The 72,089-nt window shown below is 39.7% G+C and overlaps 2 protein-coding genes across 2 annotated transcripts; one reads left to right on the top strand and one right to left on the bottom strand.

Annotated features, from left to right (window-relative positions):
- The first annotated feature begins 6,680 nt into the window (after window positions 1-6,680).
- LOC122094836 (uncharacterized mitochondrial protein AtMg00810-like) lies at window positions 6,681-7,200 on the top strand. Its single transcript, XM_042665429.1, has 2 exons — window positions 6,681-7,087; window positions 7,191-7,200. Exons 1-2 carry the CDS (start codon window positions 6,681-6,683, stop codon window positions 7,198-7,200), a joined length of 417 nt encoding a protein of 138 aa, XP_042521363.1.
- Window positions 7,201-43,803: 36,603 nt separating this feature from the next.
- LOC122058344 (exocyst complex component EXO84B-like) lies at window positions 43,804-45,128 on the bottom strand. The gene is made up of 2 exons (XM_042620993.1): window positions 44,966-45,128; window positions 43,804-44,459 (listed from the first exon to the last, which is right to left on the bottom strand). The coding sequence occupies exons 1-2, from the start codon at window positions 45,100-45,102 to the stop codon at window positions 44,060-44,062; spliced, it is 537 nt and encodes a 178-aa protein (XP_042476927.1). The 5' UTR covers window positions 45,103-45,128; the 3' UTR covers window positions 43,804-44,059.
- Between the last annotated feature and the right edge of the window lie 26,961 nt (window positions 45,129-72,089).

Genomic DNA, 72,089 nt, shown 5'->3' with positions numbered 1-72,089 from the left:
AGAGCACTTTTCTCAACTAGAATCCTTACTTGTTTAGTCTATGTGATCACTCTTATGTCCACAATTGGGTCACTTGAATTGAATCAAGAGAGATGGGTTGATGGGTTCTTAGCAGAAGCAGCTGGAATAATAGTGGGCGAGTGGCTAAAAATCTGGATTTTTCTACTATTTATCAGTGTGCCAAGACTTGCTAATACATATATTATATCTCAGTTTGTTGATAGTATAATACATTGTGAAAGAAGAATGAGATAAATCCAAAGTGCTTCCAATTGCTGGTTGGCTAGCCCCTTGATATCTTTATCTGAAGAGCTCTGTTATTATCTATTCTTTATTTGTTATTATCTTTCAATTAACTGACTTTGACTTGTGATTTACTGAATACTGATAAACAAATCCCTAGCAATCTCATAGAAAGAACTATGTTGGGAATCATTGATCTGATGGGACATGATTTTTGGTTGGCTAGCCCCTTGATTTCCTTTTAGAAGAGCTCTGTTATTATCTATCCTTTTATTTGTTATTATTTTTTAATTAACTGACTGCGACTCGTGATTTCATTGTGTAGTAACCTTAATCGTGGAGATTTGAAGGAAAAAGTCGTGGCACTGAAGTCAATGATTACGATCAAATCTCTTCTGCCCTTATATTTGATGAGTTCTCTGAGATCCTCATGTTTCAGATAGTTTCCTCTTACCTCTGAGGGCCAGAGGATGTAACAAGGTGTCTGGTGATATTCATTCCTTTCCTTCTGTTCTTTATTTACACATTCTTCTTTGCACACAATCTAAATCTCAACATTTTAACGACAATTAGCTCAAAAGCAATCTCAAACTTTTATCGTGTAAAAAATGTTACAGAACTCCTATAATGATATCAGACACTTGAACTAAAATAATGCATATATTTCAAGAAAATCATGTTCAACATTGGAGTTCCACAATTATACAACTAGCATAAGCAAATTTTCCACACGTGGCTGCATTTTAAAGAAGTTCATAATTTGAAGAAAGCTTCATAGAAGTCTTTGTTTTTAAATTAGGTATATCTACCTTTTTCCTAAGATCAGATTCAGATTTAGATTCTGTGAGACATCTTCTCTTGGAGGTTTCAATTTTGTTTTTCTTTTAGGGCTCTTTGATTTGGGGTGTTTCTTCAGTTCACAAATTTTCACAGCTTTAAGCATCTCAGGCTACCTTCCAATTCTTTTCGAACCTAAAATCCTTCTTCCCCATACCTCTAGAGAGATGTGAAGGAGAGGGCCAAGGAGTTTGGGCAGTATGGGCAACACATACCTCAGGAGGTTGGTAACTCAAGAATGTTAAAGCAGTCGTGTAGTTTTAAGCTTGCAAGGCAAACTAATTAACCATTTTAGTTTTATCTTTATCGCTACTTGGGAACCTAATCTCTTTCTCTCTCTTTCTCTGGATTCTCTCTATTTACAGTTGAATCATGGATGAGGTTCCATGCATGGATCAGGTGTTGGTTTGCTACACAAGAAACAATTGGTTGCTTTGGACTTGGGCTGATAATCTTTGATTCAAACTGCTTAGTTTTTGCTATCACTATTGAACCAAAACTGCAGAGCTCAATTAAACAATGTTGCACGAGTTCTAACTATTTTACAAACATGTAGTTAGATTTCTTCTTACCTTCCGCGATTTTCTTTCAAAAAAATTTTCATTCATTTTTAATTTGATTCTTGAGACTGCACTTCTAACTTGTCTATGGGAAAACTATGTTGGATTATTATTTGTTTTGTTGTTTATTTCCTATGATTATTTGATCGATACCTCTAGCACTGCTTTTCTTGTTCTATATTATATTTTTCAACCATTGTGTTGGGTACCTAGATCGTTTCTAAAAAAAAAAAATGAAAACTACTATCTATAAGATTGTGGCTTGTGGATGAACTCACCTATAATTTCATATTGATTTGGTTTTGAAACTGCTTATGATATCATATTGTTGTGACGACTGTATTTTTTCAGTGGCATGCTAATGGGAAGATGTTCGCAACATGTTGATAGATTTTTCATAATTGTACTCATGTGTAAGTTGTCAGTTCAGCCCTTGATATTTAAATTATTTCCTTCCAATTTGATGCTACTTCACCTTTGAAATTCTTGGGGATTTATTTTCGACATTGTAGTAGATTAAATCCAATATGTGATATTTTAGATGGCATGTGCTGTTGATCAAACTAACCTCTAGGACCTAGAATTACTCATCAACTCTTTGAGACTCACATTCAAACCTTCCACACCATCTACTATAAAAGGTATGAATACAACATTACCCCTCTATTGAAGGACACCAACAGTGGGTGGATGCAACCATGGCTGCCAAAGCAATTTCTTTCTTTTCTTTATTATATATTTTTTTCACTAAAAATTCATTGGATTAAGAAGAAAGAAAGAATGTATAGAAAAGTAAAAAACTAGCACCACCAACATACAAAAATAGACTAAGAAAAAAACAGACCAACCCCACCTTCGGCATTGCCATCAGCAAGAGAAGGTCCCCTTAAAACTTAGTCTAATGCAAATCCAAAAAGTTCAGAAATCGAAATCTTGGATGCTGGGCAACATCCAAGTCCAATTCCATTGAAACCAACCGAGACCAAGCTTCCACTAGATACAACACTTCAAATCTAGCTGATGATTTAGCCAAAAAATTGGCAATCACATTTGCCTCCCGGTAACAATGCGTCACCTTCCAATTTATTAAATTCATGAAAGGTAAAAGACCTCTCCATCGTTGCTAAGCAAACCATGGAACTAAACCTTTAGAAAGAAGGATCACCACTGCAGTAGAGTCACATTCAATCCAAAGGCTCTGAAAACCATGTATCTTTTCCTATTCAAGCCCAACAATCAATGTCAAGAATTCTGCTTCAAAATTTGTTCTGATACCGACATATTCTCTGTAGGTCAAGAGGCTCTCCCCCTTCTCGTTTATAAAAATGCCTCCTGCTCTGGCCTTCCCTGGATTGCCCAAGGAGTATCCATCAGTGTTTAGCTTGTTCCATCCTGGAAATGGGAGACACCAGCGAACTTCAATAATCTCTCTATGTGTGCTTGTTACTCGAGGAATTCCTATTCTTCTAGCACATAACAGGTCCAGGATGGAAAGGGGCTTCCCAAGATGTACACTGGAAATCATACAAATTTCTCCTTTCATCCTAGCAAAAGTATGCTTATAATGAAGAGCTACACCATCGCGATATCTAGCGTTTCTCTCCATCCAGACAGCATATGGAATAAAAATAAAACCACAGAGCCAAACATTTGAAAAAGTTAAGGCCTTAGCTTTCCGTTTCCACCATGCTAAAATATCCCCCATCCTATCAAGGGGCTGCCACCTGATACCGAATAAATCACAGAAAGAATTCCACAGGGCCTGGGTGTACTCACAATGAATAAATAGGTGAGAGATAGATTCTTTTGCTCGACCACACAAATTACACCTAGAAGGCATCATCACACCCCTTCTGCGTGCCTCCTCATCCATCGGTAACCGAGTGTGAGCAAGCCTCCAACCAAACACAGCTTGACGAGGCTGAATCTTGGATTACCATATAATAGAAAACCAAGGAAATTTCTGATTTTTCCCTCTTATCTCCTCTCATACTGATCTCAAAGAAAAAGCTCCTGAATTTGATAGCTTCCAATGACACATATCCTCCATATGCGATAAAGAAATTCTTTTAGCCTTCGCAAAGATATTGGCAAGGAATTTCAAAGAAGCATTTGGGAAACACCACTCACCATTTCGAATAAAATCTGCCAATGCATATTCCTCCCTATGAACATTTCCTGCTCCAAATTAGAAGACTCTGCCAGAGAAGAGCTTTCTAACCATTTATCTATCCAGAACATGATTTTTTCCCCATTTCCCACTGTCCATCTTTCCATGTCCAACACAAATTGCCACACCCTCTTCAGCCCCAGCAAAATGGAGGAGGATTTGAACCCTTCCTAAGAGAGTCGTTTTTCTGAACAAATCTTGCTCTAAAAAATTTGCTCATAATATTGTCTTCATGTTTAATCTGCCAAGCGAGCTTGCATAAACAAGCTTTATTCACATCTATCAGTTTTCTTATACCCAAGCCGCCCTCGTCCTTGGGCTTACAATTGTCCTCCCTTTTTATCACAATTTTTTTCACCTCCATTTGACCTGACCAGATAAAGTTTCTCATCCACCGCTCTACAATTTTAATAATGGACTGAGGCCACCAATAAACCGCAAAATTTTGGATAGGGATACTTGAAATTACTGATCAAACCAACTCCACACGACCAGCCATCGTGAGGAGCTTCCCTTTCCAAGTAGCCAATCTGCATTTAATATTATCCTTCAAAGGTAAGAGGTGATTTTTCTTTGCTCTTCCCTTGAAGATCTCCACACCCAAATACCTTGTAAAAAATTTTGAGGCCTGAATTCCCAAAATATTACTGATGAAGTGTTTCCTGTGGGGGGTGACCTTCCCAAAGAAGGCTTTGCTCTTGTCGAGATTAAAATGTTGGCCAGAGCACTCTCGTCTCAGTCATCCTCATGAGCGCCTACTTCGTCACATTGTTCATCACAATAAGCTTCCATGTCAATCGTCTCGCCTTCAGACTCTTTGCAATTCCTGTCAACTTGGCAAATCTTGTCGCCTGCATCTTTCTTTATCTACTTCTCGTAGCCTTTTTCCATTAGACCTTGTGTTTAGTGATGTTTGGGGTCCTTCCCTACGCCCTCCATCTCAGGGCATCGTTTCTTTGTAATTTTTGTGGACAATTTTACTAAATATATATGGTTTTATCCTTTAGTCCATAAATCTGAAGTCTTCTCTGTTTTTCATTCTTTTAAAGCACTTGTTGAACGGCATTTCTCTAGTCAAATTAAACAAGTTCAAATGGATTGGGGAGGTGAATTTCGTACCCTTCCCACATTCTTCTCTACGGTTGGGATCTCTCATCGCCTCTCTTGTCTACACACTCAAGCCCAACAAGGGTCGGTTGAACGTCGACACCATCACATCACTGAGACGGGTCTTTCCCTACTTGCCCATGGCTCAGTTCCCATGTAATACTAGCATTTTGCCTTCGAGACCACTGTTTATCTAATTAATCGGATGCCTTCTCAAGTTTCTCATAATCTTCCCCCATTCCAACTAGTTTATCATAAGGCTCCAGACTACACCATTCTGTGCACCTTTGGGTGCCTTTGTTACCCTTACCTTCGTCCCTATAACCGCCATAAGATGGATTTTTGTTCCACTCCCTGTGTATTTCTTGGATATAGTCCTTCTCACCATGGCTATAGGTGTCTTGATAGGGTCACCAATAAGTTCTACATTGTACACCATGTCCGGTTCGTTGAGTTTTCCTTTCCTTTTTACTCTCCTTCAATCCTTGGTTCCCATCCACCCTCGGTTTCCCCTTCTCCATATCCTTGGGTTGTCATTCCTACATGGGTTCAGCCCTTACCGTCACCACCACAGTGGCCTAATCCCATCTCCCTTCTAGCGCCCTCCCCCTTCTCCACCTACACCCACACCACCTCCCTCCTCTCCTTCCCCACTTCCCACGCCTAAGCCTGCCACCAACCCTTCCTCACAGCCATCCCATAGCACACCACCCTCCCCTCCATGCTGCTCACGCCCTCTCCTCGAGCTCTACACCTCCACACCTCCAACCGTACCCACCAGCCCCTCACCTACATTACCTAACTCCACCTCCCCACCTGCTACTCCTTCCAAGGTGCATACCATGACCTTGTGCCCTAGACCACCACCACCACCACAAGCCCTCACCGCCAATCACACACCTTTCTCCACCCCTGAGCCCACCTGCTTCACACAGGCCCACAAAATTCATGAATGGCAGACAGCCGTGGGTGAGGAATTTAATGCCTTGATTCGAAATGGCACTTGGTCCTTAATACCTCCCTCTCCGTATCAGAATTTAGTTGGATTCAAATGGGTGTATTGCGTCAAGAGGAAGGCTAATGGATCCATTGAGCGTTATAAAGCTCGTTTGGTCGCTAAGGGTTTCCATCAATAGCATGGTGTGGATTACACAGAAACTTTCAGCCCTATGGTTAAGGCTACCACTATTCGTACCATTATTTCTTTGGCTGTTACCCGTCAATGGACGATCCGTCAGCTTGATGTCCATAATGCTTTCCTCCATGGCATTCTCCATGACGAAGTTTACATGACTTAGCCCCCTGGCATTAGCTATCCATCTCATCTATCCCATGTGTGTCACCTTCATAAGTCCTTATATGGGCTTAAATAGGCCCCTTGAGCATGGTTCCATAGCTTGTCTACTTTTCTCCTTCAATATAGTTTTGTGGCCTCGCAGACTGACCCATCGCTCTTCATCTACAAGAAAGGTGATTCCGTGCTTTATGTCTTGGTTTATGTAGATGATATTTTTTTTACAAGAACTACATCTGCTCCAATCACCCAACTGCTCTCTTCTCTGGCTTTGGAGTTCTCAATCAAAGATTTGGGTCCCTTACATTTCTTCTTGGGTATTGAGGCACTGCCCCACTCCAAGGGTCTCCTCCTTACCCAGTCTCGACAAATTGGTGATCTACTGCAATGCACTGGTATGACTGATTGTAAAGGTGTTCTTACACCCATGGCTACCACCGCCAAACCATCTCTTTTAAGGGGTGTAACGATGGCTGATCCCACTCTTTATCGCTCGATTGTTGGCGCTCTCCAATATGTGTCTCTAACTCGACCCGATGTCTCTTTTTCGGTCAATCGTGTCTTTCAGTTTATGCATGCTCCGACCGAGGATGATTGGGCCCTTGTAAAGCGAATTCTCAGATATCTGAAGCAAACACAGTCTCATGGTCTTCTTTTTGGCCGATCCGCTACACCATTCATGCTCCAAGCCTTCTCAGATGCTAATTGGGCTAGAAATGGTGATGATAGGAAATCCACTGGAGGTTATGCTATCTATCTTGGTTCTAACCTAATCCCCTTGTCTTCTCAAAAACAACGAACCATAGCTCGTTCCTCCACTGAATCAAAGTATAAAGCTCTGGCCGATGCTGTTCTAGAGATAGGGGTCCGTGTCAGGTTACAAGTGTGGGAAGGTGTTAGGCACCCATCTCGCCTGGAATTCCCAGTCTTTCTACCAAAAGCTTAGATTTCGAATATTCTCCCCTGACAATTTTAACAGTCTAAGCTAGCACAGAAGTTCTATTATATGAAATAACGCAAACATATATACATAAACTTGCTTGAAAGAATTCCACATGAAATAATAAAATTTAGATAAAATAATGAGAAATGAAATTATCTTACCTACATACACATGCTATGCTCTATGACAGGGAAATCATAATCATTATTTTATGTGAGGAATACATGTAATAACATATAAAATGATGAAACAAACTACATTTAATGGACAAATGCTGAAATTAATACATAAAACTACAATAGTAAATCCTTATTTTATGCAATAAACATGTAAAACAAATATATATAGAAAATGAGACAAATGAAATCACAATATAGTATTCACATGATAATAATCGATGAAAATGGTGATTTTTTTGATAATTTTCCTTGACTCAGAGGCAACGATTTAATTTTATTTTCTCTTTCTTGGAGAAGTTAAAAACTTCCGGCACCTGGGTAAAAAAGTGGACAAGGCTTTTTTGCTAGGGTGTGACTATGGATTCTGGTTTCTGGGAATCTGAATAGGACTTCCATACTATATTTGTAGAATCAGAATCATTTTTGAAAATTTGGGCAAGGGTTTTGCGCCATATTTCTAGGGTTGGAATCAGCTTAGGAATTTTTGGGTAGAGCTTTCGCACCATATTTTTAGGGTTGGAATCAGTTCAAGAATTTTGGGTAGATTTTCGTACCACTTTTATACGGTTGGAATCAGCTCAGGAATTGGGTAGAGCTTCTGTGCCATATTTCTAGGTTTGGAATCAACTCAGGGATCTTGTGCAGAGCTTCCCCGTCGTATTCTAGGCTTGGAATCAGCTCGGGAATTTTAGGCAGAGCTTCTGCGCCGTATATCCAGGGTTGGAATCAGCTCAAGAATTTTAGGCAAAGCTTTCACGTCATATTTCTAGGGTTAGAATTAGCTCGAGAATTTTGGGCAGAGCTTCTGCGCCATATTTCAAGGGTTGGAATCAGCTCAGGAATTTTAGGTAGAGCTCCCGCGCTGTAATAAAAGTATTGAATTAAAACAAAAAGAATTTGAACAGGAGTTCAATACTAACCTGATATGGACAACCTGGGCTTCCGGCAATGAGACAGTCAACTTTAGTTAGCTTAGGATTCTTCATTCTTTTTCTTCTCTCTCTCTCTCTCTCTCTCTCTCTCTCTCTCTTGTGAAACAATGTTAGGGATTTTTCTCAGGATTTTTGTCTTTGTTGTTTTCTGTCTGTTCTTTTTTGCCTGTTGCTTTCTGCCCTGGGTTTACAGTGACCCAGGGGTCACTATTTATAGGAGAGGAGGAGGGGCAGGGGTGTAAAAACACCCAAGGAGGCCATGAGAGGGGGGCCAAATCCATGTAAGCCCCCCACAAATCCGTGTAAGGGCTTACACAGATTTGTAATCCCTTACACAATCCGTGTAAGGGCTTACACAGATTTGTAATCCCTTACACAATCCGTGTAAGGCCTTACACGGATTGTGTAAGGGCTTAGGGTTTACATGGACCTCCCTTCGTGTCACCTCGTTAGTGTATGTGTCACCCCGTTGTGTAGTGAAAATAGGTACGTGTCACCCTGTAAAGTTTTGAAATAGTATGTGGTACCCTGTGGGGCTTTGAAATGCCCTGTGGCACCCTCTTGCACCTCCAGATACTCCCCTAGACCGGGGGCTACTCCCTAGCCTGGGCGATAGTAGCCTTTGGTGGAGTTCTTATCTTCTCAATAACAGTCGGTAAGTTTTGGTTTGGATAGGGTCCGGTTTAAGTTCAAGGTTTGATTTTGGTTTGATTAAAAGTTTGATTTTGGTTTGATTAAAAGTCTAATTAAGGTTTGATTATGGTTTGATTTAAAGTTTAGGTTATGGTTTGATTTAAGGTTTGATTATACATTTGATTATGGTTTGATTTAAGTTTGATTAAGGTTTAATTTTAAGTTTTGATTTTAAGGTTTAATCTTAAGTTTTGATTTTGGTTTGATTTAAGGTTTAATTTTAATTTGATTTTAAGGTTTAATTTTAAGGTTAAGGTTTGATTAAGGCTTGGTTAAGGGTTTGATTTAAAGTTTAATTTTAATTTGATTTTAAGGTTTAATTTTAAGGTTAAGGTTTGATTAAGGCTTGGTTAAGGGTTTGATTTAAAGTTTAATTTTAATTTGATTTTAAGGTTTAATGTTAAGGTTTGATTAAGGCTTGATTAAGGGTTTACTTTTAAGTATTGGGTTCGGGTTCTAGTTGGGTTTAGGGTTTTGATTAGGGTTTAGGGTTTTTGTTTGGTTTAGTTTGGTTTGATTTGGTTTTGGGTTTTTGTTTGGTTTGTTTGGTTTGATTTGGTTTTGGGTTGGTTTGGTCTGGTTTGGTTCGGTTTAGGGTTTGGTCTGGTTTAGGATTTGGTCTGGTTTAGGGTTTGGTTTGGTTTAGGGTTTGGTCTGGTTTAGGGTTTGGTCGGGTTTAGGTTCTGGTCTGGTTTAGGTTATGGTTTGGTTCAGGGTTTGGTCTGGTTTGGTTTGGTTTAGGATTTAGTCTGGTTTAGAGTTTGGTCTGGTTTGGTTTGGTTTAGGGTTTGGTCTTGTTTGGTTCAGGGTTTGGTTCTTTCTGGTTTAACTGGTTCAAAGTTCAAGTAGGCATTACGGTACACCCGAGTATCCATTTTTTTCATACAAGATATCAATGAGATCGTGTTTTCAAATACTTTCCAATGATACGGGAATCAAGCACCTACTAGGCTTGATTGTCGTTTTCTAGAAAAAGGTATTAATGACCACTTCCGGTCACCTTCCCCGCATCATTTAAATTTTGATCAATCACAAGTTCTGGGTTAGTCTGGATTTGTGCTGAAAATTCAACTTCTTTCCAAAAGAGAAAATATGTCTCCTCATTACCCGTAATTCATCATTGCCAAGGGAGGGATAAAATTTGGTGTCTACAGAATGCCCCTCTTTGGCTGAGATTGTGCAATAGTTGAAGGGCAAAGAAAAGAACGAAAAATTTTTATCACCCTAGAGCATGTACTGCCAATATCCTGCTTAGGGATAGTGGAGGTGCAATGCAAAAGGCGAGCGATTAGACTCAGATGGTAAAATTTTGATGAAAACAAGAAATTAATATGATAGTATATCCTATTACCTAGTATTGGTATATCATATGAAATGTTCTGGACTTGGTCAAGAATGCAAGTATGAGGGAATTATCTCAAAGTTCAATCATTTCTAACGAGGAAGAGAATACATACCTGAGAGACAAACTCACTGGAGAAATTGTAAGGATATTGTTCTTATAATGTACCTTAGCCCTTTTGATCCAATTGACTTCTTTATAACATTTCTTAATATTGCTGATCTGAAAATTGACACTAAAATTAATATTTTCCAATATTGTCATAAAAAATGAGGCTGAAATTGGCACTTTCTGGCGCTGTTGGCTGTTGTGGAGATGATACTCTTATTATATCATCTGGTCAATGCAATCGGCACTTTTCGACATTGCTATGGAAAAGAATTTTCATATGCATCTTGGCACTGAAATGTCATTCTTATAATGGCATCTTGGTCAAGGAATTGGCACTTTCTGGCCCTGTCATGGAGATGACATTCTTATTATATCATACTTACAATGCAATTGTCATTTTCTGGCACTGTTTGTAAAAATGACGTTCTCTTCACATCACTTAAATACTGAAGTTACACTTATGACACTGTCAGAGAAATGTCATTCTTGTAATGGCATTTTGGCAATGAAGTTGGCACTTTCTGGTTTTTTTCTTTTTTTTTACCTAAACAAACATAGGTTAGTACAAATCATGCAAGGATGCAATGGATGATGGTGTTTTGTTATGTTATAACAATGTTATTCTTTTGTTTAGGTTATGCACGATTCCTTTCTTTTTTATTCCCACCACTCATGTGAAGGTAGATAGAAAAGGCTAAATTTATTTCAACTCCAAACTTAGGTTTACAACAAATGATAAAACGGTTATATGGAAATATTATAAACCAAAAAGCCAAATCTTCAACTGTCTTCACTTAAGTGTTTGGAACTTTTTCTTCTAAAAGACCTTACGCCAGCTGCCTTTGCCATAAATTTGTCAGCAAATCTATGACACCAGTGGATAGCTTCTCCGGGGGATAAAAATTCACTACTTCTCCTGGATCTGTTTGAGGTAACTGATATTGCCACTGCAGATGAGTAGGTAGATAAAAGGACGTGTGTGTCAAACCCATCAGCCTAACATAATTGCATCCTAGGGTATTCATAATAGGGTTCTCAATTGGCAACCACTGACAGGTCTATTATCTTCAGTTTTCTCTTGAAGGTACTCTTGCTAATTAGCAATTAAATGGAATTTTAGAATTTTCCTCCTTGTCTAGTACTGGATGGCTGTCAGCTTATTACGTTGGAAATGCCTTAACAATTGTAGCTTCTCAATCAACCAAAGTCAACCAAAGTTGGAAAGCAGCAGGACACCCCATATAGTGATTTGTACCAAATTTCCCAGAAATGACCGTCTGGTCCAACCCTTTTAAGTGTTTTAGCCAAGATTGTAGGAACAATGTCGTAACCTTCTCGAAGTTGTGACACTATTTTGATGATGGTGGGAATAGCTCCACGTCTAGGATCATGCAACAAGTATCGTGCTATCATACAAAATAGATAGACATTACCTCTACGCCACTGATCCATTCCCTCCAAATGTCTATATCGAGAAAAAGCTTTGGCTACTTCAAAAATGTCTATTTTCTTGAAAATCATGAACTTCTTCATTTCCTTTCTGTTCCATCTAAAGAATTCTTAGATATCCTTGGTGTAGTCTACTTGCAGAGTAGGACGAAAAAGCTTCCCTTTGGGTGGAGAGGGCAAGCAGGCTCTGAATTCTTCTAGAGTTGGACAAATTTCTACTGACCCAAATTTGAACACGTGTAGGTTACAATCCCAATGCTTGGGAACTTCTTTCAACAAGTTATGGCATAATTCCATGTAGCAAATATGGCTAAGGACCTGAAGATTTGCTTCTTCCAACAGCCTAGAATCATCCACATTCATATTCACAGTCCACCTGTGTAGAGTCTCATCCAGAGTATTTGCACGGGGAAAAGCCATAATTGATTTGTTCCTGGATGATACAAGCGAACAACTTGATCAAAAAAAGTGAAATAAACATATACAAGACATGGCAACAAGCTCACAAATATTTTTGTTCTATAAGAAGATACTTCTGATAGAAAGAAAAATATTTTATGGCCTAATAAGTTCTCCATCATAATTCCAACTTGTACACTGAAGCTAAGATATTACATTTGAAAGGGGAACAAAAAGAACCACAAGTGGGGAATGATCTGACTTGTGATTGATAATGCCAAGTGGCGACTTTCGTAGACCATTGATGATGGAGAAATGAATTACTAGGGAAAACAAGTTGTCTAGTAATTAAGGTGCCAAGTGCGAGATGATCATCTTAAAGCATTGCTTTCTTTCTTGGACACTCGAGACATAACTCCGGATCTTTTTTTTTTTTTTAATCAATGCCCTAAGAATTTTTTTTTTTAAGAGTTTGGTACATATGAGACCGCACTCGAACATGCCGAGTTTCCTACATATCCCTTGTGAGGAATTAGGTCAAACGTAGTTCAAGTGGTTACCCTGAATTTAAACATAATATTTTTTCAGTTGATCCATATTAACCAAACCTGACAATTCATCCCCATCCAAATTCATGAGTAGTACAGCTTTTCCTGACAAGATTTTTTTTACTGTGAATGGACCACTCCAATTTGGTCGGAATTTTCCCTGGAGATCTTGTGTAGGTGCTCTTTGTTCTCTGAGGACCAAATCTCCAACTTCAATGTTGAGAGGATGAACAGTTTTATTGAATGCTCTTGCCATTCTCAACTGATACTTTTTAAAATTTTCCATGGCTTTCATTCTTTTTTCATCCAACAGATTGAGTTCATCATATTTAGCCTGTACCCATTCTCCTTCTGGTAGCTTGCTTTCTATGAGGACTCGAAGAGAGGGCACTTGTATCTCAATTGGCAACACAGCTTCCATTTCGTATACAAGGGAATACAGAGTTGCCCCTGTAGAAGTTCGAATCGACATTCTATATGCCCATAGTGTATACGGTAAGTGATCCGCCCAATCTCTAAGTGTATCTGTCATCTTCTAGAGAATTACCTTCATATTCTTATTAGCTGCTTCCATTGCCCCATTTTTTTTTGGACGATAAGTGGTGGATTAATGCCGTCAGATCCCAAACTTGGTGCAAAGTTTATTGACTTGCCCTCGAAAATGAGTGCCCTGGTCAGATATAAGTTGTTGTGGGATCCCATGTCGACAAATGATGTTCTCTTTAATATATTTGGCCACCTTTGTAGCAGTGAGGACTGAATATGACTGTGCTTCCACCCGTTTGGTGAAATAATCAATTGCTACCAGTATGAACTCATGACCATTTGATGCTTTGGGAGTCATTTTTCCTATAACATCAATACCTCATGTAGAGAATGGCTAAGGGGAGCTGAGCGAATGCATTACCTTTGGAGGAATATGTATGATATTGGAAAATATCTTACATTTTTGGCATTTTCGAACGAAATATACACAATCTGCCTCCATTGTGCTCTAGTAATATCCTAATTTCAGGACTTTCTTAGCTAGCATTCTTGCATTCATAGGAGGCCCACAGATACCTTGATGTATTTCTTCTATCACAGTTTGCACCTGTTCTTCATCCACACACAATAGATGAATCTCATTGAATGATCTTTGGTACAACAAATTGTCTTGTAATGTGAATTGGGTGGTAAATTTTCTGAGAAACTTCTTTTCCCTTGATGTTGCTACCATAGGATATTTCCCTTCCCTGATGAAGTCCACAATAGGAGCAAACCAAGATCTTTCATCTGTTGTCAAGTCATTCACTGAGCCATGATAGATGGGCTTTACCTTTCTCTCAACCAGAAAAGGTCTTACTTGGGTGATAGGACTACACTCAACCATTGATGCTAATGTTGCAAGAGCATCGGCAAACCGGTTGCTATCTCTCTGGTAGTATTCGAAAGAGATTTCTTCAAAGTGTTTAGAGATATTCTCCAGATATTCTTGATAAGGCTTTAATTTCTCATCTCTGGTCTTCCATTTCCCTTGAGTTTGGCAGATTACAATGGATGAGTCACCAAACACTTGGATCCTTTTTACCCCAATTGTCAAAGCTATCTCCAGATTGATTACACATGCTTCATATTCAGCAATATTATTAGTGCATGGAAAATCAAGTCGAAAAGATGAAGGCAAATAGAGCTCCTCGGGTGTTATTAATAACACTCTGCCCCATACGCTCTTTGATTGGCTGCTCCGTCAAAATATAATTACCATGTGTTAACAGAGTTTCCTTCTTCAATTACCATTATTTCCTCATCTGGAAATGCATCGTCTAATGATCTTCCATCTTCTGTGGGATGTGCAGACAAGTGATCTACAATTGCTCTGCCTTTGATAGACTTTTGATTGATATATGTAATGTGAAATTCTGAGAGTAACAACAACCACCTTGCCATTCTACCAGTGAGTGCAGGCTTTTCGAACAAATACTTGATAGGATCCATTATGGAAATCAAGCGAATTGGATATGCCACCATATAGCGTTGCAATCTTCTTGTTACCCAAATAAGAGCTGTGCAAGTCTTTTCTAATGATGTATATTGAACTTCATACTCCAAGAATTTCTTGCTCAAATAGTAGATAGCCTGTTTTAGTCCTTTTACTTTATCTTTCTGAGCTAACATGGACCCTATCAAGAACTGTCTTACTGACAGATATAACAGAAGTGGTTTTTCCTTTATTGGTGGCATAAGAACTGGTGGATTTAACAAGTATTCCTTGACTTTGTCGAAGGCTTCTTGACATTGGAAATTCCACCGTGTGGGCTGATCCTTCTTCAACAACTTGAACACTGGTTCACAGATAGTGGTCAATTAGGGTATGAAACAGCTGATGTATTGGATGTGACCAAGGAATCCTCGTATTTCCTTCTCAGTCTGAGGTGCAGGCATGTCCCTGATTGCTTTAATCTTGATAGGGTCCACTTTATACCTCTTTCACTTACAAGAAAGCCTAACAACTTTCCTGCCTTCGTGCCGAACACACACTTCTGGGGGGTTCAACCGTAATTGAAATTTCTTGATTCTTTCAAAAAAACTTCCTTAGTGTTGGGATATGTCCCTGTTTGTGGATAGACTTGACAATCATATCATTGATGTAGACTTCCACTTCCTTGTGAATCATATCATACAAAATAGTGGTAGCGGCCCTTTGATTTGTGGCTCCAGTATTCTTTAAACCAAATGGCATTACCTTATAGCAATAGGTCCCCCAAGGGGTGGTGAAAACAGTCTTTTCCATATCTTCAGAATGCATGCTGATCTGGTTGTATCCTGAAAACCCATCCATGAATGACAACAAGGCATGTCATGTCGTACTATCACCCAATACATCAATATGAGGCAAAGGAAAGTCATCTTTAGGACTGAATATATTCAAATCTCTGAAATCCACACACATTATGACTTTTCCATCTTTATTTGGAACTAGAACAATATTGGCCAGCCAATGAGGGTACTTTATGATTTGCAAAAATCCTGTATTCCATTGCTTAATTACTTCTTCTCTAATCGTTTCACTACATTTAGGCCACATTCTTCTAGCCTTTTGTTTGATAGGCCTCTCATCTGAATATGTAGGGAGTCGATGTTGTACTATTTTTGGGTCAATGCCAGGCATGTCTTCACAGGACCAAGCGAAAACCTCTGCAAATTCTTTTAACAGACTGGCCATTTGTGAGGTTTCTTCTTCATTCAGGGTTGCACCAATTTTAATTTCTTTAGGGCATTAATCGGATCCTAAGTTAATGAGTCGAGTGTCCTCACTCATAGATTTAGCTCTTTTTTCTTTTGATTATTTTTAACAATTCATGATATTCATTAGTTATTTTGTTAAGATCATCATCAGAAAGAGACAAATCATACTCAAAATCAGAATTTTCATTGACAGCTAGAAGGATTACAGACCCAACATACTGAAAGTGCAAAATTTCATTAACAAAAGGAAATTCAGACAAATTAAAAGGAGACTCAACAACAAAAAGGGAATCTTCAGCGTACTATGTGGTGATTTTAGAACCGATTGGACCTTGAGTCTTAGTGAGCTTGAAGTCATATCCTGCGCTGGTCCAGTTGAGCAGTGGTTCGCGGGCTAGATGAATTAGCAGGTATGGCATTGGTCCCTTCTCTATCTCTTCAGTGGCAATAACATCTACCTCAAGGATTTTGTTGACACCACTACTTTCACCTTCTTTATGGAGCTGAAGATGCCCCAGTTTCTCCTGGCAAAAGAGCTCTGATTCAGCCTACCTACTTGGCACTTTTTTTGGTAAAAAAAAGTTGATCAATCTCATGATCTGTAAACCCAAATTTTCTGAGGGATGCATCTCGCCCTAGGCTATTCAGTCCTCGCTCTAGAAAATCTAACTTCTCAAGCCTTTTATGTGAGGCAATCCCCTTGCCACGGTCACATCGTTGACCTCTATCTCTGATGTAACCATTGTAGTTGCTCCTAGCACAGTAAGGGCAGATATTCATCCTCCTAGCTCTTCTCTTTCTAGCATATGAACTGCTCCCACAAAAAGAGCGATACTGCCCCTTTCTCAGCTCCTCCAGGTACGTCTTCAGTTGGCAAGAACATATGTGAGCTCGTATCTTGATTGGAAGATTAAGATGCCAGGTATCTCTTAATTTATGCTGCCAAACTTCTTTCAGTGTAAGACGAGGCTTGAGAATCTGTGATGATTGAATCAGGGATGTAGGGTTAACTTCAGATTCTTCTTCAGTTGTGGCAATCACATCTATCTCGAAGATGTCACTAATACCATTGTCTTTACTATCCTCCTTAAATGGCAGACGTTCTAGCTCATAGGTGATCCAATCAATCTGATTTTGATAGATGACTTTGAACTCAGAATCTGCTTTCTTTACTTCTTTCTTAGGTTGAAAGTTAAGATCTTCACAACTGGAAAAATCTTCTGCTGCCTTTACAAAGTACCTTTCTAAGGTAGGATAATTCACAACCCTTTTCTGGCAAGAGGATTCCTTTCTTGCCATTATAAGCATTTTTTGAATCTCAAACCCTCGATAGGCTCTTGCTCCACCTCGGGCCCTCCTTATATCTTCTAACATTTTTTTTTATTCTTTTTGCGAAAACCCCAAACCATGCATTCCTGCAGTGTGAGGGAATTCAGGCAACCTCGTGGGTCCTTGCTAGTATTTTCCCAATCCCATCCCAGGATAATAATGCATTTGCTTCATCATCTGGCCAACATTGGTATTCCACATGTCCTCATAGGATGTTAGAATGTTCTCCTTCATTGGCTCTTCAACAACAGAAGCACAAACTTTTTCTAACTCAAAGCCACTCAGACACACCTCTTGTTCTTGAGTTTTTCCAACTTCAATGTTAGCCAATATGTTGACTAACTGAGGATCTCCAGAAATAGTAATTACCTTCTCATCATAGATAAATTTTACTTTCTGGTGTAGAGTAGATGACACTGCCCCTGCTTTATGAATTGATCTAGATTAAAGCCTATACATGTGGCAGCTCTCAAGGGTAGAACATTCAGATCTGATCCATTATCAATAAGGACCCGAGGCACTGTATTCATATTGCATTCCACCGTGATGTACAGAGCTCTAGTATGCTTAATACCTTCTAGAGGCAAGTCTATATTAGAGAATATCAATGCCTGAACAACATATGTGGCTCCCACAATCTGAGATAATCGTGATAGATCCATCTCTGTGGGTACTTGCACACTGGTGAGGGACTTCACTACAGCTTCCCTATGGCCAGGAGATGCCATTAACAACCCCCAAATGGAAACATTGGCCTATACCTTCTTCAATTGGCTCAATACTTGATTCTCAGGTTGTGGCTGCCTGCTACACTGCCCTATCTCCGTGACAATTGGTTGTTCCACTATCAACCCCTTGGCTTTGTAGTCTTTCCCACTTCTAGTGGCCATCACTTTCTTGGATCCTTCAGGCCTCTTTTTGATGAGAATATTATAGGGGTATTTACTCTCATCTTCCTTGTTTATATCACCAATCATGCCTACCAGAGTTACTTCAATCCCTTCTTCATATGCAGATAGCAGACTTGGAGGACCCCCCAAAATGTCGATAGCCTAAGCTTTAACTATTTGAATAATGTTATTCAAATGCAAAATAAGCCCTTTGACAAATGGTTCATTCTCGAAATTAACCTTAAGATTTTCACTGACTTCTTTCATAGTTTCTTGCCGTACTGCCACTTTCCTTAACATTTTCTCAGTTACTAACATATCTTCACACATTTGATTCAGTAAGTAGAGCACATTGTCGTAGGAAGGGTTCTCTTCTTCACTGTCCTCTTCAACCTCAATTTCAAAATATGCACTTTCTAACTCTTGATTATCTTCATTTGCTTTACCATATTCTTCCTCTAGATCTTCATTTTCTTCAACAAGATCTCCTTCTAGATCTTTATTTCCTGATTCTTGATCACCTTCTATATCTCCATCCCCGTCTTCTTCCTCCTTTGAATCATTGTCAGAGGGAAAGTTTGGGCGAATGATGTATGTTGGATCCACATCGGGCACATTTCCTCCAATAGCATTCACTATCTCACAAATTTCTTTAGTATCACTATCACTGTCTCCACCTATATGGATTAAGTGACACTCAGCCCCATCTTCTTCTTCCTCTGAATCATCATTAGAAGGGAAAATTGGGAGAATGATATCTATTGGATCCACATTGGCACATTTCTTCCAATACCATTCACTGTTTCAGTATCACTGTCATCACTATCACTCTCTCCACCTATATGGATTAGGTGTATTTCATCTTAGATCATTTCTCCAATAGTCAATGCCACCATTGCCCTGATCATGTTTGGCGTGACATCTTCTATTATTGGTACAATAAGAGTTGTAGGGTCAATCTGGGACTCTTCTTCCCTATCTATGAGATTCACTGATTTGGTAGAGGGGTGCATTGATCCGGTAGAGGAGGGAATGGGAGTATCTGGATCCATTAACATATCAATCCAAGAAGTTCCATTCAACCAATCTGCCTCTGAACACTAATGTTGGTTCCCTTCTTCTAGCCATCCGTTTATGGGAAAGTATTCTGGCGATGGTGGATAAGGATTATATGGAATTGGCAGGTAGCAAGGTTCTGGGTGAAATGGCGGCAAAGATGGGGGAAATGAGGCAATAATTGGTGATGGTAATCCTTCCCAAGTTGGGACACAGTAGTATGGTGTTGGATGGTAAGATGGAGATGGAGGATGTGATGCCAGGTGATAGGAAGGTGATGGAAGGTATGATATTGGGTGATATGAAGGTGATGGAGAAAGTGATGGTAGGTGATATGAAGGTGATGAAGGATAGGATGCTGGGTGATATGAAGGTGATGAAGGCTATGGATGATATAAAGGTGATGGAGGATGTGGGTGATAGGAAGATGATGGAGGTATGATGTTGGGCGATATGAAGGTGATGGAGCATGTGGGTGATAGGAAGATGATGGACTATATGAAGCTGGCTGATATAAAGGTGATGGAGCATGTGGGTGATAGGAAGATGATGGACTGTATGATGATGGGTGATATGAAGGTGATGGGGGATATGATGGTAGGTGATATGAAGGTGATGAAAGATAGGATGTTGGGTGATATGAAGGTGACCCCATCTGAGGAAGTGTAAAATTGCAGGGTAGGAGACTTTCATCTTCCCAAGAATGAAAATTTTCAATTCTCTTCTGATTCTCTTCTTCTTTTGCTGCTAAATGCTTAGCTTTGAACAAAGCTTGGTAAGCTCGGGCAGTAAGACATCCTCTCTTTGGTGAGGGTTGAATCCTTTGAGTAGGATCATTCTCATCTGAATCACTTTGTATCATTTCAATTGTTCCATGATTCGGATGGGGATTGGTAGTCACATTTGGCGGGCTCTTCAATTCTAGTTCAATCTGCCCTGATTCAATCAAATCTTGTACTGCATGCTTCAGGGTGATATACTAGTTGGTGAGATGACCCTTTTGATTATGGAAAGAATAGTATTCATTGTCCTTGTACCAAGGAGGTGGAGGATCGCTGATTGGATGGGCAGGCGTCGTACTCAAGAGGCCTTCTTTCTTCAATTTCTTATAACACACAGATAAGGGCATCCCCAAATCTAAGAATTGCCTTCTCTATACTAAACCTTTTTGAGTTGGAAGACTTTGCTTAATGACAACTGGAGCAGGCTTAAGAGTTACTGCATGCACCGCAGGCTGCTGGTCGGTACTTACGGTAGTTACAGTATTCACCTTTGTATTACATCCTTTACTATACCTTGTTATCTTACTTTGCTCTGAGGAACCCTGGGGACTGTTCCGGTGTTGCACTTCTCTAAAGATTCGATTTTCAACTCTTCTCCCTATTGCTAGCAATGCTGAGAATGTCTCGATGTGCTGACTGTATAACACATCATAATAGGGATTTGCCAAGTTATCTACAATCATTTCAACTTGCTCTTTTTCAGTAGGTTGTGATGTCATCATACATGCCTTATCTTAAAACCTTAAGAGAAACTCCGTGAAACCCTCACCTGGAGCTTGTCGAACAGTTTCTAACTCTCGTCGAGCCATATCTAGTTCATTGTTGTAAGAGTACTGCTTGGTAAATGCTTTCATAATCATTGACCAATTCTGAGTCTAAGAAGGGTCCAACTGAGTTAACCAACAAAGAGCTAGGCCTGAAAGAGTAAGCAAAAATGCTTGCCCCATTTGCTCTTCAGTAAATCCCCATGATCTGGAAATATTAATGAAGACCTTCAAGTGTGCCCTCGAGTCACCCTTGCCATCAAACTTATCAGTGTTCCACTTAAATTTCTCTGAAATGCAAGCTCCGGGAAAGAGGATCATCTCGTCAATTTTTGTGGCTTAAGCATCTACAGCCTTCCCCTTCTGTAGCAACTTTTCAAGTCTTCCTAATTGTTCCCTTATCTTTATTTCCCTTTCAATTTCAAGGGGTTCAATTGGAAGATCTAGTTGGATTTCCTTTTCATCATCTTTGACCACAAGCCTCGGTATGGTACGAGATGCATTGGACCCCATCTTGGTCCAATCCTATTCTCCTGGGGTTGAAATGGGTTCAGTTTGTTACTAAGGCTGCTTGGCACTAGTAAACTGGGTGAATAAATGATGCAAGTCTTCCAACTCTAACTGCGTCATATCCACTCTCCTTTTCTCTTAGGCATCTGGTTAACTTCCACTAGCGGGATCCATATTCGTCGACTGTTCAAACGATGCTGAGCTAGGTGAACTTGGTGGTGTGAGTTGAACTATAAGTTCCATCGTTGGTAAGGACTTCTGATTCGGATCAAACGATTATCTTGATGGGTCCACACAGACAGCGGAGAATTTCTTTGATGTGGAATCGTGCTTGACCTAAACCAAGAATTTAAATTTTAGATTTTTATTATTATTATTATTTTATTATTATTTTATATTTTTTATGCACACACAATTTTATTCCCCCTTAATAATAAGGGTCTAACTTTGGCCCAAATTTCATTTGGTCTTTATACACCTTTTTTTTCTTTTAGGGTCCAATTTAAACACAAATTATGGTGTGGGAAAACAAACAAGTTGGTCCATGCAAGAACAAACTCGCAGCTAATTTCACATAGGTATTTTGTTTCTCCCCATAGCATAGAAATACCTAATTATTCCTGACTTTGGGAATGGTTTTATGAAACATTATTAGTTTGGAACACGTGCTAATATAATGTGGTGAAGTAGGAATCACCCCCCAGGCACGATTGCATGAACCAAAACTGATATAGTTGCATCTCCCAATTCCCAATTGTCAAAGAACACATCAGGTTTAAACATATATAGGAAAAATCTCACCCTAGATGAAGCAAGCTAGAAGGGTTCTAACTTGAACCGCAAACAATTACTGAGTCAGTTTGTGGCGTACCCTAGTTGTTTAATGGTGTAGTTCCTATATGATGCAATGCAATGGGTAAGTTTGCAAGACAAAACAAGGTTATCCTTGACAGAACCGATATACCTACCACTGAAAGTGAATCATGGGTACATGGTTCCTTTGATATACCAGATGGTACTGTATCAAGGGATGTGACTTTGCCGATGATTTTTCATAACATTACATGGGTTCAGTCAGCTAACCATAGGGGTAGGTGTATCCATGAGTGAGTGTGTGCACAAGTGTAGTGCAGAAAGTGGCCATTAGTTAATCTCAAAATAACCCGATATGTTCTATCACCTAAAGGTTTCGAACTATCGACGACCATCCTCGTCAACCAATTTCACTTTGAGCACCCTTATGTAGGAAGTAGGCATCATTTGACCTCAGAGTACTTAGTATATCATGCACTGACCTCCCTGAGGGTGCGGGCACGACAGGGAGTACCCTCGTCAAGTGATTTCACTTCGAACAAGATGCATGATGCAGTTAGCAAGCAATATACAAACATGTTTGCACACAATGATGGTGAGGGAGAGAAAATTCTAACGTTCATTGTAAGCTTTTGGTAAAGAAAGTTTGACAATCCCCAGTGGAGTTGCCATTGTAAGGGAAAATACCTTTTTGTTCGTTTTCTCTCTTTTTCTGCTCTATCCTTCACTTGTCACCTCTGACCTACCTCGGATTGAATGGTCTCCAAAGCATGCTTTGGCGACTATTGGAGGAATGGGGAAAGTATGATTTTGGAGTCACCATCTAGGATTCAGGGCCTAGAACCCTATGGTGGAGCTCAATTTCGATCAAGGGATTGAGCTCGAATAGGGGGTTGGTTTCCTGCGAAAGGAAGGAACACCCTAATTTGACTTCATACTTTGGTCTGTTCCAGAGATAGGGGTCCATGTCAAGTTACGAGTGTGAGAAGGTGTTATGCACCCACCTCGCCCAGAATTCCCGATCTTTATACTAAAAGCTTGGATTTTGAATATTCTTCCCCGAGAATTTTAACAGTCTAAGCTAGGACAGAAGTTCTATTATATGAAACAACGCAAACATATATACATAAACTTGCTTGAAATAATTCCATATGAAATAATAAAATTTACATAAAATAATGAGAAATGCAATTATCTTACCTACATACACGTGCTATGCTCTATGACGGGGAAATCATGATCGTTATTTCATTTGAGGAATACATGCGATAACATATAAAATGATGAAACAAACTACATTTAATGGACAAATACTAAAATTAATACATAAAACTACAACAATAAATCCTTATTTTATGTAATAAACACATAAAACAAATATATACAGAAAATGAGACAAATGAAATCACAATATGATATTCACATGATAATAATTGATGAAAATGGTGAATTTTCTGATAATTTTCCTCGACTCAGAGGCAACGATTTAATATTCTTTTCTCTTTCTTAGAGAAGTTAAAAACTTCTGGCACCTGGGTAAGAAAGTTGACAAGGCTTTTTTGCTAGGGTGTGACTATGGATTCTGGTTTCTGGGAATGTGAATAGGATTTTAATACTATATTTCTAGAATTAGAATCAATTCTAGAAATTTGGGTAGGGCTTCCATGCCATATTTCTAGGGACAAAATCAGCTCAGGAATTTTTGGGCAGAGCTCTGTGCCATATTTTTAGGGTTAGAATCAATTCGAGAATTTTGGGCAGAGCTTCCGCATCATTTTTCTAGGGTTGGAATTAGCTCAAAAATTTTGGACAGAGCTCCACACCATATTTCTAGGGTTAGAATCAACTCAGGAATTTTGGCCAAAGCTTCTGCACTGTATTTCTAAGGTTGGAATCAGCTCAGGGATTTTGGGAAGAGCTTCCGCACCGTATTTCTAGGGTTGTAATCAGCTCGGGAATTTTGGGTAGAGCTTCTACACCATATTTCTAGGGTTGGAATCAGCTCAGGAATTTTGGGCAGAGCTTCCACGCCGTATTTCTAGGGTTGGAATCAGCTCGGGAATTTTGGGCAGAGCTTCCGCGCCGTAATAAAAGTATTGAATTTAGACAAAAAGAATTTGAACAGGATTTCAATACTAACCTGATATGGACAACCTAGGCTTCTGGCAATGAGATAGTCAACTTTTGCGATAGTCAACTTCAGTTAGCCTAGGATCCTTCACTCTTTTTCTTTTTTCTCTCTCTCTTTTGGAACAATGTAAGGGATTTTTCTCAGAGATTTTGCTCTTTGTTGTTTTCTGTCTATTCTTTTCTACCTATTGCTTTCTACCTCGGGTTTGCAGTGACCCAGGGGTCACTATTTATTGGAGAGGAGGAGGGGCAGGGGTGTAAAAACACCCAAGGCCATGAGAGTGGGGGCCAAATCTACGTAAGGCCCCCACAAATCCGTGTAAGGGCTTACACGGATTTGTAATCCCTTACACAATCTGTGTAATGCCTTACATGGATTGTTTAAGGGTTTACACGGACCCCCCCTTGTGTCACCCCGTTAGTGTATGTGTCACCCCGTTGTGTAGTGAAAATAGGTATGTGTCACCTTGTCAAGCTTTGAAATAGTATGTGGTACCCTATGAGGCTTTGAAATACCCTGTGGCACCCTCTTACACCTCTATATACTCCCCTAGACTGGGGGCTACTCCCTAGCCTGGGCTGCAGTAGCCTTTGGTGGAGTTCTTATCTCGTCAATAACAGTCAGTAAGTTTTGGTTTGGGTAAGGTCCGGTTTAAGTTCAAGTTTTGATTTTGGTTTGATTAATAGTTTGATTATGGTTTGAATTATGGTTTGATTAAAAGTCTAATTAAGGTTTGATTATGGTTTGATTTAAAGTTTAGGATATGGTTTGATTTAAGGTTTGATTATAGGTTTGATTTAAGTTTGATTAAGGTTTGATTAAAGGTTTGATTTTGGTTTGATTTTAAGGTTTAATTTTGGTTTGATTAAGGTTTGATTAAAGTTTGATTTTGGTTTAATCTTAAGTTTTGATTTTGGTTTGATTTAAGGTTTAATTTTAATTTATTTTAAGGTTTAATTTTAATTTATTTTAAGGTTTAATTTTAAGGTTAAGGTTTGATTAAGGCTTGGTTAAGGGTTTGATTTAAAGTTTAATTTTAATTTGATTTTAAGGTTTGATTAAGGCTTGATTAAGGGTTTACTTTTAAGTCTTGGGTTCGGGTTCAAGTTGGGTTTAGGGTTCGGTTTAAATTAGGGTTTAGGGTATTTGTTTGGTTTGGTTTGGTTTTGGGTTTTTGTGTGGTTTGGTTTGGTTTGATTGGGTTTTGGGTTGGTTTGGTCTGGTTTGGTTTAGGGTTTGGTCTAGTTTAGGGTTTGGTCTGGTTCAGGGTTTTTGGTTCTATTTAGGGTTTGGTCTGGTTTGGTTCGGTTTATGGTTTGGTCTGGTTTAGGGTTTGGTTTGGTTAAGGGTTTGGTCTAGTTTGGTTTGGTTTGGTTTAGGGTTTGGTCTGGTTCCGGGTTTGGTTTGGTTCAGGGTTTGGTCTGATTTGGTTCGATTTAGGGTTTGGTCTTGTTTGGTTCAGGGTTTGGTTCTTTCTGGTTTAATTGGTTCAAAGTTCGAGTAGGCATTATGGCACACCAGGGTATCCGTTTTTTTCATACAAGATATCAATGAGACCGTGTTTCTGAAAACTTTCCAATGATACGGGAATCAATCACCTGCTAGGCTTGATTGTTGTTTTCTAGCAAAAGGTATTAATGACTACTTCCGATCACCTTCCCCACATCATTTAAATTTTGACCAATCACAAGTTCTGGGATAGTCTGGATTTGTGCCGAAAATTCAACTTCTTTCCAAAAGAGAAAATATATGTCTTCTCATTACTCGTAATTCATCATTTCCAGGGGGGGGGACAAAATTTGGTGTCTATAGGTTCATTTTCTGTAGCAATTCAGGGTGGCCTGGTCCTTCCACTCAACCTCTCAGGACCTACTAAAATGATATATAAGCAGTCCATCATCTTAAGGGCAAAAAAGATTGTTGTCGCCACTTCACAACATTTAGAGCTATATAAAAGTAAACCTTTTTTCCAAAAGGAAACTCTCATCAGCTCTTCAGTCTCCTCTTAGCTTGTGCACAGGATTTTAGAGGCTATCTTTGATATGACGAAGAGTGGAGCCCAAGAAAATTATGCACTGTATGACACAATACCATTGTTAGGTCATTCCTATTCGTTTCTTTTGTTTTTGAAGTTTGAACATGATGTATGGCTACAGAGGGCTATGACAATGATTGACCCTATTATTTCGCTTCCAAGGGCTCTCAACCATTATGATTTAATACTAAATGAAATAAAGAAAGACACTCTAATGCAGTAGTAATAATAATAGTAACAAAATACAAGATCAGACAACAGCACACTTCACATGATCCACTTTTCATCTAAAAAGGATATCCCTTCGTCCCTCTTCTTCACCAGCTGATTTAGTGGTCAATCAAAGCTTCCTACCCTCCCCAACCTCCTCCCCCACCACTCCAAAGAAAGTTTACAGTAATATCTTACTTGAATATGTACAAGTGACATATCGAACATGAGTAATACGGGACAAATTATAGATGACATAATAGCACATTGTTGATGGCAATGAGATACTAATCAAACTAGTTGGGAGAGCAGGTTTAGAAAGAAAAAATCATAAATGATATCGCAAGAAAATATACAAGAAGGAAAAGCATACAGACCAAATAACAAGAGAAGCTTCCACCCCAACAATGATATCTCATATCCCACAACTTAAAACTTCAAACAGACCATATCAGACCAAGAAGACAACAGAAATCTTAAGATCCCCTACTGCTTATTGGTGAAGGAATCACTAACAATACTAGACAGTAATATCTAATTTGAATATGTGCAAGTGACATATCGAACATGAGTAATACGTGACAAATCACAGATGACATAATAGCACATTGTTGACAGCTATGAGAATCTAATCAAAATTTTTGGGAGGGCAGGTTTAGAAAATAAAAATCATAAATGGTATGGCAAGCAAATATACAAGGAAAAGCATACAGAGATGACGATCGATAAGCTGAATTCATGAGAATAGTGCATGAAGTAGATCCCACTAATAATTGTTACCAAAACATTTCGTCATTTTTCAAATTGTTCCCATCTCCATTATGCTTACAAAGAGACTATCTGGTACCTCAACACACAGGTTCACCTCTCATTCGGCAAAACAAGGCAACCATGATAGGTTTACAAAGTGGGACTACAGAGGCTAAAGACCCATCCTGCCACTAACATGTTCTAAGACAGCAGTTTGTTACTTGTTTATAGTAAGAGGCCAGGACAGTGAACCCAAATCAGTCCAAAAGGAAAATCAAACGGAATGATTGTAGGAAATGAATGATGAGTTAGAGCACTACAAAGAGAAGGTAGTTTCTCAATATTGACAATACATAGCAGGAATTTTTTTTTTCTTCCAAGGCCAACCATATGGTGAAACAAGTTATTGCAGTAACTAGTTTCAAATCCATGAACTTCATACAGAATATCTGAAGCAATATGAGCAATTAAAGTAGAAAAAGGATTGCATTAGATGTTGGATATTGGTTGTTACTTTTTTCTTTAGCCCTAACTTAGTACAAGGTATTGAAGCATAAAGAATAGACTTACCTGAAGTAATGTAAACTGAAAGTGGTATTGTTCATGCAACTAACAAGACAGAACAACCAAGTAAAGATGACAACAATTGATATGTCGTAAGTGCCAAAAATGTACTAAATAATAGCGCACCTGTATGGATCCATTCCAGTTGTAGCAAAAGCTGACATGGCTCTAGATATGATATCATTAATAACTTGATTCAAATTACGAGATAAGTAACGCCCTTGTGATGAAAAGTAAATGACAAACTTCATATCAAGATAGAACTGCACAAAAATCCACCAAAAGTCAAGAGTAGTTTTACTCACTAATGCAAACCTAGTTGGTAGAAATAGATCAGAAGCAAACTATGGAACCAAAAAACTCTTGAAAACAACACAACTAAGCCTTATCCTAACCAATTAGGATAGGCAAACGCAAAACCTCAATTAATGTTTGTATAAGATTAAAGGATGCTAGAATAACTTACTGAACAGGAGTTCTGGATGGGGCAGAGGGGATGTTATGGATTTTATAGGCAAATCCAATAACTGGGAAATTGAAATAATGACACAGGTTTCTTTCAAGAAATACAACTACTTTCTAGAGGGGCTCACAAACATATCTGTACGACCACGGTAAAAGATTTCAGAGAAATATATCTCCTCTCCCCCCAACCCCAGGAAAAAAAGAAAACAACAACACTATTTGGATATTTATCAGATAATGTAATTCCGGACATGAATTCAAAAGGTATCTGAATGATAATCGAATACAGATTTGTATAATACCTAATATATATATATATGGGTGAACAGACATTCATTACCAAAAGGAAAGAGAAATACAAAGAATCCCCAAGAATAGGGGCAAAAGAAAAGGCATTACAGAAATAGAAAAACTAAGAAAAATGAAGCCAACCCTCAAGGGGAGGGAAGAGCTGCAGAATGGAAAGGGAGGCCCCAGGAAGCAACAATGAGCCTATTCCTTGGGGAGTCAACACAGCAAGAGGAGACTGTAGATAACGTTCTTCTGATATAAAAAAACAATGGTATCCCAAATCTGCTAGAAAGATCTGGAACTGGAAGTCCATCCTGAGGTTTCTATCCATACAAATATGGGAATGGCAGCACTGAATGCAAGCTTACCCACCGTACCACAGATGGACTTACCAGCAAAGGACCTATCAACCCAATCGATTCCCTCTTGAAAGGGAGAATCCTGCGTCTCCTTGGCTAGCGTTTAACCAGAAGCCCTTTCCAAATCAAAGAGGAGAAGGGGCAAGCAAAGAATACGTGGCCTATATCTTAAAGACCATTCCCACCAAGACAGTAGGATGAGGATGAGGAGACCAGAATCAGACAATGAATGAGAAAGGACTACGTTGGGAGGTTGTTGGAGAGGGCTCTCCAACATTGAAGTTGAGGAGGGATGTGGCTCTCAAAGCAACTAATTTGGGCCATAGAGGCACAAAGCCATGAGCTATGGATGAGGTCCCAAGCTGACTTAGAGCTGAGTAGGCAGGAAGAGGAAGTAGCCAAACAAAAATATCTCCACTACCTTTGGGCCTTCTGGTAGGTAAAGCAGTCCAAATGGAAAATAAGAGGGGAGCTGAAGGAGGGGGCCAAATCATCATGCCAAATGAAATCTGTAACCATAAATTGCTTACTAGATCCTGAACTGTATATGGTTCTTGCTCCAATTGAATGGATAACACCCATGGGGTGCCAATAGTCAAGCCAAAGGGTGGTGGAGGCACCATCATCAACCTAGCAGGTAGCAGGCTAGTAGCCCTAAGAGCAAGAGGTCTAAGCTTCAAGATCTTTCTCTAGACCCAAAAAGCATCAGTAATAAGGAGCGGTCAAAATAGAATCATTGTAAAGCAACCCAAATAGACCAGTCAACCTAAATACTTTCCTTCATAAAAACAAGCTTTCAGATAAATTTTAGAATACCAATAGAATTGACCTTTTTTATCCTTCTAAACTAAGGCTCCCCTCATCCTTAGGAAGACAGTGGCCCAGCTAATAGGGTGGACGAATCCAACAAATTATGAGCCTTTCCAAAGGAAGGCACACATGAGGGACTCCATCCCATTAATTGTGGACTGAGGAAGACCAAAAATACCAAACCAATAGATATAAGAGGACTGGAGCACAACTCAGATCAATTCGAGGCAACCAGAGTAAGAGAGAAGCTTTTCTTTCCAAAGTTGGAGCTTTATAGACATGAAATCTACAATAGGAGTGCAATGATGAGCAGTCACCCTTGCGTGGATCAAAAGTAAACCCAAGTACTTGACTAGAAGATGGCTTAAGGCGAATCTAGTCATCTCTTTCAAACGATTCTTGTCAACATCAAAAACCCTCATCAAGAACAAAAGAGATTTCAAATGATTGATCCAAAGACCCGTAAACCCTTCAAAGTGGCATAAACATGACATAATGGATTCAATCAAAAGAACATTTGGTTTGGAGAAAGTCATGAGATCGTTAACAAAGGCGAGGTGGGATAGCTTAGGAGCTTTGCACTTGGGCATTGTGGAAACAAGTTGTTGGTTAGTACTAGTTCGGATACTTCTAGATAGAACTTCAAGGGCTAGGCAAAAGATGAATAGGGAAAGGGACACCCCTAACAAATGCCAATAGAGGAGGCAAAAGTAACTGGAAACACTACTATATTATTAGCACCAAAAATTACTGAGAGGAAATGCAATGGCAGATCCAATTGACAAATACTAGGGGAAAGGACATCTTGATCACAATGAAATCCTACCTTAAGGAATCAAAGGCTTTGTGGATGTCAATCTTCATGAGGGTGGCAAGGGAATGATATTTCCTATAGAAGCCTCTAACAAGCTCATTGCAGAGGAGGACATTATCAGAGATACTTTTGCTGGAAACGAAAGACCTTTGGCCAGCACTGACTGGAGAATCGACCATAATTTGAAGCCTATTGACAAGCACTTTGGCAATGAACTTATACAAGTTATTGCACAGGGAGATTGGCCCAAAGTTAGACATAGAGAAGGAACCTACTTTTTTAGGGATGATGTAGAGAGGAGTAGTTGATGGGTTTGATCTAGTTGGGGTTGATGAAGAAACTCTACAGAACATTAATTAAATCCTCTTTAATAATGCCCCTGGAGGAGGAGAATAATTTCAAACTAAAGCCATCTAGGCTAGAGACTATTTGCCTAGTAAGAGTGGACAAAACAAGAATATCTTCCTCAGAGGGGATAGACTAGAGTTTACCAATGAGAGAGCTATTATGAATTTATTACGTAGACCATCAGGGATATGATCATTAGAGGAAATAGAAGAGGGCCGGAAGTTCTCCATGATACAGTCAACTACCACTACCATAGCATCATCAACTTTATGGAGAGAGGAACCGTCTTTAGCCAAAACATGGAGATGGAGTTAACATTTGTTCTAACTTTTATAGACTATAGAAGCAAAGTTGGATTCACCAAATCCCAACCATTTGACTCAAGATTTTTTCTTTAAGAAACTTTCCTTTAGAGAAAGCAAGGCAAGGAGATCCAATGAGATTGAATTTTCCACCTTAGCAAGGGGAACATTGTGGACATCAAATTGGAGCCTCAACTAAATATCAAAAAGCTTATCTTTGCAATCAAAAACTATGGAAGAAATGTTCCTAGAAGAGGACGAGTTCCAAGATTTGGGGAACTCTTAACATCCCAAAGCTTGCAGCAAAGGCAATAAGGGAGATTGAATGCACATGGACTGGCTTGGCCTAGGCATTTCTAACAATGCTGAGGAAATCTGGGTGAGAGAACCATATGTCAAAAAATATGAAAGTTTGGGGCCAAAGGAGATGTAGGGCTGGATAAGAATGGAGATGAAGTTATATGATTGGAGATCTCAGGAACATCAAAGGTAGCATGGGAGGAGGGACCAGGATCATATCAAGCTTGCAAGCCATCCTTGAGTCACCACATCATCTATTGTGCTAAGTAAATTTCATTCTAGAAAATCTCAAATCATTCATGCCTATGTCATCAAAGTCCTCATTGAAGGCATCAATTGAGGAAACATCCAGCTGAACACCTCCTTGTTTTTCATGACCATATTGGATGACATTGAAATCACCACCCAATCCCTAGGCAAGGGGACGAAACCTACAAGGCAGTGCAATGAAGATCTTCAGAAAGAGACTCTCTTAGAGGGACAATTAAATGTATAATTAGTAGTGAATAGGAAAGAAGAGTTCCCTTGGCTATTAGAAATCTTAAGGTGTAATAGTTGGGGGGACAATAACAAAATAAGAATTTTGGTGGGATCCCGAAGGAACTAGAGACAGCCATTTGAGTAGTGAGAAGTTAGAGCAAAGGGACCATGATGGGGCAATCAGGGAGGCAATACTTCACTCAAGTTTCAATAAGGCAACAAAAAACAGAATAGTGGAGATTGATACAAGAATGCACCTCTACCTATTTGGATGGGGAGTTGAGGCCACGTGTATTCCAAATAGTGCCTTAGATCATTTGGTTGTACGACTGACTATGATGTATGGGGTGGAGTGTTGGGCAGTAAAGAAGTATCATACAAAGAAGTTATATGTAACAGAGATGAGGATGCTACGATGGAAGTGCGGCAAAACTAGGAAAGATAAAGTAAAGAATGAACGTGTTAGAGTTGATTTGGGAGGAAAATCCATCGACCGGACAATATGGAGAACGCAGGAGAGAGAAGCTCTGAGAAGGATGGAGGAACTTCAGATGATCAGCCATCGGATAGGGGTAAACAATAAAGGATTACTGACTTCTGGTGCCCTGTGGCTAACTCTACGCCTCCAAGAGTTACTGAAACTATTCATATTGACCTTCCACGCCTGGCGGAGGAAGAGAAGAACTCTAGCGAGGAGGCTACCACTTCACATGGTGCACGTCAACATTCATATGTCTTTGTGGCAAAGAAAACCATGCCCAACATTGAGGATCTCCCTGATCTAATACATGTTGGATCCCTAACAAAAATTATTATCCCACAGGAGGCGTATGAAGAGAAGCTTCAATCATTCTCTTATGCTTTGATAGGCAGAGCAAACTTTTGATTTATCTCGATGGATGATGTGAGGGATGATGCAAAAAATGCCTGGCATTTGAAGGGTAAGGTTAACCTTGGGCCTTCGGGGAAAGGATTTATTCTATTCAGATTCGAATGGGAGGGAGATATGTCATCTATATGGAAAAGAGGCCCAATCAGAGTAAAAGGGCATATCATTCGATTCCAACGATGGTGGCCAGAGTTCAGCATTCATGAGACCCAATACAGACTAAATTGGTTTGGATACAGTACCTAGAACTTCCTATGGAGTCCTGGCATGAGAAAATTTTACTTTCCATGGCCAAAGCCTATGGTCGTCCAGTGGAGGTTGACTGAAGAATGCTGCAAGGCACTATAGGAAATTATGCTAAGGTCCTGGTGGAAGTTGTGATGGGCGGCACTAGAGTGGAGGAAATTCAGGTTGAAAGGAAGCAACTGGGTAAGGATATCTTTTTCTGGTTCAAACATCGCATTATTTATAAAGATGGGATAGAAGATGCTCCTATTGTAAAAAATTGGGTCTCTCAATTGAGCAATGTAGTATGAAAAAGAATAAGGAAGGGAATTATGGCATGGCTGAAGAGGAGCGGACTAGTTCTGAGCACCGCTAGGAGGTGGAGGAAGAGGGTGGTGCAGATAGATATTCCGACAGGAATATTATTGGGAACTCTCAATAAAGGGAAGGATCCCTTCTCCCTATGGAAACTTCTATACTGAGAGGAAACAGCCCAGCGATAGAAGATTCACTCAATATTGAGCGATCCCATATGGATTGTCCCAATGATGCCGATTTGGAGATAGTCTTGCACGCCCCACATGCACACGATATGGGTATCCAGGACCCATCCATGGTGGATAACCCTTTGGGCTACAGAACCAAACCAGATTTGGACCTAGGTGAGTCAGAATATTACTCTTCTGAAAAGGAGAGTCTGGCCTCGCAGAAAGACATGGATGAGATGCAAGAAGGGGCGACTGATTTGGTTGAGGCTACTGTAGTTCACAGCACTAGAACTCTTCAGTCGAGATAAAGTAAGGTGCGCTACACTAGCGATCGTAGAGGAAGTCAACTGTCCAGAGGTGATAGAGGTGGTTCTAGGTAGGAATGGGGTGGCGCTGACCATGAGGTCTCTGAGATGGCCTCCTCTTGGATAGAATTAGGAAAACCAATTGTTCACCATAAGGAAGTAGCAGCGCTCAACCAGGCTATTCTAAGAGCAGAGGGTGACGTTAGAAGAAAAGGGAAGTCCACCGTAGCGACGGGGCAGGCATTGAGGCCTGACTGCTAGACTGCATCCAGAAAATGATTTATGAAGATCCTCTTTTGGAACATTAGAGGAATGAAGAAGGCATCCAGTAAGCGTGCCTTGAGGGAGTTGGTTAAGAAGAAGGATCTTGACCTTCTCTGTATTGCTGAGCTAATGATCCCAGTGAGTGATTTCCAAATTTATTTTTTAATAAGCTCAGTTTTTTTAATAATTTTATTTTTAACAATAGAATTGGTAGATGCTCTAATTTATGGATTTTGTGGAAAAGGAATCTGGTCACCCCTGTGGTTATCTCTGAATCTCCTCAGGATATCACGGTATCTCTAGTTTAGGATCTCACCAAATTTCAAGCCTCGTTCGTCCATGCCAACAGCTTTAGGGCAGAGAGAAGAACTTTATGGATGAACTTGGCAGTGCATAGCCCGCAAAGCCCTACCCCTTAGGTGATGATTGGAGACTTCAACACTACCCTTTAGTCTCACGAAAAGAAGGGGCCTGATTACTTTAGTTTGGCCTCTGTTGCAGAGTATAGTGCAATGGTGGACTCTTGTTTCATGGCTCAACTTCCTTCGAGTGGGAGGAAATTTACTTGGAGTAACAATCAGAAGCCGGGGAATGACTCTACGATCCTTGATAGAAGCTTTTGCGATGAACAATGGTTGTCCATCTTTCAAGACTGCTCGCAAATGGTTCTGTCGAGAATTGCCTCTGACTATGCCCCAATTCTGCTGACTTCTATACCTAGCTAGCACCCTCCCAATTGCCCTTTTTGCTTCCACAAATTTTGGATGGACCATGATGAATTTGACAGGATGGTTGCCATGTCTTGGTCGGAATGGATGTCTGGCCCTCCCATTTCTGTGATGTCATCCAAGTTAAAGAGGTTAAAAGGGGTCTTGAAGTCCTGGTCGCGTTCAACATTTCCCCATTTTGACAGAGCTCTCAAGGAGGCTAAAAATAACCTGGAGCAGGTTCATGAGCAGATTGAGAGGAAGGGAATGACCAACCAGTTGTTTGCTCTGAAAGCTAAGACGTGCTTGGTTAAAGCCATGGAAAATCATGAAAAAATCTGGGCAGAAAAGGCGAGAATTATGTGGCTGAAAGTTGGCAATAGAAACTCCAAATTCTTCCACCTCTCTATCAAAATGAGAAGAAATAAAAATACCATCCGGTTGCTTAAGAAGAAGGATGGAACTGTGGTGGAAGGTCAGTACTAGATAGGAGAATACATTGTGGATTATTTTGAGAGATTCCATAAAGTTGTGCCAATGACGAACCATGTTGATTTACTGGATACAATACCAAAGGTGTTGAATCAAGCGGATTGCTTTATGATGGACTCTCTCCCTGGCAATGGTGAGATAAGAAAGGATGTCTGGGAGCTCGACCCGAATAGCCCCCCAGGCTCTGATGGATTCTTTGGCGCTTTCTTTAGAAAATGCTGGTCTACAGTGGAAGCAAAGGTATGCAATGCAGTGAGACAAATTTTTAGCACTAGTCTTTTACTACATGGGGTGAATAATAATTTCTTAGTCTTGATTCCAAAGGTCGAAGGTGCTAATACTCTGTACAGGTTTCGTCCCCTCTGTATGGGAAACTTATTTTGTAAAATAATTTCAAAAGTGATGGCTTTAAGGCTGGAAACTCTCCTTCCTTGATGATTTCAGAAGAGCAGGGTGCCTTTCAGAAGGGAAAGATGATTCATGACAACATAAGTGTTGCATCAGAGCTTGCAAACTTAATGTTCTCTGTGAAGAGAGGTGGGGGACTTGGCGTTAAAATTGATATTCAGAAAGCTTATGATACCATATCCTAGAATTTTATTTTCCAGGTTCTTAGAAAGTTTGGTTTCTCTGATAAATGGACCAACTGGCTTCATCAACTCCTTCTTTCGACTAAGATATCCATTTTGGTAAATGGTGGTCCTCAGGGCTACTTTGGGGTGGAACGTGGTCTGAGACAAGGAGATCCCATATATTCCTATGCTGTTTATTATAGAAAAAGAAGCTCTCTCTAGAGGTCTGTCGAGAATAGTTCAAACTAAGGAGTTAAAGACGATTCAGGGCCCTAGAGGTGTTGCCACTCCAAGGCACATCTTATTTGCTAATGATATATTCATATTCTCAAATGCCTCATTGAGATATGTTCGGTCTCTAAAAGCCTTCCTAATGAAGTACCAAGAGTTTTCAGGTCAATGCATAAGCTTCGAGAAAAGCAAGCTCTTCCTTGGAAGGATAGCCCCTGCTCGCAAACAGATCATAGCTGATACCCTTGGTATTCAATTTTGTATCTTTCTAACTAAATACCTTGGTATTGAGATTTTTAAGGGTAGAGTGAAGAAAGATGCTCTTCTTCCAATGATGGATAAAGTGAAGGGGCGTCTAGCGGGTTGGAAAGGAAATCTCTTATCTCTGGCAAGGAGGACGGAACTGGTTAGATTAGTTATTGCAGGTATCCCTAACCATAGTTTTGCTATTTACTGGTGGCCATCCTCCCTTCTAGTGACTATGGAAAGGTGGATGAGGAACTTCATTTGGTCGGGTGAGATTGATACTACAAAGAAAATTATAGTAAAGTGGGACTCCCTATGCAAGCCCAAGGACGAGGAGGTTTAGGCATTAGAAGACTTAGAGACACTAACAAGGCTATGTTGTGTAACTAGCATGGAGAATCAAGCATGAGAAATCAATGGCTAGCTCTTTCTTAGAGCTCGACTTGTCAAGAAAGATGGTACATTTAGAAGAGGCGGCCTTTCTTCCTCCATAGCTTTGGGTATTAAAAAGGTTTGGCGATTTTTGGAAGATAATGAAAGGAAGATTATCGGCTCTGGTAATCTAACAAATTTCTGGAAGGACAAATGGTGGGAACCAATGTTCATGCTTAATGAAATTCAACCTCTAAATCTTCCAAATCCTCCCTTCTAGTGACTATGGACTGTGGAGAGTATGATCCTATTGTATTTATCGGCACTCTCATCTCTTTCTTCCCTTTCTTTTCATCATAATGTTTTTTTTGGTCTCAGGAATGAAAAAAAAAGGTGTATGGGAAGCAATGCAAGCAAAGCTTCTAGTAATGGAATCTACCTTGAACTAATCAGAAATATTAACTCATGCAACTTCTAGTTTAGTACTACTGAAAAAGTTTATATTCTCATTTTCTTCATGTGAACGATGTGAAGGTTATATGCTATTTTTCATCCCACAGATTCCTTTAAAACTAGTTTGGTTGATTGTTATACTAAATGGACTTCAACATTACCTATCATGGTTGAAGCCTCACATAGGATGAGGTGGTAATGTAGGACTAGATTTGAAAACTCAAACTAGACCCAAACTGTAGGAACTTTTAAAACAAAGACCAACCAAGTACCCAAACACACCAATAATAATTAGTCCAACAGAACAGTAACAAATCAGTAGCCAATCGATCTCAAACCACCAATATTAATTAGGACAGAATAGTATTAATCAGATATTTATAAATAGAGACTTTAGATAGCTCAGATAGGTTCAAATCAACAGTAAACAATGAACCAAAGTTTAAGACAATAGTAAAACTTCAATCACACCAATCAGTCTTAGTTCTGGACAAAACAGACCACTAAAAGACAAAGTTTGGTGATTTTCAATAAGTTCAGATTGACTAATCAGAAACAGCCATAATCATGGTCAATCCTTAAGGGGGTAAAGAGGGACAATCGACAAAGATTTAAGAGCCAATTGATGGCTGGAATTGGTTTTTTCAGAGGAGGCCAATTGCTTTGTTTTCAGGAAATTCTAGGCAGAATTAGAAATAATAATACCTAATTGTTGGGACAGCAGTAGAACCTTGAAAACAAACTTGAAAGAAATAAGAAAGCTTAAAGAAAAACTCTTGGGCTTCACGCTATAAGGAGTCAAATGGATCACACACCAAACCCTTCTCTTTGATCAAACACAAAGAAGCCTCACAGAGGAGAAACACAGCAACATCTTTTTTTGTTCATAAAATTCATGGGGCTTAATGGGAGCCCTCTCCTTTATTTATAATAATGATTGGGGGATTACAAGAAATAGAAACTACCTTTAGTTTCCAAAAACTGAAATAGGAAACTAAATAAACACAAGACCTCTAGTTACTAAAATTAAAAATAGAAACTAGGAAATAAGAAATTAGAAACTAACCAGGTACTGAAATTAGAAACTAATTAAGTAATGAAATTAGAAACTAAATAACCCCATCAAAGCCTAGCTAAAAATGAAACTAATGAAAAAAGGAAACAAGTCAGTAATCCCATACTCAATCTTAGAGCCCCTTCTTTTAGACCCATAAAAGTGGTCTAATACACTCCAAACCACATGGACTGAAGGCCCAACACATATACAACCTAACCCTAGGCTTATTCCTAATAAAACAATCATATTTTAGTTATTAATCTGCATTAACTCTCCCCATCTTGAAAAAATTCGTCCTCAAATTTTGCAGTGATGAGGTGAGAATAACATGTGAATAGTAGCCGTAACCGTTCCCAAACAAAATTCAGGTTGCTTGTAGACTTTTGGAAGGTAGTCATCAAGACGTGAAGCTTTCACTTCAAAGAACCATGATGGCATAATAAACTCTATATGCTCAACCTTTGAATCAATACCAACTGTGAATGTCGTTTGCATAGAGTCATCAATGTTGGTAACCTTCTCATCAAGGATTGGAACAAACTTTCCTTCTCATCATAAATCGCAAAGACTTGTTGTGGAGTTCTCTCAATCACTACCTCATCTTTCACAACCTTAGTCTTGTCTACTATGTTCTCTTCAATGTAGAATCCTTCAGTGGAATCTTCTTTCATAGTTTCAGCAACCAAGGCATTACTAACCATATGAATGCCATAAGTGCCATCACCATTAGTATCTTCCTAGTCATAGTCATACCTACCATCATCATCATCGTCTTCCATAAGGTACGGATAAAGATCTGACACATCTTCCCCATTGGCTTCTTCAATTTTAGCCACTGCATTAACCCTCTGCTTATGTGGGTAAGACTTAGCAAAGTGTCCTACCTTTTGGCAATGAAAACATTGTACCTTGTGTTGCCTGTCATAGGTGCCTTCCCTTTATAATCAGCTTGTGGAGGAAAGGTGGCCTTTGAGGGTGCTAAACCATCAGGTTTAGTGGCTGAAATTTTTTTTCTTTACCTCCCCAGCTTGAAAACCAAACCTTCTACCTTCTTGTGCTATATGCTCCTCCGCTCATGGTGCCTTGTTAAAGCAATCTCTCACTGAATACACATCAACAACACTAATTTCCCTATTGATTTCAACTCACAATCCTAGTTGAAACTGAGATAGTAGTTGCCTCTCATTCTCCCTTACGCCTGTACAAGAATAAAGTGCATCAAACCTGTTTATATACTCCACCATAGTCATATTTTTCTGACGAAGAGAGTTCAACTGGTCTTCTATACGAGCTCTGAAATTATGTGGTAAATCTTTATCAGATAGGTCAAGCTTCATCTCCTTCCAAGTAGTAGGCTCTCTACCACGGTCTTCCAACTCTTGCTTATAGGTTCTCCACCAATCATGAGCAGCCTCAACTAGCTTAGCCCGAGCTAGTTTCATCTTCCGTTCCTCAGAGAGGTCATAGTAGTCAAAATAGTCATCCAAAGCAGCTATCCAATTTTAGAACAATTGGGGGTCATGTCTACCATCAAACTCCTTCAAATCAAGCTTAACCTTCTGTGAATCTCTTGAGTACATCTAATGTGCAGGATGTTCAGTCTCAAAATATCGCCTTATGTGTTCTTCAAAAGTAGGTTGCTCTACAGGACCCTCTGTAGTGCTCTCAGATTAGGGATAGGTCTCCTATTATCCAACTAAGCAGTTACATTCAATGGAGCTTCCACCTCAGGTGGTGAATGAGAATCACGGGTAGGTTGTTGTGGTTGGGTCTCCACAGCCAACAACGTTTCACCAAGAACTTGCTATTTAGCCTTCAGTTCAGCTCTCATATTCTGTAGCATCTCCATAATAGTAGCTAAGGTGAGCGTGTTGTTCTCAGCCATGCTCTGATTCCACTTAATGTACACTAGGATAGGGAGTCTAACCAAATCTCAACTGCAAGAACTTTTAATCAAAGAACAACCAATAACAACAACACAAACTAAATCAAATTAAATTTCAGATCTGGAAACCAAGTCTGTCGAGTTCAGAAATCAAGGATTCTGAGACCAGAATAATACTAGCTAAAGAGGATAGCTAGGGTACAGAAAATTAAGTCCAAAAAGTCACTCAACACACGTAACCATACTTCAGATAATCAGAGGTAAGCCTACCAATCAACCAATCTCTATTTCAGGTCTGAAAACAGAGTCATTAGCACTACAGGGCAGAATATGGTGATTTTGAATATCATGTAGACAACATATTAGAATAGTCTCCTATGTAGATCGAGTTCTGTCTCAGGTGAGGGGAATCTCTGGTCAAAATTTCAAACCAAATGGACAATGGAATAGGCTTGGATAGAATTTGAGAATCCTTCACAGAATTTTCTCTATCGCAAGACAAAACTGATAAAAAAAATATGATGTAAATACCTGTAACAGTAGACCAACACCTTAACACCTTATATACTTTAGAAAAGATGAGAGAAATAGCTTGAAAGAGAAGAAACCTTGAAAGAAACCTCTTGGGCTTTACACCACAAAGAGTCAATTGGATCAAACACCAATTCCATCAACCTTGATCAAACACAAGACAACTATTCATGAAGAAGACAATAGCAACAACCATTAATTATTTTATTAAAATCATCTTCTTTTTTAGGAGCCTCCTCCTCTTTATTTATAATGTTGATGGGGGAGTGAATTACAAAATAGAAGGTTCCTCAAAAAGGAAATCAAATATTCTCCTAATACAATAGTTATTAAAAACAGAAATTAGAAACTAGTTGAGAAAGGAAACTAACTACTAATGACTTGACTCAATTAATAACTTGACTCCTAACGAAACAAATATAATTTAAATCAAACCCAACTAAAAAGGAAACTAATAAAGAAATGAAACAAATCAGTAATCCCATACTCAATCTTAGAGCCACTCTTTTAGACTCATAAAAGTGGCCTAATACACTCCAAATCACATGGACTGAAGGCCCAACACATATACAACCCAACCCTAGGCTTATTCCTAATAAAAAAGTCTATTTTGGTTATTAATCTACATCAGGTGGTGACACCTCCTGGCCTTCTCTGAACTGGCTCAATTCCAATTAGTATATAACATAGCTGTAGAAAAGCATTACATGCTTTTGCTGCTATCTTTTAGTATTGTTTTCTTCCAAATGGTGTTTGAGACACAACCAAATACCTCATGATCCAATGTGAATGTGAAAATTTTTGGTTCCTCTTCTTTCATGTGTTCCTCAATGTTCATGAATGACCCTAGATCCGAAGTGCATACGAATAGAAAATGGAGGAGCCAATATTAAGCTCACAGTTTATAAACAAAGTTATCTGAGAATTTTGAACTTTCCATGTTCATTACATGTATGATTTTTAAACATGTTTGTTGAAGTGGTAGAAGGTATTGAAATTTTATTTGTCATTAATTTTGGTGGCCATTAGTGATAATAGTGGCACATACATGTTCAATTTATGCAAGTTTAGTAAGTAGTGGGATTTCCATTATAATTGATTATGTAGACAAAAAATGTTCCAGAATGTATTTTACCAAACGCCTCAGGCCCTCATCTGATGTTTTCCTGTTCTGAAACTACTTCTGAAACAGTTTACGAAAAACCATTTTAGAGGCAAAAAACGCTTTCTAATACCAAAAGAAAATTATGGTTTTGACACAAAACATCGTTTTTGGAACAAAAATGTTACCAATCGCAGCCTCAATATGATAAATAACAATTTGGTTAGCTAATGGGAATAGACCACTCCGTTTCTCGATGTAACTCACTCCATTCCTTGATAATAATGTAACAGTAATGTTATGCTTATCAAATTCTCAAGAAAGATTTCTTGCAGTCACAAATTGGTGGCATAACCATGGTTCAAGAACTCGAGCGAAACATGTGAATTTTGGATGTTTCACAAGTATCGCCAGAGGTCGAAACGAAACCTCTAGCGACTTTCGACCAGGTTTTGACTGGTTTTGACAAGTTTCGACCATGTTTCCCATGTTTATTTTTTATGATTTGATGCAATTAAATGTTGATTTTTAATGACTTGATGTGGCTTAATATTGATTTTTTATGATATAAGGTATATATAACTTACTAAATAATGTTAGAAAAGATAGCATGCGTGCCTTGAGGGAAGTGGGTCACTACTTGGATGGAACCGCCTAAACACTTTACTTAGAATTGAATCACTACTTTTGAATGTTGATTAATTAAGTCACTACTGTTGAGTGTTGATAGATAACTGTTGATGATGTAATATTTTTATTTATTTTAGATCATTTGGATTATATTTTATGTTTAGATGTAAATTGTAGACTAGATATAATCATTATGTAGTATAGTTTCAGAATTTAAGTTAACAAGTCAACGCAATGATTATCGAACCTTTGGTTCACCACACAAGTAAGACTTTATATTTTTTTTTATGAAAATAATGATGTGAATGTGTTAGAAATGTTTAAAATAGGATGTATATAAAAAATCAGACAAAAAAAAAACTGTTTGGGGGTCGAAACCTAAATTTCCACCGTACCGGAAAAAATTCCCCGGTATCTTTGAAATTTCCCAGGTTTCAACAGAAATTTCGGTCTCCCCAGGGGTCGAAACTTGGCTGAAACCCGATACCATGAACCTTGGGCATAACCAACAACTGGGATGAGCTGCATTTGGAAGATAGATATTGGATTGGTGGGATAACCAGCAACATTACAGTGTGTCATAATCACTTTTGAATGTCAAGAATCATAAGACCACAACCCTAAAGAAGAATCTATAGGTGGGCACCAATGAAACTTTTATCTGCCAAGTCCCGTGTCACATGTGCTAAGTCTCAGCCCAAAAGAAACACACCATGTGGCCATAAACAAGCTAATTATCACCAACATTTGAATGGATAAGGGAAGGTTCAATACATGGTCTAGAACTGAATTTGGATTTGAAATCCCAGAGATGGCCAACCCACATAGGCCCCTACCTATCCAATGGTTAAAATTGCCGCATCAGACCCTACTAGCTTGACAGCTCAACATACAAGGGCAGAACAATTCACTGGATGAAGGGCTATACGGATCAGATGAGCGGCATGAGCCATGACATCTAACATATAAGACATCTATGCGGTGATTTATCTATCCAACAGTCACTTTAACCATATCAACCCTAGACATAGAGTTTCTCTTTAGGTGTGTCACTTACGGTGGTTCTTATGGGCAACAACAACTATATTAATTAGGACAACAGAAACTAAAAAAAGTGGACGATGCTTTAGTTCTCCAAAAGAACAAGACCTGGAGAAAATAACAGAAAAATGAAGAAAAAGTAATAAGAGGTCAAAAACACAACCAAGTGAAACCATAATACTTTCAATTACTTTTGGGATAAATAAGCCTTCTTCAATTGAAAAAAAAAAAAATGTAACAAGACCCTAAGGTTGCCGGTAGTAACCATACTCAACTGTTCGATGTTAAACAACTAATATATTGGATTTTATAAGTTACAAAAAACCAATGATTGGAAACAGAGAAACAATGGCAACATGAAACTTAAAAGCATGATAATCTGGTATAAATCGCACTTCTGCAGGGTCCAAGGGGGGTCAACTAGAGTAAATCCTAACTTTCAGTAGCTGTGCTGGAATTTTACTATAACATAAAAATAATAACATACCCCTTCTAGACCCAAGGCTATTTGAACACATTCTGCAGCAGCTCTTAAACCTCCAGCAGCAGCTGATCGGCTAATTTTTTTTTCCATTCAGTGATAGTAGTTTGTAGAGATTTAAGCACTGCTGGACTCAATGTTTTCTTTTCTTTCGCTTCTGCAGCTACCCTTTCCCCTTCATCAAGGGCATCCAAAGCTTCATCCACTCTGCTCTCAGCTAACAAAACATCAAGGAGATCAGGGAATTCTGCAGACCATTTCTCTATGTCAGAAGGTTCATTATCTTCATAAGAAGATACACCATGAGCTTTGGAACCTTCAGGAACAGTGGTAGACAATGAATCAATGTTAACTCCTTCAGCTAAACCATGGATTAGAGCAGCTTGAGTGGAAAGAAGATTTCTGATAGACAGAAGCTCGCCCTCCAGATCTGATATCTCCTTAGATGTGCTGCAAATAAACAGAACATGGATCATAATGTCAAATGTCATTAGTACATCCAAAGTAAACAAAAGATGCAATCATTACCAATGATCAGAATGGACAGATTGGTCATAGAGACAGAAATGAAAATTAATGTAAGGGAAAAATATCTATCTATCCACCTCGGTCCTCCAAGTTTGCTGAACAGCTACTTCACCCCAATGTTTTCTATGGTATCTGGTAGACTCATCATTCAGAAACTTTAGTACATCCTATTACAATTTCAGGTCAAAGGAATGCTGTACATATTGATTTTCATAATTTCAGTATTTCATTAAATTATTAGACACCTTCCTCGTGAGGTTTTTAGTATGAACCTTTGCCACATCAAAAAATCTATTTGGCTATATGCAAAGAGACTAATTTTTGACAGACAAAAAACAGAAAATAAATTATTGTGAAAACACAACTCATTGTCTATTTGGCTAAAGAAAGGAAAGACCTGTCAACATTGCAAGAAATTGTTAACTCACCGAATGAAAGCTGTATAGTTAATGTAAACACTCCTGCGCATTTCCTCCGCAGAAGCCTTCTTCAGATCTAAAAGAAACGAGCATAATTGTCTTATCTCCTGTGGGCAGATGAAGAAACATGTCAGCTTGACCCTCATATCTCATGTATTATACACATTCATATGAGATTCATGCTTTTACCCAAAACACAACCCCAAGAATAATAAAAATAATTGCCCAGCCCATCTTGTTGAAATGCAAATAGCAGTCTCCTAACCAAGGCCTTTTCTTATACACACAACAAAACTAACACTTTTTAAGCCCCCACCCAATATATTTCCCTTCAGATAAACCAAACTCAAAAATGATTACACATTTGATTTAGCTACTCATATATGTAAAGACCCATCTTCTGTTGGAATAGGTCACACTCCAGCAAACAACCATTATAATTAAAATGCAAATCAATCACCTCCAAAAAACTGTACAATGAAAATCTTTGTGATTTTAACAGCAAGAAAATCTAATCTTCTTGTAACATCAGCCCCCATTGACTACTTGACAACTTCGACTACTATAGCATCAGAAAATATGCCAACAGTTTGTACTTTATTTTTATTTTTCCAATTGGTTGTAGTGCAATTCATTTATAGTAACAAAGTTGCCTTTTTAGAGTACAAGAACGTGGCAAGAATTTTGAAGACACTTCACGGAAGGAAGTGGCAAGAAAGGGGGAAGAGATGAAAACAATCAAGAGAAGACCAAGGATTTCAAGACAAAAACTCTAGAAAGGTGTAGTCTTTTCTACTCTTGAATAAAAACAAAATGGAAGTTCTAAAACAACACTAGTCAATAAGAAAGAGAACGATGTATATAAAGATAGATATTATGATAGTGCCAAATGTTATGTAATGCAGACCAAAGGAGGTACTATCACAAGTACTAACACAAGAACCGGGACAAGCCCAAACAAGGCCCTGCAGTTCCTCTTTGAATCAGTTTTTTGTTCACACCAAGCTTTGAACTTGTGTGCTTTTGTAATTCACTCAAAACCAGAACCGTGGGGTACTTCTAGGAATAATTTACTTTATTTTATTTATTGTAATCATGATTGAGATTATTCACCCAAATAGGCTTGTTGTATTAGGAATAAGCCTAGGGTTGGGTTCCACACATGTTGGGCCTTTGATCTCATGTGTTTTTAATATAATAGGCCACTTTTATGGGTCTAAAAGGGGGGCTTTAAGGATGCATATAGGATTACTAGTTAGTTTCCATTTTCATTAGTTCCTTTTTTTAGTTGTGTTTGATTTGAGTTATATTTGTTTCCTTAGGAGTCAAGTTATTAATTGAGTCAAGTCATTAGTAGTTAGTTTCATTTTTCAACTGGTTTCTAATTTTAGGTTTTAGTAACTATTGTATTAGGAGAATATTTGGTTTCCTTTTTGGGGAACCTTCTATTTTGTAATTCCCTCCCCCATCAACATTTTAAATAAAGAAAATGAGGCTCCCAAATCTGAAATGATTTTGATAACAAAATTAAAGGTTGCTGCTAATGTCTTCTCCATGAAGATTTTTCTTGTGTTTGATCAAGGCTGATGGAATTGGTGTTTGATCCAATTGACTCTTTGCGGTGTGAAGCCCAAAAAGTTCCTTTCAAGTCTTCTTCCTCCCTCAAGTATCCAAGATACTACAGATCAGTCCAAGCACTATAGGTAACAGATCTGATCTCATTTTAGTTTATGGTTTTGAACTTCCAGATTTCTCTTACTCGATCCATCACTGATCAAACCAACCAACCACCTGATGGATCCCATATTTTGGTCGAGTGTCATACCTATGGAGAGGGTGGTTCGATCCAAATTCTAGGGTAATCAGACCTGGGAATCGAAAGTTATAAGAAATCTCCCTATTCTAGTTGATTTCTGTTTACCCAGTTTTTTGCCCAGAATTTTGAATCGACTGTGCTAAAAAGTTTGTTTATTATTTAAGGCATGGTTCTCTTATTGATTCAGTTTACTCTTTGATGAATTTGGAAACTAACTACTAATGACTTGATTCATGTAATAACTTGACTCCTAAGGAAACAAATATAACTCAAATCAAACCCAACTAAAAAAGGAAACTAACTAGTAATCGTGTATGCATCGTTAGAGCCCCCCTTTTAGACCCATAAAAGTGGCCTATTACACTCAAAACACATGGGATCAAAGGCCCAACATGTATGGAACCCAACCCTAGGCTTATTCCTAATACAACATCCATATTTTGGTGATTAATCTGCATCAACTCTCCCCATGTTGAAAAAATTCATCCTCGAATTTTGCAGTGATGAGGGGGAAACAACATATCAGTAGTAGATTTGTCCATTCCCAAATAAAATTCTGGTTTCTTGTAGACTTGTGGAATGTAGTCTTCAAGGTGTGGAGCTTTCTTTTTGAGGAACCATGATGGTATAACAAACTCTGTATGTTTGACCTCTGAATCGAGACCAACCGTGAACTTTGTATGCATACAGTTGTCAACATTGTTAACTTCAACTTTGAAGAAATAAGATCAAGATTTTGTTGTCTAAGGAAATAACATTCCATTTAGCCTGAACCAATATCCTTCTGTCATGAGCCACCGATAAGGCTTGTTCCTTGGCCCCAATGGCTGCCCTTCCAGCAGGGTCTCCCCCACCAGCAAGAGACCACTCCCCTTCGTCTGCTTCCCTGGCCACCCCCCTCTTTGCCTCGATGCCTCCTCCCTTTGGAATTCCCTGGAACCCTCACTTCAAACGATTAGTTCCACCACCAACCAATAGCCTCTCCCTACATTTTGTTCAACCCACCATTCTTGGAGATTCCCTTGTTGCTTCCTGTCCCAAGGGTCTTCTTGACACTGAAGCTTCCCAATGGGCGAGCTCTCTCACATTTGTAGGTTATAGGATCATGAACATAAAAGATGCTAAATGAGAGGATCCGATGCAATCTAAACATCGGTTTACCCATAGATCGATTCACATGTGATCAATGGCAAGATGAGAAGAAATTTCACTGAAGCAATCAATGGAAAATGAGGAATTTCACCTCAAATTAGAAATTTGACCAAGAGATTGAGTAACAAAGAATAAACAGACACGGGAGGACTAGCGCAAGTGTAGGGGCATGATGGTAATTTTAAAAGATGAGGAGTATGCCGAAACACATTGGATATTGGGCTCATTGCATTCGTAATTTAAAATGATGCATCTTTAATTCTTGGTTAGAGTTAATCTAGTGTCAGGATGGAGAGATATAACCAAAAAATCGTTTTGGGCTAAGTTGAATTTTAGAATTTTTAAATTAATTCTATAATCTCTCTCTCCTCTCTCCTATACATCACACTCTCTTTCCCGAACTTTCATCCTCTACCGTGGGTGTGGCCGTGCAGCGACCACTGGATGGACGAGACGATATCGGCACATGCCCTAATGCCGTGCCAGCCATCGGATCCTCGCCGCACGGCTGCACCACGGTAGAGGACTTTTTTTGCTCTTTCCCCTATTTCCTCTTGGTTTCCTTCTTTATTTCCTCTTTCTTCTCTTATAAGTATCTTTATCTTGCCTACTTGGTATCTAACTCTCATCATCCTTATCTGACAAGTATCTCTCCCTTTCCTAAACTACTTCTAATACACTCTCCTTAGCCTATATATAGGAACCTAATTCACAACTTGAGAATAACCAAAAAAAAAAAATTAGAGAGATTTTTTTTTTTTTTTTTAAGTTGTAAGTAAAGATTGAAGTTGGGGTTCTTTAGCTTGGATTTTACAATACAGATTCAGTAAAGTATTTCTTTTACTCTCTTTTTATTTTCAGATTTAATTTCATATAATATCTATCCATCTTCTAGTTATTTTTCATCTTTCTTCATCGTCATAGTTAATTAAATCCTGCAATTTGGGGATTGCATGAAAACATGAGATGAATAGCAACTTGTAAGCAATTGATGCCTGTTTTCTTAATTTCATGTAACTAAAACCCTATTATAAGATCAAAATTACGTATGCCATTGATTACCTTTCGTATGCGTAATTGTCAACTTCCAATATGGTCTTGCTTATAATCTAATGCTATCTATGTGTTGAATAACTCATGGATCATATTAGATTTAAGAAATCCATATTTCCTAGTGATCTATTCAAGCATACGATATAGGGCTAGATTGTTTGTAGATTGTTCTTAAATCTCATGGTGGATTCTAATTCCTAAGTATTTCCCCACATCATAATTTCATACATCTCTAGTGCTTGCATAATTTTAGGTTTATTAATTCATTCTAACTTTAATCCTAAGTTCACTTTATTGTTACATGTTTAATTTAACTTCATAGTTAATTATTGTCTTTCACCATTGTTAGTTTAGTTTATTTTAATTTATGACAACCTCATTAGTTAGTACATTTTTCCTAGGTTATAACTGAATTTTCCACAAAGCTCATCTCCCTGTGATCGACTCGTAGCTACACATGACCCGTGCGCTTACAATATTACTTTATTTCTCAATCACCTGACTACTGTTCAGCTGCTGCCAGTGTTGTACTAAGCCCGGATGCTGCTATTGCCCTTGTCCACTTGCTGCTAAAGGAAATTAGAGGATTGCCTATGACCTTGCTATAGCTAGAAGTATGCTGGTGAGCTGCATAACTGCCTTGGAGCCTTCTCTACTACATCTGCAAGTCCCGGATATCAAAATAGATAATCTGCCCTAACCTACCCAGTAAATTCAGCAGAGGTAGAATTCGGTGAGTAAGGTAGGGATAGTGTATGGTTACACTGGCTATGGGAACTCAATTTAGCTCCCCATAGCAAAAGTCCCAATTTTAGGACCCAGACTGGAATCCAATTGGCTGTAGGGTTGTCCCAGAAACCCTAGGTCATAGAGCTTTTACCAACTGGGCTATATTGATGATAATTGGAGGTGGGTTAGGTCCCACATAACCTCAATTCTATCCAGAAAAGGGGAGAAGTCATAGTTGGTGACCCAGGTTGGAAATTTGGGAAATTGGAAGCCAATTGACCTTGTGCCCTACATTGGAAACCCAACTTGGAACTGGGTAGGAGTTTTTTTTTCTTTTTCTATTAAAAGGTCAAGTATATTAAAAGAAAAAGGAATAATTACAAGGGAAAAATATAAAGGGCCAAGAATCTCAAATGCCACACCCCCACCTTCGTCATAGCCATCAACAAGGGATAGACAAGAGATCACTAAAGAAGAAAAAACAAAAGGAGAATTCTCCCAAATTAATAAAAACGAAGGCGAGCTCTTCCCTATGCATCTATTTGAAGATCATCAAGCATCTTAGATTGCCAAGAGGTTGGGTCCATATAATTTTCTAACTTTGCTGTGGACTTTACAAGAAAGTCAGCAATAGGATTAGCTTCCCGATAGTAGTGAATGATTTTCCACTGAATACACTGTAAGTAATTTTGTAGGGATATCCAGTGTTGCCAAACATACCAAGGAATTATACCTTTCATAACCATAAGCAACACTTGTCACACCCCAATTCTAGTAGACCCAACTTGCCATTAGGAATACCGGTGGTGTGAGTAAGACATGTACCTATCTTACAAACCTAACAGGATCTTTGATAGCAGTACCTTAACATTTTCACAATCTCACATCACAAATCAACATAAGCAGCGAAATCAAAGCTTACTAGCGAAATCATAAATAAATGGGAAAACGTCTAATGATAATATAATAGCAATAACTGATTTATTCTGTTACATTCATCCATTACATATAATAAAACCTCAAAAATATAAAATCCACAATTATACCCAAAAGTATCAAAGTATGATGTACAATCTCACGGTGTGACGTAAGCATAATGGTCACAAGCACAGTCCTGATCATGCTCCTCCGCTTCTGGCATCCACCAGTCGCTCACACCATACTCTGACCCAAAAGATACTAGGTCACCCGCCATTGGCACTAGGGTACCTGCATCATCATTTAAAAAGGGGTGTATACATGGGGTGAGCTTTTCAACTAGCTCAGTATAGGGTGGGGTCAAGCACATCCAAGCAAGACAATAGCAGTAATAATTTATGATGTATAATTACAAAAATTAAACACATAGTCCATGATGCTCGTGATGCAGTTCATTTACTTATTATCTACCTAACAATAAAAACTAAGTTTGGCAAATGCTACTATGGCCCATTAGGTTGTATCCTTCGTCTCAAAACTACCATCGACTATATAAGGATACAAATCCTCTGTCGGTCCCCGTATTCATCCATGGGTCACCCAGACCCCTAATAACACCCTCTTGGGAGTCACGGCACCCATACATCATCTGCCATGCCAGACAGGTTCCCGCCTCTAGCAACAATTGCAGCGTACCGTGTGTGTGGCATTCTAGAAAGTCACATCAAACATACCACAATAGGTTATCCAACACCTCAAACCCTATTGGCAAGGGTTCGTAGCATAGGGAGTGATGACTAACCACATATATGTTATATGCCTTCATAGTGATACAGTTAGTGTGAATTGCACGACACTGGCTATACCTCGGCCATAAAGTGTAATCCATCTCTAAGTACAGTCCCGGGTACATGATACCAGAGAGACCTTGGCCACAAAGTGAAACCTGAGGCCGTTTACCTAATCTAGCATACATATCACAGTTGAGTATGGACTACGCGACACCGGTACCAATTATCGGCCACGAAGCGCATCCATTTCCAAATGCAGTCCTGGGGTATACGATACCAGCGAGACCTTGGCCACAAAATCTAACCCATGACTACAACTAACTCTAATGCACATAATCAATGCATGAATGAAGCATATATACGACAACCACGGCACTGGTACCACCTCAGCCATACCAAATTCTGTCTCACACAAACAACTAAACACATGGTGATCATGGTACCGGTACCACCTTGGCCACACCGAATCCCGTCATACATCTCTATACAATTCATATCATAATCGTAAATGACAAATGTAACATATCATCATCGCATTTGAGCAATAACAATTAAACATGTAATTCTAAGCATGTGAGCAATTTAATAAAAATAAACACAGTCCATCCCTCACCTAATTTATGATCAGGTGCATTTGGGTTCAAGTACAGCCATCGATGAATCAAATCAATTCTGGATTTGGAGCATGTGCACGTCACTGTCTAAGACACAAAGAGAATCATACATCAGTACGCATCGGGAACATTGGGAAGAACCCACTTGGGTCACCCCAAAAAGGTACAGTCAGGGTTTCCCAGTGACAGTAATGTCATCAAAAATACCCATTAGAAACAGGGCATTTCCACCAAAAATATCAGTCTTGTTTCTGGTGGAGAAGACAGAGAGCACTTAAGGCTCATTTGTCCACCAGAAACAACACACCAAAAATAGCTATAGTGTTTCCTATGCCATATTTTTTGTGGTAATACAGAAAGGTCCAACTTGAATTGGGGCTTTCCAGCTTAGGTCAGATCGTCGGGATTTTTTCCATAGAGTTTGTAGGGGATGTTCCTAGCGTCATTCGAAGCCAATAAATTTCTAATTCCACTGAGCCATCTGGGAGATACATCGATCGAATGATCGAAAACCTAGTTGGTCTTTTGGAAATACATGTCAGAGCTCACCAGGCTTGGTTCAAGCTCGGTAACAACACTAGGAGGGTAGATCACGTATTCTATGACCTTAACATGGTTTGTACACTAAGATTCCACCCATACCTAGCTTTTTCTAGGTTGAAATGAATAGAGAGAGTGGTATAGGAGGTTGTACTTACCTCCGACAATGATTTTGGAAACAAAGCGGTAGCCGACACCAAGGTAGGCCTCCAACCTTCTCCTTCTTCCTCTTCTTCTTCCTTCCTATCCTCTTTCTCTCCTCTCCTGTGTTGAGCACAAGGGAAATGAGGATTCAGCACAAGGAAAATGAGGAAATGAATCCTTATTTCCCAACTCATAACTTAAGTGGACCTTAGGGTCTGTTTGGGTTGGACCCCTTTTGGACCAATCCGGTTAAAATGCATTTTGGGGCATGAGGACCCAACCATTTAGGTCCGTAAAGTGCTCACATTATGAGGAAGGTGTGAAGGATGATTTGGGATCATCTGAAACCATTCACGATGCAAGTAGCGGGAACCACGGGCATTGGAACCCCAACAGCAGCCTATCAACCCACCAAAAATAGGCACCAGATCCAAGCCCAGGCTGCTTCCGATGGCTTGTATCTGATGGTTGTCTTGATAGCTTACTGTCTCATGGCCGATCTCACATGGGTGGCTGCCCTCGAACATGCTCAAGGCCATTCGGTAATTTTTTATACGTGCCAAAATTTAAGTGTGGGGAGTCGGGTCACTTATCGTCTGGGATCAGAAGGTATGAATCCCCTCTAGTTAGATAGGCACGTAATGTATGAACATGTGGGGTCATCTCTACCCCTTTGGTAATGCATAGTCATGAGCCAAAACTCGATCGTACTTTTGATCTCCGATCCGAGGCCTATCACAATAGGTCAAGACATGATTAGGGCACGGGTGTAACATTCCCCCCACCTTACAAGCATTTTGTCCTTGAAATTGAACATACCTGGAAAATAAAACAATCCAGGATACTGCTTTAATATCTCATCTTCCTGCTCCCAGGATGCTTCCTGTTTGGGGTAGTTCATCCATTTTACCTTGACAAAGGAAATGGTGTGATTGCGGTGAACATGCTCTTTCTAGTCAACAATCTTCTCCAGAAACTCCACATAGGCAAAATCCTTGTCCAACTCACAGGGTATGTAAGTCAACACGTGAGTGGGGTCAGGAATGTACTTCCTCAATATAGAAACATAGAAGACATCATGTGTACTTTCCAACTTTGTTAGTAAAGCTATCCGGTAAGCTACCAGTTCAATCCTCTCCAGTACATCATACAGTCCCATAAACCTTGGACTAAGCTTTCCCTTCTTGCCAAACTGCATCACCCCTTTAACTGGGGAGATCCACAAGAACACCTTGTCTCCAACAGAAAATTCCAGCTGTTTCCTCCTAACATCCGTGTAGCTTTTCTGCCTGGACTGAGCTACCTTGATCCTCTCTCTGATCACATTCACCTTCTTACTAGTAGCTTGTATCAAGTTTGGACCCAAAATATGCCACTCACCAACCTCATCCCAATAGAGTGGAGTTCAGCACTTCCTGCCATACTGTGCCTCGAATGGGGACATTCCGATGGTGGCCTAATAATTGTTGTTGTAGGAGAACACAATAAGGAAAATGTGCTCTTCTCAACTATAACTCATATCCAGGGCACATGCACGGAGTAGGTCCTCCAATGTCTGAATAGTCCTTTCCGACTGACCATTGGTCTGAGGGTGAAAGGTAGTGTTGAAATCCAATCGTGTGCCCATAACCTTCTGCACACATATCCAGAACTTGGAAGTGAACTTAGGATCTCGATCAGAGATGATACTAACCGGCACACCATGCAATCTGATGATGTTATCGACATATAACTGTTGTTTTATGGTTGTCCTTGTTGGGAACCCAGCCACGTGGCGGTGATGACGTGGCCAGTTTGGGTGACATGGATGAAAATGATGACATGGCAATGTCCAGTGCCACCGATGAGATAATAGAGCCACTTGGTATGCATGAAGTGGTTTAAAACATCCTTAATAGGTGGTGTGGGTTTCTAGGTGAAAACTGGCAAAACTGACCTATTTATGCTCGGGGGCATTTTTGGCAGTGAAAATGATATTTTTGGAAGATCATTTCTTCATAAAAATATATATATTGTAATTTATCTAGTCTAGTGCATCTGATTTTGTCACATTCTGATACTGTATGAAGAAGTTACGGTATTTGTGGCAGTTGAGGATAGTTTTGGAATTGAAGATGAATATTTTAAAGAAAGTGTTCTCCATGTGACAATACAAAAAAAAAATCCAATCTTTCCAACGGTTCTGATTTCATCGTGTTCTGATTCCGTATGAGAAAGATGTGTCATTGAAAATGTCTAGGGGTATTTTGGTCTTTTTATATGGATGAGTCAAATGATTGAGTCTTCTGGAAATTCGTAGAGCGTCCAAGTATGGTTCCAACGCACTTCATTTCATCTCGATCGAATATCGTATGAAAAAGTTATAAGTGTTTCCGTAAAACTGGTTCAAAAATCCAAACCGAAAATCCATCAGTTGCTCTCGGTGTTGGGTGGATTTTTCAGAATTTATTTTTGAAATTTGAAGGGCTTTTATGTAATTTCAAGATTTTAAAGGTCTGAGTTGTAGGGGGTCTTTAAGCACTAAAATATATGGAGGCAGGGGCTTGATTGTAATAAAAGAGAGTATAGGGTTATGAAATGGACGGTCCAGATTCGACCATGTAGGCTTGATTCCCATCTAAGAGTGCTCACGAATTGGCACTGGATTGGATGCTTAATATGCTTGCGTGAGATTTTTCATTAGTTGGATTTATCAAGAATCATATGTTGGCGCTACACATGATTGAGGATGCTACGGTATTACGTACATGCAAAAAGTGGCATAGATAGATGTTGTTTCTCAAGATCTCATGAGATCTGATTTAAACCAGATCTGAAGATCTCAATCCAAGGGCTGCAAGCAGCCTATACTTTATGAGACATATCTGACAACCCTCCATGAATCATGCCGATCTAACCAATAGGATGTCGACAACGTTTCTGACCACTAACACAACGTTGACCGCCTACGTCATCATGACGTCATATGATCCTAGATCTACGGTTCATGTTTACTATCCGTTATGGGAATCCAATGGTTCATATTATTAGATACTCTTTGATGAGATCTATGGCCAGATTTTTGCCCCTATTGCGCGTGCTACCGGGGTAGCCTACGCCACTCCTACAAAGATTTCATTTCAGGCTATTTCATTGCTCTAACTTCAAATGGTCATATCTCCCTCATTTTAACTCAGATTTGGGTGAACCAAGTTGCTACTTCTTTGTTTTTTCAAGCCCTACACTGTAAAAGCAAGAAAAATGAGTTTCAAGTAAAGGAAGACTACGATTTTAGCAAGAGAAGCTTCCCCCTCTTTGTTGGTCCTTGAATGAACATGAATACTTGATGATAAATGTTATTAGGTCATTAAAGGAGGTAAAAGAGGTGGTTGAAGTGTGTTAATGATACATTAACTCAAAACCAAGGAGGAAGAGAAGAAAGTAAGGACGTGTTTACTTTGAAGAGCAAGAAGCCAAGGAGAGAGAAGGTGTGAGCACCAAACTTGTCAGTACAAGTTTCTAGTCATCCTAGGAAATCAGTTGTGAGATTCTCTAACCTTTGATTTTACATTATATGCATGCATGTATATTAGGGTTAGTTGTGGATGAATGTATACGTGCTAGGTTAGTTGTGGATGAACTGTAAGTATGCTAGCTAGTTGTGGATGTATATGCTAGGTAGAGCTTAACTATAGGGCATTGATATAAGCTCAAATTTACTGTATTCTTTATTGAGTACTTAGTGGTTGCTAAGTACCGGGAGTGGGTGCTCCCATGTAGTGGGTGGTACACATTGTACTGGCACTGCGAGTGCCATCTCAGCCTCGACTTGAGAAAATTGGGTGTGGGTGCTCCTGACTGTGGGTGCAGTTAAAAGTAGTGTATTGAGTAGGTACGAAGCCTTTATAGGCACTACTCTGGGGATGTAGGTAAATTATCGAACCTCATAAAAACCCTGTGTTATGGGTGCTTGTTGTTTACATTTTATATTGAAGTGCGTGGAATACGGAATATGTGTGCACACTTGAAAGTGCCTATGAGAGGCTGAGTGTGCATACGATTGTGTACAAATAGGGACAGATATATCAAGTTTTTCTTAGCCAGATATCAGACAGTTTTTTTAGGATCGAAATTAGACTCAATGATTCACCCCCCTCTCAGTGACTGTCGGGTTACAACAATTGGTATCAGAGCTGATACTCAGTGACAGTTTGATCAACAACTGAGTGATCCAGAGGTCGTGGCAATGACAGTATGGCAGGTGAAGGTTATTCAGGACATGCACCAAAATTTGATGGATATGATTTTATCTTGTGGAATAGGAGAACACAGTCGTACCTAGGTTCACTAGGTTATGATGTTTGGGCGTTAATTCTGATTGTGTACACAAAACCTGAAGGAGGTCTGGTTGATAATGAAGCTAAGAAGGCTTATTGTTACAATCAGAAGGTTGTGAATGTAATATTCTCAGAATTGGATAAGAGTGTATGGCTAAGGTAATAGATTGTGACTCAGCCAAGGATATCTGGGGAAGACTGAAGAGCATTGATGAAGAGTATAAAGAATCATTTAATGATGAAGATGATGAGGCTATGTTCATGGTCTCAATAGATGTGGAAGAAAACAAAGAAGATTCTTCTAGCAAGGAAGATTCTACAGAAGAAGAAGAGAAAGATAAAAAATCACATCTAGAGGCTGAACTCACAGTTGCCTTTAGAGAGCTTAAAAGAGAAAGGAAGAAAGTGAAAAAGGTCACTCAAGACCTTAAGGGGCAAGAACAATTAGTTCTTAAGTTGAGAGATCAAGCCAATAAGTTAAGGAAGACCTTAGATGATCTTGAGTATCAACTCTCACAGAAGACCATTGACTGCAACACTCTTGAGTTAGAGAAAGTGGCTTGAAAACATAACTAGAGGAGCAATATGAGATTCTTGCACAATTTGATGGTTATGTATATGAGCTAGCCTTATTAAAGGCTAAGGTTGAAGACTATGGGAGAACTGAGATTGAGAGAGAAGACTTAGAAAATGAAGATGTTGAAGATGACTCTACTCCAAAAGAGCATCCTAGCAGTAAGAAGGTTAATGACATCATCAATGCTCAGAGATTGACTCACATCAAATTTGGGTTTAGATTTGTTGAGGAATCTTCTAAAAATATCAAGACAAATGGTAAGGGAACAATACATAATCCTATCAAAGTCAATGACAGGAATGCTCAAAGAGGAAAGGCACATGTTACTACTGCTGGCAATGTCAAGAGAGCAGTACAAAAAGATAAAGTACAGACTGGTCCAATCAGAAGAGGAAATCCATCTATATTCCATAAGAATAACCATGCTAGACAACCACAGTTGGCAAGGCCAAGTAGGAAAGTAGAGAGCTATGGATACAGTCAAGGTCCTCAACAGAGACCTAGAGCATTTGACATCTTCAGAGCTCCTTATAGATGGCAGATGGAACCTGTGATGCAAAGGCATACCTTTCAAGGTTATTATTACAAATACAACACTTTTGGACATAAGATCTCAGATTGTAAGTTTAACATTGGTCCAAGGAGTTATGTGGACAGAAATCCTTTTGCAACCCTTTATGGAGAAAATAGTTGAATGTTACAGATGCAACAACCTTAGACATATTGCAAGGAATTGTAGAACTGTGTTTCCCCCACAAAGATAGGAGAATAGAAGTAAGTAGAGAGTTTTCAAAAACATAGAAGATGATGAGATGGAGAGATAGTTCTCAAGATAAAAGAAAGCAAAGAAATCTCAATCTGTCAAGAAAGTTTGGGTTCAGAGAGAGAGAGAGAGTAGAAGAAGAAGAAGATGCAGTAGCATTTGTTATTTAGAGAGCTTTTAAGGCTCAAGGAGACTCTACTCCATGGACTCTTGATAGTGGTTGCTCAAGCCACATGACAGGAGATAAGGAAAGGTTTGAACAATTACATGACTTTGAAGGTGAATCTGTGAAGTTTGGCAATAACAATGGTGTTAGAATTACAGGGAAGGGGTCCATAAGTTTGAACCATGGGAAGGTGAAATCCCTTGATGACTTGTATGTTGAAGGGCTCAAACATAATCTTCTTAGCATCAGTAAAATTTATGACAAAGGGCATTAAGTAACTTTCACTAGTAAAGGGTGTGAGATAAGAAGATCAAACAGTGGAAAGGTTGTAGCTATTGGACAGAGAACTTCAGGGAACTTGTACACCTTGACAGAGTTAGAGAAAAATTCTTGCATGGTCAGCATAGATGAAGAGACATGGTTATGGCACAAAAGACTTGGGCATATTGGTTTCAAGAACCTTGTCAAGATTTCTTCGGAGAAGGCAGTGAGAGATGTTCTTGAGTTGAAGAAGCTCTCCAATTCTATATGTGCATCTTGTCATAAGGGAAAGCAAACCAGAATCTCCTATAAGTCTAAGGAGTACTATTCCATTTCTCCATTGCAGTTGATTCACATAGACCTATGTGGTCCTATGAGGACACCTAGCACCTCAGTAGAGAGATATATCATGTTGTTTGTTGATGATCATTCAAGAATGATATGAGTGATGTTCTTGAAACATAAGTCAGAGCCTTTAAAAGGATTTAAGATCTTTAAGAAGCAAGTTGAGAATTAGACAGGGAAGAAGATAAAGTGTCTGAGATCTGATAGAGGAGGTGACTATAGTTGGGATGATTTTGAACAATACTGCTATGAGCATGGTATCAGGAAACAAACTTCAGTTCTAAGACTACCTTAAGAGAATGGTGTTGCAGAGAGAAAGAATAGAACAGTGCAGGATATGGCTAGAATAATGTTGGCAAAGAATGACATGGGTAAAAAGTTCTAGAAGGAGGTAGTTCTAACTGCCGTGTACATCCATAACAGATGTATGTTGAGACCTCATAAAAGCAAGACTCCATATGAAATCTAGTTTGGAAGAAGGGCTACAGCAAGACACTTTAAGGTCTTTGGTAGCAAGTGTTACATAAAGAACACAACCCAAGATTTGGGTAAGTTTGATGATAGGGTTGATGAGGGTATATTTTTAGGTTATTCTACTTCAAGTAAGGCCTATAGATGCTACAACAACAGACTTAGAAAAATTATAGAGAGTGCTGATGTCACAGATGATGAAAAAGGGATATTCCTTCAGGCTTAGGAAATGATCTTCTAGAATTTGAAGATCTTGATGATGAGAATGACCTGGTTGATAGTAGATCCAAAAGCAAAGACGAGGTTGATGTTAAACAGGCTGAGGTAGATTCAGATGAGCAGATGAGACACAACAGAGTTGATCAACAGGAACAGATGAGTTAATCATTGGTGACCCCACTATAGGTATTCAGACTAGAAGAATGAAGACCAACACCTACTCTTTTCTTTCAAAGATTGAACCAAAAACTATTGATGAGGCAAGCAATGATGAGAGTTGGATGAAGGCCATGAATGAAGAACTTGATCAGATAGAAAGGAATCACACTTGGGATCTGGTCCCTAGGCCAGTTGACAAGAATATGATTGATACTAAATGGGTTTTCAAAAACAAACTCAATAAAGATGGTCAAGTGGTGAGGAACAAAGCAAGACTTGTATGCAAGGGGTATGCTCAAGTGAAAGGCATTGATTTTGAGGAAACTTTTTCTCTAGTGGCAAGACTTGAGGCTATCAGAATGTTCTTGGCTTTGTCAGTGTACAAGGGGGTCAAGGTCTATCAGATGGATGTCAAATCAGTTTTTCTAAATGGAAACTTGGAAGAGGAGGTTTACATAGAGTAGCCTGATGGGTTTCAGCTGAGTGAGGACCCCACTCTTGTGTGCAGATTGAAGAAGGCATTGTATAGTTTGAAACAAGCTCTAAGGGCATGGTACTCCAGATTGGACTCTTACTTGCGCAAGTTGGGTTTCAAGAAAGGCTTAGCGGACAGTAATCTCTACATCAGAACTGAAGAAAGCAGTCAGCTTGTGGTGGTTGTATATGTAGATGATATCATCTTTGGGGGTCACAAAGATGAATTATGCAGAGATTTTGCAATGAGGATGCAAGATGAGTTTGAGATGTTTATGTTGGGTGAACTATCATTTTTCTTGGGTTTGCAGATCAGTCAGAAAAAGGAAGGTATCTTCATATCTCAATCCAAGTATGTGAGGGAGATGTTTAAGAGATTCACCATGGAGGATTGCAAGCCAGTTAGTACACCTATGATGACTGGGTGTAAGTTGAGCACGGAAGATGACTCTCCATCAGTTGACCACACCTCGTATAGGTCAATGATTGGTAGCCTATTATATCTGACAGCTAATAGGCCTGACATCTTACAAGCTATGTGCATGGTAGCCAGATTCTAAGCAGGACCAAAAGAGACACATGTGTCAGCAGTGAAGAGAATTTTCAAATATCTGAAAGGGACTAGTGAGTTTGGGTTATGGTATTCGAAGATCAAGAACTTTAGTTTATCAACTTTTTCAGATGCGGATTAGGTTGGATGTGTGGATGATAGAAAAAGTATCAGTGGTGGTGCATTCTATTTAAGGAGCAGCTTGGTGGTATGGCACAGTAAGAAGCAAGAGTCAGTCTCTATTTCAACTACAGAGGCAGAATACATTGCAACTACATCTTCTTGTACACAAGTGTTGTGAATGAAACAGATGTTGAAAGATCTGAGTGTGGAGGTTGAGCAAACAGTGCCACTATATTGTGACAATACTAGTGCTATCAACATCTCCAAAAACCCGGTGATGCATTCTAGAACGAAGCACATTGCTATCCGGTACCATTTCTTGAGAGACAAGGTGATGGAAGGTGAATTAAGGATGAAGTTTGTTCCCACAGCGGAGCAGGTGGTTGATATTTTCACTAAACCTCTTCTCAAAGATCAGTTTGAGTTCCTTAGACAGAAGCTGAGAGTGGTGGTTCTTCCCAAGCACTAGTGACATTGGGAGACGAGGAGCAAGTTGCTTGATGTTGCTACCCCCATATTGGACTTAGGGGGAGTCCATTTGGTTCTACCCTTTGTACTTGTTTTCAAAGGGGGAGAGAGTTACTCATTGGAGCTTTAGAGTGTATTAGTGATGAGGTGGTTTTCAACAACTCCAGAGGAGATTATTATTTTATGGTTGTTCTTGTTGGCAACCCGACCACGTGGCGGTGAAGACGTGGCCAGTTTGGGTGACGTGGATGAAAATGATGACATGGTAATGTCCAGTGTCACCGATGAGATAACAGAGCCGCTTAGTATGCATGGAGTGGTTTAATACATCCTTATTAGGTGGTGTGGATTTCTGGGTCAAAACTGGCAAAATTAGCCTATTTACGCTCGGGGGAATTTTTGACAATGAAAATGATATTTTTGGAAGATCATTTCTTCATAAAAAAATATATATTGTAATTTATCTAGTCCAGTGCATATGATTTTATCGCATTCTGATACCATATGAAGAAGTTACGATATTTATGGCAGCCGAGGGCAGTTTTGGCATTGAAGATGAATTTTTTAAAGGAAGTGTTCTCCATATGACAATACAAAAAAAATCCAATCTTTCCAACGGTTTTGATTTCATCGTGTTCTGATTCCGTATAAGAAAGATGTGTCATTGGAAAATTCTAGGGGCATTTTGGTCTTTTTACATTGATGAGTCAGATGATTGAGTCTTTTGAAAAGTCGTAGAGCATCCAATTACGGTTCCAACGCACTTTATTTCATCTCGATCGAATATCGTATGAAAAAGTTATAAGTGTTTCTGTAAAGCCGGTTCAAAAATCCAAACCGAAAATCCATCAGTTGCTCTCGGTGTTGGGTGGATTTTTTGGAATTTATTTTTGAAATTTGAAGGGATTTTGTGTAATTTCAAGATTTTGACGGTTTGAGTTGCTGGGGTCTTTAAGCACTGAAATATATGGAGGCAAGGGCTTGATTGTAATAAAAGAGAGTATAGGGTTGTGAAATGGACGATCCAGATTCGACCACGTAGGCTTGATTCCCATTTAAGAGTGCTCACGAATTGGCGCTAGATCAGACGCTTAATATGCTTACACAAGATTTTCCATTGGTCGGATTTATCAAGAACCATATGCTAGTGCTGCACATGATTGAGGATGCTACCGTATTACGCACATGCAAAAAGTCGCATAGATAGATGTTGTTTCCCAAGATCTCATGAGATCTGATTTAAACTATATCTAAAGATCTCAATCCAAGGACTACGAGCAGCCTATACTTTATGAGACATAGCCGACAACCCTCCATGAATCGAGCCGATCTAACCAATATGATGTCGACAATGTTTCTGACCGCTGATGCAATGTTGACCGCCTATGTCATCATGACGTCATAAGATCTTAGATCTACGGTTCATATTTACTATCTGTTATGGGAATTTAACGGTTCATATTATTAGATACTCTTTGATGAGATATACGGCCAGATTTGCGCCCCTGTTGCGTGAGCCGCCAGTGTAGCCTATGCCACTCCTACGAAGATTCCATTTCAAGCTATTTCATTGCTCCAACTTCAAATGGTCATATCTCCCTCATTTTAACTTAGATTTGGGTGAACCAAGTTGCTACTTCTTTGGTTTTTCAAGCCTATACTATGGAAGTAAGAAAAATGAGTTTTGAGTAAAGAAAAGCTATGGTTTTGGCAAGAGAAGCGTTTCCCTCTTTGTTGGTCCTTGAATGAACATGAATATTTGATGATAAATATTCTTAGGCCATTAAAGGAGCTAAAAGATGTGGTTGAAGTGTGTTAATGATACATTAATTCAAAGCCAAGGAGGAAGAGAAGAAAGCAAGCATGTGTTTACTTTGAAGAGCAAGAAGCCAAGGAGAGAGAAGCTGTGAGCACCAAACTTGTCAGTACAAGTTTTCAGTCATCCCAGAAAATCGGTTATGAGATTCTCTAACCTTTGATTTTATATTATATGCATGTATGTATGTTATGGTTAGTTGTGGATGAATGTATATATACTAGGTTAGTTGTGGAAGAACTGTAAGCATGCTAGCTAGTTGTGGATGTATATGCTAGGTAGAGCTTGACTGTAAGGCATTAATATAAGCCCAAATTTATTGTATTCTTTATTGAGTGCTTAGTGGGTGCTAAGCACCAGGAGTGGATACTCCCATGTATTGGGTGCTACACATTGTACCAACACTATGAGTGCCATCTCAGTTTCGGCTTAAGAAAATTGAGTGTGGGTGCTCCCGACTGTGGGTGCAGTCAAAAGTAGTATATTGAGTAGGTACGAAGCCTTTACAGGCACTACTCTGGGGATGTAGGAAAATTGCCAAACCTCATACAAACCTTATGTTATGGGTGCTTGTTGTTTACATTTTATATTGAGGTGTGTGGAATGTGGAATGGGTGTCCACACTTGGAAGTATCTATGAGAGGCTGAGTGTGCATACGACTATGTGCAAACAGGGACAGATATATCAGGTTTTTCTTAGCCAGACATCAAACATTTTTTTAGGAATAGAAATTAGACTCACTAATTCACCCCCCCCTTCTCAGTGACTACCGGGTTACAATAATAACTTGGCCAACTTGTCCATAGAAAATGTGATCTTGATTGGGATAAAGTGAGCTGTCTTGGTCAAGCGATACACAACTACCCAAATGGCATCCATACCCATCTGTGTGTGCGGTAGGCTTGTGACAAAGTCTATGCTAATATTCTTCCATTTCCACTCCGGAATAGGTAGGGATTTTTATAACCCATAGAGCCTTTGTCTCTCAGCATTGACTTGCTAACATGTGAGGCATCTAGACATATGTGTGGCCATATCATTCTTCATTCCTTTCCACCAGTAGGAGCCTTTGAGGTCCTGGTACATTTTCTTACTATCGGGGTGAATGGAGTATGAGAGTGCTATGTACCTCTCTCAAAACTGTCTCTCAAATCACCATCACTAGGCATACACAACCTCCTTTTGAACTTAAGAATTCTGCTTTCAGTTACAGAGAAATCTGGGTCCTTTCGGGTTCCTTCCATGCATTCTGCAATCAGCTTCTGTAACTCTGCATCAGTAACTTGAGCTACAGTGATATTATCCACCAGACTAGGTTGTACCACCAATGCTGATAGTGACAAAGTGACACCCTCTACTAATAGTTCCAAGTCTAGTTTCCTGGCCTCCTCCAGGAGATACTCATTGGTGGTTAGTGATGCAAGAGTCATTGACTGGGATTTTTGACTAAGTGCATTAGCTATCACATTGGCCTTTCCTGGGTGATAGTGGATAGTATAATCACAATCCTTCATCAGCTCTAACCAATGCCTCTGTCTCATGTTGAGCTCTTTTTAGGTGAAGACGTACTTAAGGCTCTTATGGTCACTGAAGATCTCGCTCTTCTCACCATACAGGTAGTGTCTTCAGATTTTCAGTGCAAAAATCACAGCTACCAACTCCAAATCATGGGTGGGGTAGTTATTCTCATAATCCTTCAACTGACAGTATGCATAAGCAATGACTTTCTCGTGCTGCATCAATACACAACCCAATCCTGGATTGGAGGCATCACTATACACAACCGTACAATCTGTACCAGTTGAAATAGTCAAAACTGGAGCTGATACCAACCTTTGCCTTAGCTCCTTAAAGCTCTTCTCACAAGCATCAGACCACTCAAATTTTACACCCTTTCGTGTGAGTTGGGTCATCGGAGTAGCAATGTGGGAGAAGTTTTAGATAAACCTCCTGTAGTATCTGACCAATCCTAGCAAACTACGTATGTCTGCCACACTCTTGGGAGTCTCCCATTCTAGAACTGCCTTCACCTTGCCTGGTCAACCTATATACCCTTGTCTGAAATAATGTGGCCTAGGAATGCCACCTGTGACAGCTAAAACTCGTACTTGTTGAACTTGGCATAGAGTTACTTATCCCTCAGCCGTTGCAGTACTAACCTCAGGTGAACAGCATGTTCCTCTGCACTCTTGGAGTAGACCAAAATGTCATCAATAAATACTATCACAAACTTATCTAGGACATCCTGGAATACTCTATTCATCAAATCCATAAATGCAGCCAGTGCATTAGTCAACCCAAATGACATTACCAAGAATTCATAATGTCCATACCTTAATCTGAAGGATGTATTACTGACATCACTATCCTTGATCCTGAGCTGGTGGTAGCTTGATCTAAGGTCGATCTTGGAGAATACCTTGGCACCCTGTAATTGATTAAATAAATCATTTATCCTTGGCAAAGAATATTGGTTCTTGATGGTTAGTTTATTAAGCTCCCGGTAATCAATGCACAATCTTATACTTCCATCTTTCTTCTTAACCAACAATACCGGTGCTCCCCATGGAGACACACTAGGTCTAATGAATCCCTTCTTCAGAAGGTCTTGAAGTTGCATCTGCAATTCCTTTAACTCTGTGGGGCCATGCGGCAAGGGGCCTTTGACACTGATGTTGAGCCGGGGAGTAGGTCTATAGCAAACTCTGTCTCTCGGTCCGGGGCTAAATCTGTCGAGTCATCCAGGAATACATTGGAAAATTTCCTCACCACATATAGCTCAGTCAATGGCCTAATCTTTGTCTTAGTATCTATCACAGATGCTAAGTAGCTTTGACATCCCTTAGCTAGTAGCTTCTTCATCTGGAGTGCAGATATGATAACCTTCTTGGGTTTCTTAGGCTTACCCCCTTGGAACACAAACTCATCATCATCACGAGGTCTAAAAATGATAGTCTTCTCTACACATAGCACACTGGCTTTGTATGCGAACAACTAGTCCATTCATAAAATCACATCGAAGTCGGTTATATCTAACTCGATCAAGTGAGCATTCAACTCATGTTCACCCATGGTCACTGGACAAGGCTCATAAACATAGTTCAAACCCACTACACTTCCTGTAGGGGTGCTCATAGCCAAACATTTAGTCAGTCCCTTGGGTTGAATGCTCATCTTCTTCGCAAATGCCGGTGACACAAATGAATGTGAGGCTCCTGAGTCAAATAACACATGTACAGGCAATAATGATACCAATAATGTACCTGTCACTACATCGGGTGCAGCCTCGGCATCTTCTGCAGTCACAGCAAACACTACCCTGTGGTCTTTGGCCCTGTAGGAGTTGCGCTGGTCTAGGGGCTGAATATGTCTACTGGGGCCTAGGTGGCATAGTGTATGGTGCATCACCTAGCCTTCGGTGGGGGTATATCCTTGCCATGTGGCCCGACTGATCACAATGAAAGCATCTCAGGCTCAATCCCAAAGACTGAGATACAACATTAGATCAGGAGGAATGGGAAGTCTAACTAGCATCAGGCTTCCTAAATTGCACTAAAGTTGGGTTGGCATAGGGCACTAGGAAAGGTTTGCTACCTCCCCTAGAATCAGTAGATCCCATTGGCCTTTTTCCCATTCCCTGCTGGGCCGTGAAGTTGTCTCTATACCGTTCTTCAATAGATTGGGCCACTTGGACCACCTCAGCATAGGTCTATAGTTTCAATCCCACAATGGTTGACCCAATACCTGGCCTCAACCTTTTCTCAAACTTCTTCGCTTTAGCTCTATCACATCTGAGATGCTCAGGAGCAAAATGGAATAGCTCCTTGAAGCGTTGCTGATACTCGAGCACAGACGGGGAACCTTAAATGAACTGAGAGAACTCATTCTCTCTCCTATCTCGAAAGCGTTCTGAAAAATAGTTCTCAAAGAAGGCCCCTTTGAAGTCTGCCCAAGTGGGATTCAGGTTACTAGCCCTCAGAATAGGCTTGGTGGCACTCCACCAATCATCCGCTTCATTCTGTAACTGAGAGCTCGCACACAAAATTTTTTTACTCATCAGTGCAGCCCATCAATCTAAAAACTTTCTCCATTCCACCAATCCATCTTGATGGATACAATGGGTCTTAGCCCACCTTGGAGAAGCATGGGGGCCTAATCCGTTGAAACTTCTCCATCAATTTCGTCAAGTCTATCCATCTCTCTACATGGGCCTGGGCTTGATCCGGTGTCAGGTCTTGCACCTACCCATGCACTTGTGCCCCACCAGAAGTTTGATGGGTAGCCGATCCAATAGGTATTGGAATGGGTGCCAGTGGAGTAGGAGGTGCGGGCAGTGCATTACGGGCTTCTATTGCCACTTGGATTCTATTATCGATCCTGGCCATAAACTGATTTTACCTTTCTTCAACTCCCTGCATCATGTTATTCATGATGGATGCCACATCTTGGGTTGTAAGCATTGACGGACCCGGAGGCACATTGCGGGGTCTACGCCAATTCCATGTAGGGGAAGCAAGAGTTGATGAGCGTGACATGACTCCTATGGAGGAATCCGATTAGTGCACTTGCATATATATGGTTGCATGTAACTGGAACACAAGCATACATAGTGGGTCTCACACGTATTCGATAGTCAAAATTAGGGTTAGGGCATGCATAAGTGGGGTCCACACATATTAGGATCCGATCATGCAAGTATCCCAAAGGGGCACACCATTAAAGTAACAAAATAAAAATTTAGATTTGAGAAAATAAAAATAATTTATTTTCCAAATTAGTCCACCGAAAATAGGGAGACTTATCACCGAAAATATGGTTTAATCCACCAGAAATATCAGTGTTATTTCTGATGGGAAAAACAGAGAGCAAATATGAAATTTTCACTTCACTGAAAACAGGCACCGAAAGCATGCCTAGTGTTTCCGATGGCACCAAAATGGCTATAAATAGGCTCTGGTTTAGGTTTCATTATACAAAACCCTATTTTTACTTGTCGAAAAGGTGTGGAAACAGCCAAGGAGAAGTTTGCAACCCATTCCCTACCATCCTTTCGCTATTTCTTGATTAATCGGTGTCGCATTCGTACCAAAGGTATGTTCCTCCCCTTTGTAACCTAGTTTTGTGATTTTCTTCTCTGTGAGCTTTACATTCAGCCATTGAATCTGATTTTTCATCCTAAATCCTTAGGAATCATATTACAACGATGTCTAGATGCCATGTACGTACTCAATGTGTCGTTGAACAAGAGGAGCAACGCGTCGCCACTCAGTTCAACCCAATCTTGTTTCGCCCTGTGGCTGAGCAAGAGCGTTGGGAACTCTTCGAGCATCGTAATGCGGACCTGGGAGTCTATGTGAGTATCAATGACTTCTATGCATTCTACCTTCGTCAATGGTTTGATGAGGTTGGGTGGTACCATATCTTAAAACCCAACAAGTACTACTATCCCACATTGGTCAAGTTGTTCTACTTCAACTTGCAATACGTGAACCAGGGTACTGAAGAGATGCGGATCACCTCCTATGTTAAGGGGGTGGAGATCTCCTTTGACATGGGGAAGTTAACCAATATCCTAATGGTCAGCAGTGCTGGTGATCTAGTGTATTGCCCGCCTCGGACTCCAGCATATAAATTTCAGAGTCCCGATACCTTTCAGAAGATAAATTACATGCTGACTAAGGAGGCCAAGGGATGGAACCATTCAATCAACTACTTTGCCACTCCAAAGGTCATCTATTGTGCGATTTAGTATAATGTCCTCCCTACTTGCAGACACTATGATGAGGTATCTGCACTGCAAGCCTACGTGACCTGCTGCATGTATATGGGGGAACAGATACGTCTTCCTTACCTCCTTATGTGGACCATGGTACTTCGATCCGAAGGAGTGAATCGTCAAGCGAGAAGCCTGTGCTATGGAAGAATACTCACTGACATCTTTTGTCGCTTTGGGGTGGACTTTGAGGGAGAGGCACGCTTGGGTAAATAGATCACAGACTTCAACCAAGATTCTCTGAGGAAGATGACTATAGATCTATGAGAGGTGACACCTATTCCAGGAGAGGGCCAGTAGCCTATGGAGGTAGATGGTGGCGGTGTCGATAGTGTTGGCGGCAATGCCGATGATGTTGGTGGAGGTGTTGGTAGTGTAAGAGGAGAAGCTGCTGGGGTTGGTGGGGCTCCACCACCGGATCCCAGACTATGGGCTCTAAGTTGCTTCTACTTCTCAGGGCACTAGGGGTGCGAGGCCTTACGGTCACAATGATGTTATGGCCTGCCTAGACACCACCACATCTCTAATGAGGAGTATAAATGGCCACCTCAACAGCATAGACATGACCTATTATCTTATGGACAATAAAGTGGCCTCCCTAGAGGCACAGATGAAGGCGATGGTCTTCCATCTTGGTATTCCGGTGCCTACTCTAGGAACGCATGATCTGAACTAAGCTCACGGTCAAGGACAGAACCAGCAACAGCAAGAATAGTGGCATATTTGCCACTGTAGTTTTCAGGATTTTCCCTTTCTCATGTTTTATTTGAGTTTGATTTTTTAGGTCTAATTGAAATTTTACATTCTGTCATTTGCTTTAGTTGTTTAATTTCTTAGATTTAGGATAGTTAGGATTCCCTGCTTTCAGTACTTTATTTTTCTTATGAAAAGTGTAAGCTATGTATCCAAGTTCTATATTATAATGAAATGGCTTTAGCACCTATACTTGTCTCCTAATTGTGTAATTTCTATTAATGTTGTCTTGAGATTTTTATGTAATCTTAACTTTCCCAAGTCATGGTTCGATCGAGATTGTGAGTTAAGGCAGAGCTTCGTGCTCTAATACCATAGTTGTCACACCCCAATTCCAGTAGACCAAACTTACCATTAAGAATACTAGCGGTGTGTGTAAGACACGTACCTATCTTACAAACCTACCAGGATCTCTAATAGCAGTACCTTAACATTTTCACAATCCCACATCACAAACCAATATAAGCAGTGGAATTAAAGCTTAGTAATAGAATCATAAATAAATAGGGAAACATCTAATGATAATATAATAGCAATAACCTAGTTATTCTATTACATTCATCCATGACATATAATAAAACCTCAAAAATATAAAATCCACAGTTATACCCAAAAGTATCAATGTATGATGTACAATCTCACGGTGCGGTGTAAGCACAGTGGTCGCAAGCACAATCCTGATCGTGCCCCTCCGCTTCTGGCACCCACCAGTCACTCACACCATACTCTAACCCAGAAGATACTGGGTCACCTGCCATTGGCACCACGGTACCTACATCATCATCTAAAAAGAGGTCTATATATGGGGTAAGCTTTCCAACTCGCTTAGTGAGGGGTGGGGTCAAGCACATCCAAGCAAGACCACCTAACAATACAAACAAGTCTGGTAAATGCAACTACAGCGCATTAGGCTGTATCCTTCGTCTTGAAACCGCCATCGACTACGCAATGATACAAACCCTTGACGCGAATAGAAGCCTACTAGTCCCCGTATGTGTCCATGGGTCACCTAGCAAACCCCTGATAACCCCCTCCTGGCAATCATGGCACTGGTACATCATCGGCCAAGCCAGATAGATTATCACCTCCGACAACAATCACAAAGTACCACGGGTGTGGCATTCAGAAAGGCACATCGAACATACCACAATGGGTTGTCCAACACCACAACCCCTATTGAAAAGGGTTCATAGCATAGGGAGTGATGCCTAACCACATATATGCTACATGCCCTTATAGTGATACAGTTAGTATGAATTATACGACACCGGCAAGACCTCGGCCACAAAGTGTAATCCATCTCTAAGTATAGTCCCGGGTACACGATACCAGAGAGACCTTGGTCACAAAGTGAAACTCAAGACCATTTACCTAATCTAGCATACATATCACAGTTGAGTTTGGACTACGACTGGTGCCAATCATCAGCCACGAAGCGCATCCATTTCCAAATGCAGTCCTAGGGTACACGATACCAGCGAGACCTTGACCACAAAGTGTAACCCGCAATTACAACTAACTCTAATGCACATAATCAATGCATGAATGCAACATATGGTAATCACGACACCGATACCACCTCGGCCACACCGGATTCCGTCTCACACATAAATAAACACACGACGATCATGGTACTGGTACCACCTCGACCACACCGGATCCCATCATACATCTCTATATAATTCATATCATAATCGTAAATGACAAATGTAACCTATCATCATCGTATTTGAGCAATTACAATTAAACATATAGTTCTAAACATGTGAGCAATTTAATAAAAATAAACATTTCCAAAAATAGACACAGTCCATCCCTCACCTGGTTTACGATCTGGTGTGTTCAAGTTCAAGTACGACCACCAATCGATCAAATCAATTTTTGATTTGGGGCACGTGCGCATCACTATCCTAGACACAAAGGGAATCATACATCAGTATGTATCGGGAACATCGGGAGGGACCCACTTGGGTCACCCCAAAAAGGTACAATCAAGGTTTCCTAATGACAGTAATGTCACCGGAAACACCCACCAAAAATATCAATCCTTGTTTTGCTGGAGAAGACAGGGAACACTTAAGGCTCATTTATCCACCAGAAACAACCCATCGGAAATAGCTACAGTGTTTCCTGTGCCATAT

Source organism: Macadamia integrifolia, chromosome 12 (genome assembly GCF_013358625.1).
Source record: "Macadamia integrifolia cultivar HAES 741 chromosome 12, SCU_Mint_v3, whole genome shotgun sequence".
NCBI classification, from domain to species: Eukaryota; Viridiplantae; Streptophyta; class Magnoliopsida; order Proteales; family Proteaceae; genus Macadamia; species Macadamia integrifolia.
Note: the sequence above shows the minus strand (reverse complement) of the source record. Positions and strands in the feature narration are given on the sequence as shown.

Bases quoted from the DNA above. Each gene is read 5' to 3' on its own strand.
- LOC122094836 (XM_042665429.1), top strand. From the start codon at position 6,681: ATGGCTGATCCCACTCTTTATCGCTCGATTGTTGGCGCTCTCCAATAT.
- LOC122058344 (XM_042620993.1), bottom strand. From the start codon at position 45,102: ATGAGGGTCAAGCTGACATGTTTCTTCATCTGCCCACAGGAGATAAGA. The intron at 44,460-44,965 runs GTGAGTTAACAA...GTTTATTTGCAG, and splicing joins AACTATACAGCTTTCATTCG to CACATCTAAGGAGATATCAG.